General features: G+C 41.4%; 1 protein-coding gene across 5 annotated transcripts; it reads right to left on the bottom strand.

Annotated features, from left to right (window-relative positions):
• Positions 1 to 17,423: 17,423 nt before the first annotated feature.
• NDP (norrin cystine knot growth factor NDP) lies at positions 17,424 to 37,427 on the bottom strand. Of its 5 annotated transcripts, XR_009958172.1 has the most exons (7): positions 37,340 to 37,427; positions 36,263 to 36,546; positions 35,519 to 35,592; positions 34,169 to 34,229; positions 25,650 to 26,004; positions 18,168 to 18,466; positions 17,424 to 17,952 (listed from the first exon to the last, which is right to left on the bottom strand). XR_009958172.1 is itself a non-coding variant. In XM_062573905.1 (6 exons), the coding sequence occupies exons 5-6, from the start codon at positions 25,821 to 25,823 to the stop codon at positions 18,239 to 18,241; spliced, it is 402 nt and encodes a 133-aa protein (XP_062429889.1). In that variant the 5' UTR covers positions 25,824 to 26,004; positions 34,169 to 34,229; positions 35,519 to 35,592; positions 36,263 to 36,546; positions 37,340 to 37,427; the 3' UTR covers positions 17,424 to 18,238. The 5 variants fall into 5 exon arrangements, 4 of the variants coding, with proteins under 4 accessions (XP_062429889.1, XP_062429899.1, XP_062429909.1 ...); XM_062573905.1 differs by having other exon boundaries at positions 17,424 to 18,466; XM_062573915.1 differs by having other exon boundaries at positions 17,424 to 18,466; positions 36,263 to 36,457.
• Positions 37,428 to 61,363: the final 23,936 nt, after the last annotated feature.

The raw sequence follows: 61,363 nt of genomic DNA, 5'->3' as shown, positions 1-61,363 counted from the left end.
GTTGACCAAAAGATCAGAGATAAACTTGCGGGTTTAACATAAGCAATGTGTTGATGGTGGAATACATAGGCCTGCTGAAGCCAGGATGATGGTTGCATTTATACTTTTGCAGGCTGATTCCAAACACATTCTCAATCCATTTGAGGAAAGAGCAAGAGACTGTTCTGAGAAGGCTTAGAGGTACTAAGCAAAATATGCAGTGCTTTTATTTAGCATAATGTTTTTTTCTTGCTACTTTGAATGGGAAGGGAGATGGCAGCCATGTCTTAAACCATAGCAGAGTTCTTCCAGGGAACTCTTCTGAATCTAAAACTTTGTTTTATGACTCTCAAGATTATGCCTAAAATTTGCTATGTCATGTGTTCCTCTGCAACAAACTTTTATAAAGTAAAGAGTGTTCATGCCTTGTAAATTGTTGCACGATTTGGGGTCTAATTCTGATTCTGTTGTGATACGGCAGTAATGTAACAGTGGTTTGCTGAGCTTGAAAAAGTGGTTGCAGATGCACAAGACACTGGCAAGGAACAGTACACAGTGAAATGTACATGAAGATAAGATGAAGAACTTCATGGTGATAGGAAGTTAAGCTAGCACAAGTACTGCTATGGATACTACAAAGGAACAAATGTAGTGACATTTAACTGATCCGGACTTGGGATACAGTCATAACAGATGTTCGATGATGATTGATTTCTTCATTCAAAGTGGTTGTAATATGTTTTTTGTTTTCCCCCTCTAAAAGGTATTCATGGTCAACTGCCTATGCAAGATGTCCTGAGCTCCAGATTAATATTGACCAATAGCCGCAGAAAAAGGTTTGCCATGTGACCCTGCCTGTCCAAGGTCACTGATAAAGCTAAGTACAGGAGTTGTGCAGGCCTGGAGCACAATTGCTCTGTGGATAGTCTTGCAGGGGTACAGTAGGTTTTACATGATCAGGGCACACTAGCTGATGGATTTGGGGATATTTTCAAACTTTGGGACATTAAGCCTGGGCTCTAGGGGTTGTCTGAAGATGGCACTGAGCAATCAGGTACTTCTTCAGAATAGTATTTCCCCAGATTACAAAGGTTGGATAATATGATGCCGCAACCAGTAACTCTGTAATCTCTGTAAGTTTTCAGCATTCACAGCATACTGATCGTCATCATTCCACCAACTGTGAAATGCATCCTGAAGAAGGATCTATTATAAAGACAGTATGGTTGCTTATTAGTGAGTAAATAATGTCATTCTGAATTTTGAAAGCAATGGCTTCTTACCCGGTAGATAGATTCATCAAAGAGTTCTAAGGAATTGCTTGTCTTCAAAGCATCATGTTCTGCAGGACTGTAGCAAGTGATCTGCAGTTGATCGTGGAGCTAACATCACCTTCACAGTATTTGCAATTAAAACTGCGTTAAAGACACCTGGTCACCTAAAGAATTTCTGAGAGGTGATATGGGCCCGACAGATAATAGATCTGGAAATCACTGACCAAAGAATGCCATATTGCTGAACCTTTGGGGGTTATAGAGGAGCAAGGATAAAATATAAATGAGTATTAATACCTGGGGACAGCTTAATGATACAAGATAAATTTTAAATGATGTTATTAATTCTAAGTATGGAACAACATTCTTTCTGAGAGTGATTGTTTTGATTATAATTAGACATGTTTTAAAAAAGAAGTCGATAAATGTCTGTCTTTCTGTAGCTGATGCAAAGTGCGTACCTCAGTTTTATCCACTAGAACTAGTTTAAGACTTGAATATCTTACCACGAAGAAATATTGCCAGCTCTTCCACACAAGACCTATGACTTAAAATTGTTACATGTATCACATTACATCCAGTAGTTTACTTCAAAGGAGATTTTTAAGTGTGCGTATATGCACATCCTATTCTGCATTAGTTTTAGTCCTAGGTTGTAGTAATTTTAGATATATTTAAATATCATTAGTGCTCTACAGTGGGAATATTTTATGAATATTAGTGAATATTGTGAACATTTGCGAATCTTTTTCCCAGAAATAAATAATGAAGAGGAATATCATAAGATTAAAAATCTATCTGATAGTCTTCATTATTTGCTTATTATTTCATTTCATGGACAAAACTTTTTAATTTGTATTCAATATAAGACAATCTGTATTGTCTTTTTTTTAACAACTGTATTGTATTTGTCTTTGAATAGGCAAACAAAAAGTTGATGTATCTCAGGTATATTATGAAATATACTGTTTGTTTTCTTTAGTGTGAAAAGACATTCTCTGGACATTAGTTCTATTCTAGCAAGATTCTTGTTCCTTTTCCAGTATCTAATCGTGGTCCAATCAAACTATCAGTCCCTGAAAGAAAGAAAAGGAGGGGAGGAGCACATATTGTTTGCCAGGAGACAGAGAGGCTGTTTTTATTTATAATGAAAGTGATAGAAAAACCTGGTATAAATGTATGAAGCAGCAAAATGGAAAATCTCAAAAGTTTTATCAATAATCTAATTACTGAGTTTTTCCTATGCATGTCTAGTTTCAGTAGTATTTTCTGCTTCTCAGTGGTGATTCATAATCCAGTGAAATTAGAAAAACACTTCAGAAGGCAATTAAAAATTATGTTCTGATTATTATTGTAGTCCTATGAAGCCACAGAGCCTGAGCCTATGACCAGTACTTAGATCTCAGTACAAGAAATTTTTCAGTGTTAGCATTTGAAAAGGCCATGATAATTAAATGAGATGATAGAAGCAAAATACTCTGCTGCCTGGTATACTTCTCGAGAAGGTTTATATCCATAGTGATTTCAAGACAGAGATTAAAGATGAAGTCATCTTCAAATGGAGTACAGTAATGTCACCCTATCTCCTTGTTCATATTGGTCATGATCCCAGATCATAGTTATTGTTCAAAATAGTACACAGGTCAATCACTTCCATAAGTTTTAAGGAGGCTTTTGTGTTCCCCAGCAGACTGTGTAAAAACAATCTCTTTGTGACTAAAGGATTTATACTTGGTGCTAAAAAAGGGTAGAGCTCCCCACAATTACCCTATTTCCATGCTGCCTCTCTGAAACAGCCTGCAAAATACAGCTGGACGGTGCTAAACACCAGGCAATATGAAGCTGCTCATTGCATCAGCATGCTCATTGCATGTTGAAAGGTATCAGGGGAGTTGGTGTCAAGCAGGTTCTTGCTACTGTCCATCAGTGCGGACAGGAGAAGGTTATGTCACAAGCCCTAAATCAGAAAAAGCATGATATGGTATATCATTATATACTATAATAAAATATTCTGCTGAATCCAGAGGAATAGAAATTGTGCTTTCCTCCTTTCTGGTGCAAATGGAGGTCTGTTTTGTTTTGTTTTATTTTCCCCATCCAAACTTATATTTGAGCTCAGGAGAGGGATTTTTAATGTTACTTTGTTTGAAAGGGAGCTCTATGAGGAGCGTGGACCTCCTGATAAGTAGATAGTAAAGCAGGGAATACTTGCGGCCACAAGTGGAACTTCCTTTTCAGTTGAGATTTGGCTGAGATTTGGGGATAGAAAAGCACAGATCAACTCACTTTCAAAGATAATCAGATATAATCAGTTATAATCAGGTCTAGTGAAAAAAAACAGAGTTAGTAAATAATGATACTGCATTACAAGAGGTCAATGAAGCTGCTCAGGAGCCCCCTGAATCTGTTTGTCAGAGCCACAGTAGTTTAGTACAGTAAAGCTCACCCAGGGAAAGAAGCTGAGCTTCCTAATACATTGTCACTTAACCTTGGCTCTTTGCCTATACTTGAGACTCTCAGGAGAGGATTGCTGTGCTTTTCAGTGTAGTTCAGTGTGTCTATCCTCCATGGAACTAGTTTTTTTTTTTTTTTTTTTACACTGTAGTTACAAGTCATATTCCTATTCCTGGTCACTACTTTCTCCCTGAAAGTACTTTCTCTTAGGCTGTTTTGTCAAGTTTCAAAATACCTTTTCTCTCCCTTCCTCTCATCCCTTCCCCCATATATCTTCATGGCTATAAAGCTTCTCTGAACCTTTCTTCAGAAGCATCTTATTTTCTACAGGGTCTACACTGTACTTCAAAGCAGTAGCGTATCTGTTTATTGCTGGGGCATTATAGTAGGGAAGGATTATCACTGATGCTGTCTCAAGGACCCATTAGAATTCCTTGAGTTTAGGCCTCTAGAGATTTCAAAGCCTGAAGGTTATGTGACAGGAATGTTTTAAGGACTTTGGAAAGCGCACACACACACACACACACACACACACACACACAAAGGAATAGAATATGTAAATCAGGAGAAAGAGAATCAAGTCACTCTTGGAGAGAAAAAAGGAGGAAAGAAACAGATACAGAGAGGAATGTTTAAAGAACAGACTTTGTTAAGAGTTTGGATTAAATCAATCTTAAGCCCTACAGGATCTGCAATAGGCATTGGAAGCTTATATTCACAGCTGCAATCTAAAACTAATTCCCTGTGGCCAAAGTATGGTGAAAACAAATTAGCCTATACTTTTGCAAGCCGAATGGTGCCAGACTTTTGGAGGTTTCCTCTCAGTGTAAAACAAATTCATTTAAAAATGTTGTGGCTCTACTGTGTTGTTAGCTAAGTTTCAACTGTTGCTCAGAACTGACTCTCCATTTCTGCTTCCTGATCGGATAATCTCTTTGGCATAATTACTCCGTGGCAGTCCTTGCAGCAAAGAGGCCCACCATGACCTTCCTTGCTTAGTGGTACAATTGTTCAACCCTCTCTGCACAAGTCATGGTGAGCTATGCAGAGATAAAAAAAACATTGTGACAAAATGGTCATGATACGCTCTTACACTCACAGGCATAGATTCAGCAGCCTGAAAGAGACCTTAGGAAATCATTTTATTCACTGCATGGTTCTGAAGTAGAATCAGCTATACATAAACCATCTACAGAAAGATATTTATCTAAACTGTTCATAAAGGAACTCAAGTTGTCTCTTCACAACCACCTGATACGATTTGTTCCCATCCCTCACTGCCACCTCTGTAAATTTTTTCATTATAGATGCTAGGAATACAATCTTTGCAGCTCCTTTTTGCATATTTGAATATTTTCAGAAGGTTTTCCCTCAGCCTTCTCTTCTCTAGGCTAGCCAATCCACTTCATTCATTTTGTTCTTGTAGGCTCTGTTTTCACACCATTGGACTATTCTAATTTCTCTTCTCTGTATTTGTTGCAATTAGTGCACATCTTCTTGAAATGCAGAGCAAAAAACTGATCACATTGTTCCAGCTGAAGCTTTATTAATGCTGAGTAAAGTGGAAGGATTGCTTCAGGTATCTTATGATGCCTCACAGTATGTATGGCTTCTACCTTTCTTGTAACAACATGATGTTACTGAATTATGCTCTGCTGTGACCCACTATACTCCCCCATATCTCCTCCTGAAGAACTGCTGTCCAGGCTTGCATTTGTACAGGTGATTCCTCTTTCCTGTCTGCTGCATCTTGTTATTCTCCCTTTTGTTTACTTTAGGTAGTACTTTCAATTTGTCAGGATTGCTCTGAATAGTAATCCTGTCTTCTAGTGTATGTGCATTCCCTCCCGTTCTGTGTCAGGTGCAAATACAGTAAGCATGCTCTATTCCACCAACTAAGACATTAGTGAAAATATGAAAAGTGCCAACTGATGTATTTTGACACATTTTGACAGTGTTTACTAGTAGCTGCTTTCTGAGAGCAGTTACCTACTCACCTTACACAAGTTCCATCTACCACATTTCCTCATCTTAGTTATGAGAATATTGCTAGAGAAACTATATCAAAAGCCTCACTGTGACACTTATTGCTCTCCTTAGCTGTTATGCTGGTGAACAAGGATATTATACCTTGAATCTAGGTTTTCTAAATTAAAATTATGCTAGGGTAGGGGGAGGTTTTGTGTGTGTACAGCATATTGTTCTGTACCTGCTGCTTTTTCCACAGTAAGAGTGATAGCAAAATTAGTAAATTACAGTAACAGAACTGCTCATTGTTTGAGGAACTGCACATTTTTAGAGTTGAGAAAACCAGTGAGAAGGATAACAATTACAGTGCAAATAGGAGGAATGCTGCAACGCTGGCGTTTGTTATTACTAATTTCAGTAACCACTACTGTTAATGGGTAGTGACCTATCATGTGAGAGGGATATTGAGTCTTTTTAACACTGACCTGTAAAATCATTTAAAATTACTACTGCTGCTTATATTTCTAATTATAAGTCTTTATTCCTATGAAAAGTCAGGGGATCAGGGAGGAAAACAAAGTAATAAGAACAGAATGAAAAGCAAATGCTAGCAATACTTACAGTTACCATTCTTCCCCCTAAAATTGATTTCTATTTAAAATTTCTTACCATCTGTGATTAGGTAGGTTTGGCTACTGGTATGAGAGATCACAGAACAGGGAAGAATTTGTGATGCAGATTAATTCCAACTGAAGAAGTTTTGCCTGGAGAACAAATCACCATAAAAGTTGCTGTTATATAGATATTCACTGTCTTCTATTATTTTTTTCTTGCCCACAAGACCAGGAATGAGGATTCATGAGAATCCGTCTGAAATAATGAGGCACTTACTAAGAAAGAATAGCTCTGTGGGCTGAAAAATAATGAAGTCTATTTGGTTTAGTTTAGTTTTGGTTTTGGTTTTAAATGCTTCTCTCCCTTCTGGACTTTTCTGTGTCTGTAATGTAGTTGCAATCTATTCTTCAGTGAAGGCATCCTATACCTGTCACTTATTTTCACCTGTAAGTACTTAAATGACATTTTTTGTATGAAGCTGAAGCTGAGTCACACAATTTGCTCCTGAAGAGCCTTGGCCATTAACTGAATATCTGAACTTTGGCCTCCTTTTACTTGCCCCAGTTACACAAACATGGATGCCGTAATGTGGACTGTGTTGGCTGAAGATATCTCAGATTTGCAATACCAGCCTTCTTTGTCCCTGAATAAAGTCAACGTACATTAAATACAAGAAGGAACAAGAGCTTGAAGTCATGATATTTCATGTGAAATGACAACAGGCTTATAGCAATGCTGTTGTTAACACATCACGGCCCTAGCAGCTGAGTCTGGAGAGGCTGCTAGCATACTGACCCTGCAGCCTGATCTCACTCTAACCACCAAAATTTCTAGTTCAGCCCAGTGGCAACTGTTAGGGACAACTGTTATGAACAAAACCTTTCTATTCACTGCCTGGATTCACAAGGCATTTGGTACCTCTTTGATGCCCATGTAGTTTCCTCAGCATCCCACAGCTGGCAGCAGGATACCCTCAGTGTAAAGCTGCTTTTTTAAAAAAAAATTGCTGTCCCAACCATCTGCCCATCCCAGGAGGCTGGGGAGTGTGAGAACATGGTGGGCAAGATTTGGATGTCAGCCTCTTCTGTGAGCATGCTGGCAGCTTTCGAATGTCATAAGAAAAACGGAATACAATCATAGAATCACACAGAATCACAGAATGGCTGAGGTTGGAAGGGACCTCTGGAGATCATCCACTCCAAACCCCCTGCTCAGGCAGAGCCACCTAGAGCATGTTAGGATCATGTCCAGACAGGTTTTGAATATCTCCAGAGAAGGAGACTCCACAACCTCTCTGGGCAACCTGGTCCAGTGCTCTGTCACTCTCACAGTAAAGAAGTTCTTCTTCATACTCAGGCGGAACTTCCTGTGTTTCAGTTTGTGCCCATTGCCTCTTGTCCTGTCACATGGCACTACTGAAATGACTTCGGTCCCATCCCCTTGACAACCCTCGTTAAGATATTTGTAGACATTTATAAGATTCCTTCTCAGTTTTCTCTTCTGCAGACTAAACAGGCCCAGCTCTCACAACGTTTCTTCAGAGGGCAGATTATCCAGCCCTGTGATCATCTTTGTAGCCCTACACTGGACTCTCTCCAGTAGCTCCATATCTCTCTTGGACTGGGGAGCCCAGAACTGGACACAGTACTCGAGATGAGGCCTCACTAGGGCTGAGTAGAGGGGCAGAATGACCTCTCTTGACCTGCTGGCAACAGTCTTCCTAATGCACCCCAGAAGACCATTGGCCTTCTTGGCCACAGGGGCACATTGCTGGCTTATAGTCAATTTGTCGTCCACCAGCACTCCCGAGTCCTTCTCTGCAGAGCTGCTTTCCCAGCCTGTACTGGTGCATGGAGTTATTCCTTCCTAGGTGCAGGGGTTCCTCTCCGTCCAACTCTTCAGCTTGTCCAGGTCTCTCTCAATGGTAGCACAACCTTCTGGGGTATCAGCCACTCCTCCCAGCTTGGTATCATCACCAAACTTGCTGAGGAGGAACTCTGTCCCATCATCCACGTCACTGATGAGTAAGTTGAGCGGGACAGGCCCCAGTACTGAGCCCTGGAGAACTCCAGTAGCTACAGGCCTCCAATTATACTCTGTGCTGCTGATGACAACCCTCTGAGCTCTACCTTTCAGCCAGTTCTCAATCCACCTCACAGTCCACTCATCTAGCCTGCACTTCCTTGAGCTTATCTAGGAGGATGTTATGGGAGACACTGTTAAAAGCCTCGCTTCTCTCTCCTCATTTACCCAGCCAGTCATTCCATCATAGAAGCCTGTCAGATTGGTTAAGCATGATTTCCCTTTGCTGAATCTAGGCTGACTACAGCATATTTCATATTTTGCCATTTTAACGAGTATTTCTGGTCCCTACTGCTATCCAATGCTTTCCAGGACACTCACATGCTTTATTCTCCTGAGCTGATGCAGGTAGCGCTTGTGATGTCTGGTAGCACCTTTACAGGATGAAGTGAGCACAGCTCCTGTAAGCCTGTATTAGTTAGACAAAATTGTAAGCCCTTACATGATTTAATTGCAGTCCACCGATTGTTGGATTGCTGCTAGCATAAAGTTTTCTTTCACTCATTTTTACCTATTCTCCAGCCTGCTGGATCTCACAAAAGGGGATGAGGACAACTGGGAACCACAAGTTTGCATCTGCTGAAAAGCATCCTCCCTTGCTGAGCACAAAACTTGCACAGGAGACTGCTTTTTCATGCTTCCCTACTGCACCTCCTCACCTCCCAGTGCCTGTGTTTAAAGAGGCACAACTAAATACAGGGGCCCTTCTTCCCAGTCGCATAGCCTCTACACACCCTGCACCACACAACCTTCTGCAGCCATGCAGTAAATCATGCCAGAGGCATGCACTGTCTCACTCTGCTGGGCAGCATTGTGCCTGACATAGGAGCTGAAAACCTCAGGCATCCTTTGAGGCTGGGATGAAAGGTGGGCCTGAAAGGAGCTTCCCTGGCCAAATGGACCTACGGGAAAAGTCTCTGATATGCACGGCCCTCATCCTGCCAGGCGCGCGTGACACCTCTGCCCTCTAGTGCAGCCTAGGCAGGGCGGATCCAATCTTCTGTCCCACATTTGCTAGTCGAACAAAGAGCGAACAAACAAACAAACAAACAACAACAAAACCCACCATATTTCTGCTTGCGGGGAACCTGCCCGTTAAGCTGCGAAAATGAGGAGCAGGGCTCTCCGCGGCGCGGGGCGTGAGCTCCCCCTGACGGCGCAGCGCGGCCGCGGCCCTCCGCCCGCGGGGGGCGGCGGAGCCGCAGGCTCAGCCCCAGCGGAAAGCTCACGTCGCGCGGCAGCATGAAGGAGCAGGACCCGTAATGCCCCGTGTCTCCGCTGCAGCCAGGCGTGTAGCTGACCTGGCATCATTTTGTGCTTATGCCCTTTTATTTTATTGTATTCGTAATGTCTCAGCAGCTCAAGGTCACTCATGCAGCTATTGTGTGCAGCTGTGTGCCTGGCAGGATTGCCACTCTGGCGGTTTAAATGCTCTTGTATACATGAATCTGTAAATGTAGATTTGTTTGCGCCTCTGTGTGTTTTTCTCTTGTTGTAAGACTATAATATAAGCCATTTCCTACAAAGCTGTGATTTATCCAAGTCATGCCTGGAATCACTAGTTTTTTTCCACTCCTAGAATAATCAGTTGCACCCTACCATGCATGCATGTACGTGTGTGCACATACACATGTATCTATCTATCACACAGTTTAAAGAAACAAAATTCACAAAGTAGTAATTAGTGAGTTTCCAACATCAGGAAACAAAATATATTGCTCACATGCCACAAATTCTATGGTGCCTGCAGATAGAAAGCTGGAATTAGAACATCATTCAGCCTGTGAAACAAGATGCAAGAGAGGAAAGAAAGCCTTCAGTTATAGCGGAAGATGATGCTTCCCTCTGAAGCTGTTTTCAAACTGGGGAGGGTAGAGGGAGAGAGGTGGGCTACCAGCTCCTCACTGCAGAATAAGAGGCAGAAAAACAACACGGATGAAGTTAGGAGGCACAGAGATGGGTTCTCCCAGTATAAGGACTCCTGTAGTTAATTGTGAACTAAATATGGGAGACAATAGTAGAAGCCTTCCCTGGAGTTGTAATATTTGGATGTATGTAATTCATACAACACTAAAATCAATTTTAAGTCTGCATAGGGGGGAGGCATATAAGCAACTGCATCTCAGAAGCACAATTGCTGCCATGTGCTAGAGGTGTGGGGTCTGTGGAGAAGAGCAGAGCAGGAAAAAGGGATGATGAAAACTTAAGTGAACATAAGACTGAATTTTCCTCAGTTAATGACAGCTGATTTATGAACACTGAGGACTGCCAGCATCCTGAGCAGGTGCATCACAGAGCTGGATACTCCTTTCCCTCCTCCTTATTTTTCCCATCACCCTCCAGCACAAAGCTTTGCAGTGCTGGCCTGTGTCCATTCCCATGGAGTACTCCCGTTTGGTGTGAATGAAGGGAGAGTTAAGTCAACACTGAGCACCTTTGAAAAAGTCCATCTCAGAATTCATTTAGTGCTGTTTTAATTAAGAGTTAATTATGAGATCTCTTTAGCTAAAGAAAATATCTTGCTATCATTTCAGCGAAGTATTGAATATGGTGTCTTTTTTCCCCCAAACATCCCCTGCTGTATTTCATCATCTGCTGAATTTTTTTCTCACATTACCATCTGTAGGGTAAGAATTACATTTTTTAATATAATTCCAGAGATAAGGAGTGGCACGGTTTCTAAACACTCTACAACATTTTTATTGAAGTGCCAATAACTGTCAATACCCTAAAGGTATCAAAATAAGAATCAGGAAAATCTGCAGTTTCAAAAATACAAGGCCCATAGAAAGTCTACGTGAAAGGTAAATGTAGATTTGTAGATGTGTGGCTTCATATCAGATCACCCTTATACTTCTTATTCCAGGAATAACAAAATTTTATGCCTTGAATATTTATTTGGTTCCAATAGATGACCCTGATGCAGTCACTGGGAGCTGTATTTGAACAACCAGCTGAGGGACTTAGGTGGACTTACGGGCCTACTATGATAGGTCACTTAAGGAGAATGGTGAGTTATTCAGGCCACCTGCCTACCAGCACTGCCAAATTTTGGCTGGCTGTGCAACTGGTGACAAGACATACTACTTTCCAAGAGCAGTGGAGAAGGTCTAAGGGAGGTGTTTGCTCCTCTCCAGCTGTCCTCTCAAGGAGTGGCAGAAGGCTGTGAGGCTGAAGAGGAATGTCTCCAAAATAGGGCCCTATTTTGTGCGTGTATACATACACATGGATATAACAAACAGATCAAGAGTTCCTACTATTAATAGCAGCAAACTCGTTCTTAATAAAGCCATGGGACTGTTTATCCTTATGAATGTTTGACTTCTTCTAAAGTACATTTATTTCATTTTCAAGGAGCAAAGCAAGCAATCAGCAAAGCATTGCAGTACTTGGTATCATTCGTGGGAATTTTGCAGATCTAATTTCTAATATAACCAGACACTTGGGACATTCTCAGTCCTCAAGAGTTTCAGACGGAGGCCTCTCTGGCCAGCAGAGGCTATCCCTGCCTTTGCTAGGGAACTACCCTGGTAGCTTGTCTCTGCATAAGGTTATTTGGCACATAGAAAATTGATGTCAAAGAGGAACTTCATTTTTCTGCAAATGCTTCAGAGCGAGCTTAGCTTATTCATACTGCACTGCATTTGGTTACACGTGCCTCAGTGATTGTACTACCTGCCTTTTGTGCAATGGCCCATGGGGCAGCATACTCACCCAAAAGGGTGGAGACCTTCAGATCTTCCCTCAGTCAAATGAGTGGTTTATCCCTAGCTTTTACAGTGCTGGAGATTGTTGCTTTCAAAGGAGAGGACCTTCCACTTCTCCTCCTGAATCTCAGTCATTCTGGAGGCAGACTGGGTCAGCACGACAAAGTAAGTCTCTAGTGCTTAGGGCAGAGAGCTGGCAGAGATGAACCCTGGCACACTGCTCCCTGGATATATCCTGTGTTTTATGCAGTGATTGTCTAACCTAGCCAACATCAGTGCTAAACTCAGCTAGTTTTTATATCTGGAAATGGAGCACCGTCTGGAAAGCTTACACAAATGGAAAATTATGAAGTCTTGAGATCCATGTAGAGCTTGGAATAGCAATTGTGCACCTGAATGAAAACAGCTCTAAAGATTAACTCTTTAATTCTTCCTAGAAAAAGAACAGATATAGATTACTTATGAAAATATATATAGATTACTTGGGAATATGACTAACTTGTCTTAATTTTTTGTTTTCATGGAATGTTCCGTTGCCACTTGGGCTTGGTAAGCATCTAAAGGAAGGATTCATTCTGACTCAGAAAAATCATAGATGATCTTTGTCTTTTCATAGATATTTTTGAATCCTAGACTGTTCCAAAATTATCTGTTTATTAAAAAAAAGGCAAAACAGAACATTTTGAAATATACATTCTTGGTGAAGGCCAAACAAGATTACTTATTTTCATTTGTGAGATCCTTGAACTCTGCTGTTTTGTACCTTGATATGTGTAAAGCACCTTCTTCATAACATAGAGCCCAAAGGACCCTTTTCAGTGCATTAGCCTGCTTACTAACATAATTTGCAGACTAGCAATCACCTGTCCTCTCTCTTTTGAACCATTCAGATTTTGATCTCTTGATGGCAAAATAGAAGGCATAGACTCACTGTTTACATTTCCAGATAGATTTTTTGTACACACATAGCTTAACAAGCTTTACTGTCTATTTCTTTCCAATATAGCCTGCAGCACTTTTGTATGAGTATCTGTCTCCATACTTCTTACCTATAATGGAATCTGTCTTAGAAGACAGTCAGTCACCTATACTGTAGATATGATTTTTTTCACTCAGCCCTTGTATTTTAAATATCTACAGTCAAAGAAAGTAAGAAAAATATCCTCTATTTCTACACTGATTTTTAATGGTGCTTGTATTTATATGTTTTATATTTATTTTCACAAATATTTATATTTATAATTTGTATTTATAGATACAAATACCCATGGCCCAAGCTGGAGGAAAAATTTCTTGCCAAGCAGAACTCTGTTTCCGAGAGGGTTTAATCCTGTTTCAGACAAATTCAGTTAGATACTTTTAGTGTCTTTAAGCATGTAGGACTAGGCATTACAAACGTCTCACCACAGAAGGGAGCACAGTCTTTTCTCACATCAAATGCTGAGAAATAAGCCAAGACATAAAGGGGCAGACTTTTCCAATGAGACAGTAACTTCTCATCTTCTATTTCTCTCCTCTTTCACAAAAATATTCTGGCTGCAATCTACATATTCCTGTCTCATTTTCAAGGCTTAGAGATAGACCTGCATGGACTTGGTGTACAGTAGGTCTCAGCTAAGACTCAAGCTAAATCCAGCTAGAGGCTGCTGGGAACTGCAGATGTCACTAACTTCTCCTCCCTCCTTCATTGACATGAACACTGTGCAAGTAGCTTATAAAAGCCCTAAAGGCCAGCAAGAGATAGTCAGACACAGGGTCTGTTACCTAGTAGCAGTTCTCCATCTCAGAGGCCAAGGAAAAGTGTAATTAAAGTCACTGGAGATACTTCCAAGAAGGCTCAATTTTTAAGTTTTATGGTTTATATATGGCTTGAACAAGCAAAGCGTTTATGTAAGTATGCAGCTTCAAGTGCTTGAAAAGTCCTGCTGATGCTGGGACCAGAATATTTAAATTATGCTAAATGACAAGCTGTTTTACTCTGACACATGGCAAGTTATTTCCAGTAGACACAAAATGCTGCATTATAAGGGTTTCCTTGCAAGCAGAGGGTACCAGCAGAGCTCCGATATTTCTGTATGGTCTCCATCCATAGTCTCTCCATGCATAGACTGACTAGTCTACTGCAATGTAACAAGAACACCACTGCTGGGATGGGTAGCTTTCAAAAGTAAGCCAAGTTGGTCTCGGGAACATAATCAAGAGAAATGAGGACAGTGGGATGGTGAGAGTCAGAAGTCTCTATCACATCTTGCCTTGAGCAAACTAGAGAACAGTCACAGCTAAGCCAGTCTTTCTGTAAGTGAAGAAGGGGGTGAAGGATTAGTCACAGTGGGGGAAAAAAAGAAGAAATCTGTCCCACTGGGATCTTGGGGAGAGGCTGCTTTAGCAAAGAAAAAGCCCCACATGATTATCTGGACAACTAGCCTTTTCCCTTCCGGCACTCACAGAGCAATTAAAGTTGAAAAACAGATTAAGTACCCAAAGTGGAGTCAGGAAGCCTTTCTATTTCCACTTGTCATTCAGATTCTCTCTCACCATGAGCCCTGCAGTTTTTATCTAAAGCCTCATTTTCTTTTGCTTCAGTGTGCCTCCTGAATTTTGACACTTAAGCAACACTGTGTGCTTCATGCAGCACTTAGTTGCCTAAAATACTGAAATGTAAGTATCAAAGTATGGATTTAAGAACATTTGGACATTTGGATTTGGAGAACAACTCCTTTTTTCAGTTGTTGAAGATATTGCCTAGCAAAGACAAAACAAAAACTGAGAAGAATTCAAAAATGTGATTCATTGTTTAATGTCCAGTTTTACCTGTTTACAAGTGTGTTTTGCTATGTCAGTCTTAATTTCTATTATATTCCTTCTGTGTATTTGACTCAACAGTTAAGTTAGATAATGTTGAATTCACTTCAGTGTTTATGCCTGGCAACAGACTTTGAGTTCACAAGGTGATTATTTCATTAGAAGAATCAAGCAAAAGTTGAAGGAATGTGGGATGTGAGAGAAAAAAAAAAAACTTTTGTTAAAACACAAATATCTTACGTGAGACCTATTTTAGCAATTATAGCTCTTGCACTGTGATAGTGAAGGGACGTAATAAATACCAGCCAAGTTCTTCCCTCACTATAAATATTCTCTCTCTCTCTCTTTTTTTTTTCCCCCTCCTAAATTGGCTCAGGCCTAAAAGTCTCTCTTCAAATTCCTCCTCTCTTCTCACCAAAAAGAGAGAAGAGTTGCACTGGAGCACTCTCGTGGGCAATGCTCATCAGCCTGCCCCTGGCCAGCCAGCAGAGCTGCTTACTGCCTAGCAGGAATGCCAAGGGGCATATCATCAGGCGAGCCTCATGTCATGGCTCTGGAGCCTGGCAGCTTGGGCCAGCTAGGGAGCTGGCCCCACAGGCCCTGTGACAGCATGGCATGGGGGGAGTGCCACTGAATACAGCAGTTACCCTTAAAACATTCCCAGTTCCTTAGATAACTGCATAGCATAGCTTGTGTGCAGTAGTTTCTATACCAAAGCTTAGAGGTCATACATATTTTGAGGGGTAGTTATTTGGTTATCAAAGGTATTGTTGATGGTTCGGATAATGACCGGAATTTTCTATATATAATTAACAGTAGGACGTGGTGCTTTTTTGGATAATGGGATTTTTAGATGCTGAAGGTTGAAGGATAGCAGAAAAAGGACACACATATTTCATATTAAGTAGTCTGCCCAGCTCACACTCCCATCTCTCGCCCTTTGATGTTCAAACCATTCATCAGATATGAAAAGAATGATTGACAGTGATGAAACAATGAGTGATGTGCAATGAGCTCGTTAGGGCTCTTCAGTCAGAGTTTTGTCATTTTAGTCATAGCCCATCCCCCAGCTTCCAACAGTTTGTTTCACCCTTTTCTGTTTGTTCGCAGCTCTGTGTTCTTCTTGAAAACTGTCCATCATTGTAAGTCATTCTCCGGAAGGCAAAGATAGTTCAGCTCATGTATTACATATCTACTTCTAAACAGTGTCTGTGTGTGTATTTGTCCCTACTAGTTTTCCACCTCTGAATGCCATCCCGCTCCAGGATTCAGCTCACAGGGCCAGCTGTGTACATCATTCGTCTGTCTTCACTTCCCTTATTCCTCAGGAGAAAGCAGTGGCAAAGGAATTTGGCTTGGCCTGACTAGCCACAGTAACTCCTATGTAAACCACAGGGCGGCAGTTCTCCCTGGCGTACCTTGGGGACTCCTTGTGCACACTCAGGGGAATTCCTGTGATGTCCATGTTGGACACCAAGCTGCTATATATGGTAGTTGCTGCAGATGGGCTGGATGGCACAGAACAGATGGACCAACCATTGGGCTCGGATGGGACTTTTAGTCCTTACCAGTCCCCCCCGCCCAACACTGCACAGCAGTGGAGTGGAGCTATTCCAGCCCGTCCTGCAGAATAACTGTGGGATTATGCATGTTTGTGTTACTGAGGATTAAAAACTGTGCTGAATACGAATTCCTGCCCAGCAAAGATGCTCCCAACATCTGCATGACTTCTCTACAAAGAATAGCTTGTCCAAGTTTATGTGAATGACCTATTGCAGACTGACTGAATACACTGCCATGTAAGGAGACAAGAACTGTAGTATGTTGTGTTGTTTCCTTCTGGTCATAAAAGGCTGTGACTGAACCTTCGTAAAACATCATGTCTAGGAGGAGGGCCAGAGTTTCTACACAAATAGCATTCCACATCTTTGGATTCTTTGTTATTTTAAAATCTTTTCACAACTATCAATCACTGTAATTCGTTCAGCTCATCAGAGTATTTTTTCTGCAATGGTTCTGTAGGGGAAAACAGCTCATGATCTGCCCTGCTTCTGACAGAGAATTGCTGACTGCCCAATCCTGAAGGACCCAGAAGCATTGCCTCTCCTCTCTGACAGCCTGGCTCTGGGCCAGCTTCCTACAGAGGTAACATTTGGGCACGCACTAGTCCTGCCACAACTTCCTACACCCTTATGTTCACACAAAAGAAACTTGGGCATATGGCCCAGGCAAGAGTTACGGCAATCCCAGGCTGGATGACAAGTGGACTGGGACCCCAGGTAGCAGCAAATTGTTAGGTTAACCCAAATATGGCTTTTGTGGTCCAGCGGATAATACTGTGATTGAAACCCTACCTTGAATTTTCTGTGGGAGAGTAGGCATGTCCATTGACTTTCCTGGGTCTCAGATTCCCTGTCTTTAAAAGGTAAAAGTGATACTTAATAGGTTGAGTGCTATAGATGAAAGTCCTAGGTTTGATTATTATTTTGGCGACTCTGGTTCTGTACATCAGTAGATCCATCCAAGTTAAGAAAAGACTCTGTTTAGTACATGTCATTTTAATCTTTGATTAGTTTCTAGTGTTTAAATAATGGTTTTTGTGACAGATACAATGTGTCACATTTCCAGGCTTTTAGAGAGGAATAATGAGTCTCATGACATTTCACTTTTGAAAAGTCACTCAGCCAATGAACTGCAATGCCATCCACTGCAAATAAGCATTTCAGTGCTGGCTAGGGCAGAGTAATCCCAGTGTTACATTACATATCCAGTTCACTTACCAATGATTTGTTTGTAATTTCCGCCAAATCACCGTTAAAGTTATCCAGCACTTGGCTGATAGATCAGTAACAGATAACCCTTTCTGACAACACAGTTCATTTTGAAGGCCAATATAACTAAGAAATTGAGAATAAATTGATAGGTTAAGAGGTCATATGTGAGAACCAGTGTCCATCCTCTGTCCAAATGCCAGCTTCCAGAGTGCAGTGCTGTCATCCAGCTGATCTTCTCTTTTTCCTTGCTAGCCTTGGCCTTAAAGTAAAATCACCTCTCTGTAGTCAGAGCTGAGCCTGAAAAAAAAAGAAACTCACAAAAATATCCTTTCAGAAAAAAAGAAAGGTTTTCTTAAAAACAAGTCCTCCTGCTTTTGCCTTTGTCACAGACAGCACTTCGGTACTGGCACCATCCAGAGCCCCAGGATATTTTATGCTCCAGCACTTAAATGCAATCCAGCTTGATTAGTCCTGCCCTTACTGTTATCGTACGCTGGAACTGTTGCCCTCACCTAGGGTACTTCTTGGGAGCCTTCTCTGACAGCAGCATCCCTGTCCCTCCACTGCTGTGGCAGGTGCGTCCCTAGGAGTTGCACTCTTCACAGTGGCAGGAGAGGATGTAGCGATAAGTAGCAGTGAGCCTCATGCCACCTGAGCAACGCAACCGCATTGCTTTCAGCTTAGAGGTCTGGGGTCGGCAGCAGTGACAGGTGGAACGGAAAGGCTGTTTCAGGACCGTGCTGAAAGAAACCATTGGCTCCGAGCGCGATGTCTGGCTGCAGCGTCCCTCACAGCGAGCCAGCAGCACCATCTACAAATGAACAGAGACGGGTTAGGAAACACGCTGCCCTGGCTGTAGGTGTGCAGCTAGCTGCAGATGTGTGGCTCCTTTCAGCCTGGCTGATCTAACTTCACTTACGACGTCTTCCCCACCACGGTGACAGTACACAGCCCTGCATGGTAGATTGGCCTCAGACACAGGTCTGAGGGAGCTCAGAGGCAGTGTGGACTGGCAGGAGGTAGCAGGGAGGCTCCTCCTGGAGCTGCAGACATCTTTTTTGTTAAGGAGTATGAGGCCTGATTTTTTGAAAGCTGGCCTTGAGGCTCAAAGCAATTGCTTGCAGCCCTGTTTTCCAGACACAGCGACTGCAACTGTGATTTGCTGACCCCAGATATGTGGCAGTCAAGCCCTTAAATCATCAGCCAGACTGATACTTCTATTAGATTATCCACTGTTTTGAGCTTATATAGCACTGACCAGCTGAACTGGTCCTTGCGGTCAGTGTATCCCTCAAATACTTAGATATGTGAACTTAAAAAGTAGAAATAAAAAGAAAATGCTCAATTTATTGCTTCTAAGGAAGTAAGTTTCTAGCTCCCTCTTTTGCAAATATCACCTTGAACATTTATTTGTAATTATATATAATTGTGCCTGTATAAAATGTGCCATGAGTAGTATAAAGCAGCGAAAATGTAAATCAGTAAGAACTTCTTGCCAAATATGAAAGTTCACCAGTGAGTTTTTACAAATATAATACAGGCTGCCTCATTCTCCTCCTGAGTTCACCCAATGAGCTGTGACTGGAGTAAAATAACTTACACAGCAGGAGGAACTAAGGAACTGTGATGGGATATAATTTGGTTCCCTTCCCAACAGTCTCATGTTGAGCAGTGGAAATGGCTAGAGTTTCCTTAGCTCTATATAAAACATGGAAAGGAAACTCATCAGAACACGTGGTTAGAAACACCTCTTAAGGCCCTTTAGAGATGAATGTTGAGCAGGCTTAAACACTTAGGTGTTTAAGGTGATTTAGGGGTCTAAAGTCACAGGGAATGAAATATTGTTTAAGTCCAGATGAACCAATTTTGTTTAACCAACACAAATTCTAAAAACAACTTACTGTATCATCCAAACAAGGGAAAAATATCATAGAAGTGAGAAGGCAGGGAGTAAAAATGTAGTAACTCTGATCGTGTCATCAAAGAGTAAAATTACATTTTAACTGTCTTGCACGCACATCTGGTGGTCAACTACAAATATGACAGCAAATATTTTACAGTATAAAAACTTCTAAAATTCTTTCACTACACGTGCTTAACCAGCTGAAAATCACCAAATCTTGTGGGTAGTTATGCCAAATGTTTAATTTTCAGGAGCATTCTTCTTTAGGTAGAATCATGAGGAAAGATGAGAGAGACAGAGAAAAAGAATATTCTTGATATCAAGCAGAAAATAACAGCATTGCCTATGTCCTTGGGAAAGGTACTGATTGCCTGTAAAGAGCAGTTCATTGTACAGTGCCTAAAAATGACTCATGGAAATAATGCGTGCTTAAATGGATTGCCTGGAATTGTATTAGAACTTCCAGTTAACATAAAGCACAATGAAGATGTCTTCGTGAGTTAATCATCAGGGACTGGTATCATCTTCTTCTTCAGTTTAAGAGATGGGTTCTTGTGGCTCCTCAGTAAATTTGGTATCCTTCATGACTCATAGCATAAACTTACTGTCCCCATCCTGTGATGCTGCCTATTCATAAGCAAATTCACTTCAACTGTTAGTAGAAATCCTATGAGAAGGAAATTTCTGTGTGTAATTCAGCCACATCCCAGCCTTTCAAGCATAAGCTATGTCAAGATACTTAATACCAGCATATTTAGTTATGTACAATAATACTGAAAGGGGAAATTATTTCAGTTACTAAGACCCAGTTGCTAACAGATAAAGAGCCACTTGCATCCCCTCGATAAACAAAACTCTTTTCTTGTAGTCGTAGACAGGCAGTTGGTGAAGAGTTACATTGGTATCTAATTCTGTGTGTATGGCAAATGAAAGACAGGAGATTAGGGCATTTAAAACAGTTAGTTCCCTTCACAGCATCTTGACAGCTTTCTTTAGATCCCCAGTTTGATGAGTTCACCAAATTACTAGTACTCTTTTTCAAAGACTATTCTCAACTGCTTGCCTGGAGAGAAAGCTAAGGAGCAATCAAATAGCAATCTGCAATGGCTCAAAGAGGAGTCATAGAGGCAGTGGAGCCAAACTTGGCTCAGCAGTGGCAGACTCTAAAAGAAGGGCAACAACCACAAGTTGCCATTTAGGGAGTTCAAATGATCTCCAGAGGTCTCTTCCAACCAATATTTTTATGATTCAGTGATTTCAGCCCAATATGATATCATACTTCACTGTGTGATGAAGGTGACATGTAGCAGTTGATGCCTCTGGAGCTGGGACAGCTAGTCACTGCTAATACTCTTACACTTAGATGCCACACACATGCTCCTGTGTCTGCAGGTACTGTCAAAAACACCAATCCACTCCCCCAGAAATCAAGAAACAGGATTGAGGGCTGCAGAAGAGTTGCAACAGTGTAATTAGAAGGTAAAATTATATGATATTCCTGTATCTAAGTGTCACGATAGATTTCTTACTAACAGCAAGCTTTCTTCTGCAAAAATAGTCAATATTTTTTCAATATGTAACTGATTTTATAATTGCTTAGTAAGCCTTGTATTTAAAAATGAGTTTCATTCTGTGAGGACTCTAACTATCTCAAATTATGCTGGCTACTTAGGTTTTCTTCTTTACTCTTACATGAGTATTAATCTCATGTAAAATTACAGAGTTGGTTTTATGCCCTATTTTTAGGTTAGAGTGTAAGTTTTTATAAGGGACATTGCACCACGGGTATCATGTCAATTTTGCAGGATTAAAAATATTCTGGCTTCCTATTTTGATGGCTTTCTAAATTTCTGAACTAACCTGAAGTCCTCAGCATATCTTAATGTCCTCCTCATAAATCTACACCACCACCAGTAAATTTTGGCAGGTGTGCAAATGAGCTGGAAATAGCACGTACTTTAAAAGCTTTACTTTGCCATTTAATCAATCGCACCAGCTGTTTATTGCATCGTATACTATAGCAGAATAGAGATTATCGCCTAAATAATTAGTAATGATATGATGGCATAGCACAGTAATACAGTAAGTGTATATATAGTAAAAATGTGTGGGTATTTTATAACCTGATATCTATGCCTTTTAGCTCTTCTCCTCCCCCACACATATAAGCCTGTGCATGTCACCTTGTGATGCTATTCCCGGAAGTACAGTACAATGCAGCGGGGGATTCTTGATCCCCAGTGCAGTGGTGTTTGACCAGCTAAGAAAATACGTGTTCTTATTTAGACTGCAGTCTCACAGGTATCTGAATAGCCAAGAAAGAGAGCATTTCTTATAACAGGTGAGATTTAGACAATATTTGACTCTAATCACTCAAGCCATATTCTAGAAATTTAGAAGTTGTAAACTGGTTTATTATTATTGTAGTCCTCTTTCTTGCGCTCATCAGCAACTGGCTGAGGCCTGAAAGCAGATGTGCTGAAATATATGAGAACAGACTTCCACAGCATATTCATGGCCTAGTTGCAAGCAGGAATTACGGAAAATCTCATGAGATAGCCCTGACCTCTACTAGTATCTTCAAAACATTCACTAAATCTTTCTTCATATTGTTTGTGTCTCTCTGACCTGGATTCTTTATTGCTAGGCTGGCAATTGTAGCATTCTTCTGGCACATCTGGAAGAAATACTCGTGACAACCAATATCGTAATTCAGAAAGCTCTGATTGCAGAAGCAAGGCAGTCCAGCACGTTGAAGACCAGCCTGCCTCAGTGACAGAGGTCAGGCAGGATCCAGCAGTGATCAGGTCAGTACCTTATGAGCTGACACAAATACTTCCTTTGAGTCAGTAGAGAACATTTTTTCAGTAACAAATTATCTTCTTTCTTTCCTCCTTGGTGTCTCTTACACATTCTGTTACTACGATGGAATACATTTCCAACGGCTTTTCATATTTGGAAATCTGTTTTCAACATCTACTTGAGGTCACAAGCAAGAGGGATTTAAATTATTAAATTATATTTGGTAGGTGTTTCTGAATGTAACAAACCTAGTTCCCATGTGGGTACAATTGGCAGCCTCCACAGAGAAGTACAGTGGACATAATCCTTTTTTAAACAAGATGGATGGCAAATATAATATGGCTTGCAATTTCTGAAGCCACTTTTAATTTCTATAATTCTGTGCTGCGCTAAAAGGGAAAATGTACAGAGTGAAAAAGGATGGTTTTGTAGAACAAATACATCGTACCAAAAAAGAGCAAAGCCTCTGCTTGACATAAATTATCAGTCCAAGCTCCACGATGGAAACTCAGTGGAAACAAGAGGTACCACAGTTCCCATAGCTAATCAAACAGAACCTTCCCTTTTTTGATTTGTGTTTTTTCACAGTGTGTTTAGGAACAGACACTGTGGCTAATTTTCATTAGCAAGTCTAATACTGGTCTTTTATATTTTATTATAGTGCATACTGGAACAGACACTGTGGCTAATTTTCATTAGCAAGTCTAATACTGCTCTGTGTTTATATGCTAAGACATATGCAGAAGTCACACATCCAGCAGAATGATTCAGATCTCTGAGATCTTAAAAAAAGAGCTTGTTTTAACAAACAGAAGTTTTCTAGGAAATGTCAAAACTGTTTCACATTGTACAGAAACGGTTTTCATTTTCCACTTCATGAGAAAGTCCATTCAACTTACAGCATTATTTAAAAAACTGTTCTTGAAGCTGTTGTGGAATTTGGGAAGTCAAAAGATGTGATAATTTTTTCAAATATGATTTCCATTAAATACTTGATTTTTAAAATGTCATGGACATTTTTGCAGTTAAAGTTACAAATTTCCATGTCAACAGTTTCATTTTCTCAGAGTTGTGTTTTGAAATAATCTGGTTTTCATTAGAAAACCTTCCTTGTATTCATTTCCATTAGTTCCACTCCTAAAGGCCTAACTGCTTTTCTCCATCATTAGGGATGCTAAGAAATTAAGTAGTTGGTGGATTTCCATCCTTACTTCCTGGCAGGTGGGTGGGAGATGGCATGCAGGAGAGGAGAGGCCTGGAGCCAGGAGCAATTTGGCCCCAAGCTCCACCTCCATGCTCCTAGACTTGAATTGCCTTTGGGGCTGGGCTGGGACCAGTTGTATTGATAGGCTTCTGTCTGAGGCAATGTACCCAGAGCTGTCATATTTTGCATTTCTCACAGCCCTAGTAAAGTTGCTATTTGCTACTCATTTGCTGTTTTGCTTGTTGAGGGCAGAGAGGGAACTTACCCAAAGCTAGAGACTGAAGGTCCTGCAGGGCCCAAATTGGGCCACCTACCAACCTCAGATACCTACCATCCTCACGCACCACATTGAACTGCAGCTCTTCCTGCCCTCCAGCAGGGCAGCAGGCTGAGACTAAAGGCTACTTGGATGGAGCACCACCCTGCTCAACCAAACTATCATGATAGCAATGATGTTTCCATTTTAATAGCACTAGGAGTGGATGGCTGCTATCGCTGCCTGCAAAAAAGGAAAAACCACCTCCACCACCCAGATTTCTCACCAATATAAAATTACCTGCAATAAAATCAATATTGCACAAATGAATTAATCTCTGCAGTTATGTATTTTAATGTTGGATGTTAGCCAGATGGCAAAAGGGTCTAGTTTAGGCCAAAAGTGAGAACAAGTCTCCCCTGAATAGCTGGGTTTATGTGCTTTTATTGTTCAAATTCAGAAATAGTAAGGCAAAACCCTTCAGTCTCACATCCTTGTGAATTCAGAGTGATCATGCAAAGCCAGGCAGGCAGTACTGGTGTGAAGCTAGTGTAAGGGAGACCAGAGTCTACCTTTTCCTTTCATCCATCATGCACAGTCACTGCAGGAACCATTCCCCAGCAGCCATCCTGGCATCGTAAGGGGCTGTTGTTTTCTGCTTATTGTTGAGGGGCTATTATTTTCTGCTGATGCTTCTCTCTGCATTTTATTTTAGATTTAATGTGCTATTACTGTCAGTTGAAATACCTCATCCCTGCAGTGATCACATGAAGCAAAGAATTCACTCTGCCCACAAAGGCATTCAGGTAGAGAAAGAGGGGTCTTTGCTACCATTGCACAAGCATCCTCTCCTCTAAAATGCTCCCTGACTGACTGCTGCTGGTTTTTGCTACTGGGCAGCACTGCAGTCAGCCTTCTTGTCCTAAACTCCATCACACACCCATGGCCTGTAGCTTTCATACATAACGCAAAGCTGGAAGAAGCATTAGCATTTACTGGTGTTCTCTTTTGTTGATCTAGGGAACTGAGTGAATAAGGCAATTTGCTTTCCAAGAGGCAGAAGGATGGTCAAAGCAGGGACTATACATTTGAATACTCATTGGGTTAACTCAGTTAGAACAAATTAGGACAAGAAAAAGAGGGACCAGCAGAGATTATCCCCCATCGTTTGTCTGCATTGTTTTTCTCCACACAATGAAATCAGTGACTGTAGGCTATATATCCAGGCTACTAAACCTTTTTGCCACAATTTTTTTCAAGCTTGAAATCTCAAATGAAAGGCAATTTTGTATTTTCTTCTGCTTCTAAGCCCTAAAGTAAACATCCTAAATGACATTCTGCGTGAAAACAAAGACCTTGATACTAAACTGAAAAAAGATTAGCAGTGTTTCTTACATTCTCTTTTCATTATCGTTTTACAGCTTGATTCTTTACCTCAGTACATAGCCAATGAAAAGCTTTAAATTTATGTACTCCAGATTAAAGACTCACTTGAAGAAGTGGGCTAACTGGGGTGATCTAAACATCTGAACCAGCCCATCTCCTTGGCGCATAGCAGCCGAGACCCAAACTTGCTCCTTTTAATCTTGTAGTTTATTGCATGTTAGTTTTACATCATTGAGCTTGTTTATCCTTTTGAAAATGTGAAAAGAATCATGAGACTTTTTCTCTCCGTACATTTCTGACCTATGCGTCCAGATGTCTGCATATCTAAACATTTTTATTTTGGTAGAAAGGAATTTATGTAGAGATGATTAAACAACATGGCTTTTTTTCCAAACTCTGCTGATGGCAGCATCCTCCTTACAGGGGATGAGAGAAGTCCTTACCTTCGAGCTACACTTGTACAGCGGGTGGCTGATAGAGTCAACATAGTGATGCCTCATACAGCGATTGGGGTCCGAGTCGATCATGAAGCCACTGTCTGTTTTACTGTCCGTGTCTCCCATTATTGCCAGGAGAGAGAGCATGGAAATAGAAGCTGCAAGTACATGATTTCCCATTGTTGAAGAACTTCTCAGTGATAACAGCAGAGGGAGGTAGAGTATTAAAAAAACTCTAAATATTGAGATCCAGTTCCTTTCCAGGATGGTGAAAAGTCAGGTTTAAGTCTCTTAGCTGTCATTCTTATTCTTGAGTTAGAGTTTGTTGAGATTTTAATCCATCAAAGAATCTCCTGCATAGCTGGGATAAAAATAACATAAATTACAATTCTGACTAAAAAGAACTCTGGAGAAAAACAAACATAAATAATAATAAGGCTCATAGGATTTTTACTAGCCAAAATACACTTTCTGAGTGAACATCATTCCCACAGTAGGTATAGTATATGGGATTAGGAAGGAGAGGTCAAGGCCTTGTTGCTTTAACCGCTGCTCTATCATTTTACTAAGGAGAACATTTTAACTTTTAATACTACAAATATTGCAGTACCAGTATTTTTTATTTGATGATGTCCCTAATAGATTCCCATTAAACTGGTGATTTATAACACATCAGAGATTTCTGCAACTTGTAAGAATTGTATATTCACTCCCAAATGTTGACAGACATGTTTGCAGGGGCAAGGGTAGACCGCCTCCTGCGTTAAGCAGGGGAACTTCTGGCCCAAGTAGCAAATGGAGATGATGGAGGCAGTCTGATCCCAGGTTCTAGGGGCAGCATGTCCGTCTCCCGCCCCCATCATGCTGCAGGGACAAGGTGCCTGCCCAGAGCAATGGGACAACAGGAGGCTGAGCCAAGGCACCCAAGCACTGTAGCTTCTCAGGAAATTCACTGGGCACCCTCCTGTACTGTACAGGGGACTACCTAGGGCTCTTACTCCCTTGCTTTCCTGAATGCCACATTCACACACAGAAAGACTGACATTTCTTTACTTGCTTACTTACCATGTTGCACTTCCTGAGTTTCAGTCTCTTCCTCATTAATTAAAGAGCAGGATTTGAAAAATACATTATATTCCATAATAGCCAAGTACACCCCAGCTATCAGTTGAGAAAATAATGTATGTCAACAGAGTGACACAGACTGCCACTTAGTCATCTTGATTTCTGGTGCCCAGTGGAAGTCGGGAGAGATCCCCCAGCAAACAGACACAGAGCCACCACTGAAATGCTCTCTGGAGCTCTGGGCTGACATGGAAAGAAGGGCACTTCCCTGAGCCTCTTCATTTGATCATTCTTACAAGCCAACAGTCTTATATGGATTATTTAATTTTGCTTTTACTACAAACAGCTATAACTTGAAAGACCTGTGAGTTATCCATCTGAATATAACCTGACAAAGCAAAGAACAGTCATAAGTAAAGCTAAAAGCAGGAGTACTTTCAGAAGAAACTTATGATAAAACAAGTTTACTAGTCATACAGAAATACTCTTCCAGAACATCTTGCCTATTTAAAGAGAAGATGTGTGTCTTTATTGCCTTATACAAGCCTCTTTCAAAAATGTTTTCTGGTTTGCTGGCGATATTTTAGAAAGACTGATACTCATCTCCAAAACAGCTTGAAATTATGAGGCCTCTCCACCAGAGAGCTTAATGATTTGTGGATTGCTTTATAGCTTGCTCAAACACTTTTGTAAGACGAGTGCATAGCAGTGATAAACAGTTCCAGAGTTCATCCAAGTTGGAAGTCAAGCTTTGTCAGGCTGAAGTGACATACAAAGTTTCATGCTGAGAAGAAATGTAATTAGGGATGCTCTGTGTATCAGACATTTTAAAAACCCTTTTTGGGGTTTAAAGCTATTGTCCGTGTGCCTTAATAGAAAAAGAAAAATGGTGTGAATGTATATTTAATGGATAATAATTTTTGTCCCTGAGTCTGAGCTATGACCTGGATATATTTCACTAAACAGATGTTTTTCAGTGGCTATGGCTTTGAAAAAATACAATGTGTTTTCAGTAGAAAGAGCTTAAACAGCACTAAATATTTAGGATCACAGATCCATTTGTTTAGTCTCATTGATCTCAATAAATATTCCTCCAAACGAGATAAGACAGAAATCTCTCACTCATGGGAATTGGGACAGAGTCCTTCACAGAGCGGAAATGTTATCATTGTATTTCAGGAAGATAATGCCCAAGCATTAGTGAACCTTAGAAGTATTACCAGGAGTAATGCACTTTTTTTAAAAAGAAATCTTTTACCTACATTCCCATTCCTCTTTATAAAGAGGCTAATCAGAACTCTGTGCTTGGCAAGGACTCTCTCCAATAGTTAACCCAGTATTACACACCCAGTAATTACCTCTCCATCCAAACAAATGTGCTCAATATGAGCTGTCTGAAAAAAAAATCATAGGGTCATTTAAATACTTCAAAATTAGCATGAGTTTGGAGCAGAAATATTTTTTTTTTTTAAATCAGGGTCAGAAGTCTAAATATTTTCACTCAGGTTCATCACTATGATTAAGTATATTGACATGACATTTTCCATTTCCAGTTGATATACTACAATGGAATTTTATTTAAAATTAAAATTATTTTTTAAACTTGTATTTCTTTTGAAATACTGTCTGAAATTATAAAATCTTATGCAGTACATGATATCAGGAGCAATATCTGTACCATCCAGGCTGTCCTTCTGACCAAAAGATGCAAGTAAACCTGTAATCATTAATCATTGTAATTGTACTTAGGATGACTTTTTTTTTGTTTTGATTGATTTGGAAAATACACTTCTTTTTATCAAAATCAAAAATTTCACACAGAAAAAATCTATTTTAATTAAGTCATTTTTTCCCTACTATTTCTTTTCACGTGAAAAATTTTGGCTAATAGTCAATCTGCCAAGCTAACAAAGAGAGAGCAAAAATGCTTCCTCTTTACAGCATACCATAAAGAGGAAGATACTAAGGTGACTTCATACTCTCAGACTTAAAATTGGCTAAAAGATATGTGGCCTAACAATGGATGAATATTACTACTTCCCATTTTACAGAATTCACTGATATGGCTACTATCTATTAGTAGGTATTAATATACTTGCAATGCTCTTTCCATATAATTAATTTTTGTGAATTCGTATGAACATAGCATGTTTAAAGCTGTTATATCTGTTACGTAAAAGGCGGACAAAAGTAGAAGAGATCTTAGAGAAAGACCGTATGAACATGTAATCAACAACTGTATTGCACTTAAACATAGGGGTGAGTTAAGGTTATTTTTCAAACTTTATATAGTCATTAACTGCATTTTGAATGCTGAAATAAACATTTATCATCATACTCAGAATAATTTAGATAGCAGTGGAAGTTAAGATTTTGCTTTGCTTTTAGGACAGAAGAGAAATTCCGTCATCTGGAATTATTTAGCCACTCACATTGTGAGAACGTAAACAGAAAATCCTTTTTGCTATATATCTCGGAAAAAAATAAAGACTTGAGGAATTCTCCTAAAATCTATTGGATCTGCACAGCTTTTGTGCCAGAAGATAGGAAGGGAACAATGGAAAAGCTCATTTATGGTGTACTTCTACTTAGTTGTTCCCTGTCCGCAACCCCTGAAAAAAATTAGGCATGCATGTATGTTCAGCTTGGCCTTCATTTGCCATGTATTTTCTATGTTTGAGAGTCCTGCTTGATGATGATGGTGAATTCAATTCACTGAATGTCTTTTAAGCTTCAGAAGCTGCCAAAATCCAGTTGGAGCAGCAGCGTGTGTATATATATAACTAAGCCTGGCCTTGCATGTTGTGCATATTTAGTAAACACAATTACTTGGATCCTACCATGTGGTTCCTTCATTCTGAATTTGTTATGTAAATAGAAAAGTTAAAACACTGCTCAGAGTTTCTCCAAACTCCAGCTGTAAAAAAATTGTCACTAACCTTATATATATATCTATGTAATTGATCTTTGTGAAAATAAAATGATAAAGTTCTCAAGAACTTTATCATATCTCTAAAAGTTTAGGCCAGAAAGTTTAGAATTTGAAGAATTTTTACTCTCATAAAATCTGGACTTGAATGCAAAATGATGATTTTGGTCAAAATATACTATCAGGTTATATCACAGTTCATTCCAGCAGGGTTAAACTCTCTACTTCCATGCAAAGGGCCACAAAAGGGGGTTGGGAGGCCAGGGAGGTGCTGGAAGCCCCAACCCCACAGCTATGGGCACAAGGGAGCACCCCACTTCCAGCTGCTGACACCAGCTAGCTGTGGGGCCAGCATGGCCCACAGCAACCCCATCACCTCGATCTCTGGGAAACAAAGCAGAGCTTTCAGTGTCCTCAGAGAACCATCATTTCTGCTCCTGGAATGAGTTATCCACACCTCAGCTCTGCACTGGGCTACAGGGCCCTGTGTGCAAATCCCATGCTTGGCCACCGCTGCAAGAAGCCAGTGGCAGCAGGACTGCCCTTTCACTAGCACTATCTTGACGGCGTACATCAGTCTGCATGTGCAGAGCCCTAATTTTGCTCTATGACTACCTCTCCACAGGGAAATTAAACTCACATGGAGTGGCTATTGGCCCTGCAGCCAGGTGGCATGGGGTAGCCTGCTCCCAGGCTATTAGTTGCTCTCCGCAGCACCAATATGGCTTCCAGTGTATGCAAACTTCCATGCCATGCTAGGATGCTCCTTGGAAAGCACTGTTTGCTGTGGGACAAACTAATACAAGTGACCATCTGAGCAATTTAACAGAAGAGGTGACAGTATATCAGTGTGTAGGAATGTTTCTTGGCACAGATTATTAAAATGCTGTGCCTGATCCTGCTTTCACTATATTGACTGAGAAACTTTATCAGCTCCAGTGGATGTTTTAGTTCTGTAAATAACTGTGATTGTCTTCCCTTTAATTATTTTACTGCAAGCATTTCTGTTCCAGCATTGGATTGTGTGGCCTCCTATATTTGCATTCAAAATCCTTGCCCACAATGCAGTCTAATTTCAAAACACATGACGAAGTTACTGAACATCCATATGGCAACCAGAAAGTAACAGGTGAACGTGGAGAACTCAAGTGTGTTTGTAAAAATGTCTCCATGCACATTTCAAATAGGTTAATTCCTGTCCCAAGACAGGGCAAATACCAAACTAAATATTTGGAGTGTGATTCTTGCAGGTCTAAATAAGTGTAATGCTTCCCTGAGGCCTTGTTGTGCTAAATGAGCATTTGCCTTGTTGACATACAACTGCACTGAAGCTTGTCCCCTTTGACATCAACAGGAATTTATCATCTATTGTATGGGATGCATCTGGGTCCATCCACCCAGTTATATACCAGTTTTGGGGGCAGCACATGGGTGTTAGGGGATAGGACAGGGAGAGGCTGTTTTTCTTCTTACTGACACCCTCAGCACTTTGCTGTGGGTGTGTAAGTAACTCGCATCCCACTGTGGTCACCTCGTGCAATCAGCCCACCATGTAACATTGAGCTGGGTCTGGCTGTGCCCATTGCCATTGCCCCCAGCTGTCTCCTCCTCTCCCTTGCCCTGAAACCTGTGCTATCGCTCCCCACTGCCCCACACCTGGCAGCACCGCAGCCCATGCCATCGCTTGCCAACTAGTTTCAGCTTGAGGGTCACGCATCACCATCCTATGGGCAGGGCTCTGCCCACCCAGCTGGTTTCAGTCAGTGGCATTGCCCTGAGCAGCCACAGCAGTGGCAGAGGGCCCGGAGCATTGCGACAGAATGGTGTGACCATGCTCGCACGGGTGAGCAAGCCTGAAGTGACACCATGGACTGAGCTTCTTCACACTGACCCACCATGCAGATTTTCACACCCACAGCATAAAAGCAGTGCAAGGCTGTAAAGGGCAAGAGAAAAAGGCCAGGCAGCTCACTTCAGGTCAGATTTAGTGACAACTGCTGGGCAACAGGAAAGGGGAAGAAAATAGGCAGAAGAAAGGAAAACAGACCCAAAGGAAGGCTCATAAGCCGCTTCCTCTGGGTGTCCACAGAAAGGAAGCACATCTGGTCCTATTGAGACTGCACTGTCTTACAGCTTGCCAGCCAGCAACTAGAGAACGTTGCCCCTTAAAAACTAAGATGAGAGAATGGGCACCACCTCTGAATAACCAGAAATGTCAGACACTGTGATGGTCATTCAAAGAAACTCATACACATCATCTACTGCTCTGAGGTTTTTCTAATGTTTTAATGTTTCAGAAGAAAAGTACTTGAGCCTGTGAGCAGACTGAAAAGATAGGAAGACAATATACAAAGCAAAACATGAACAGTAATTGCACAAATGTAATACAAATCTCCTCTGCTGGCTTCACACTTGGGAGCAGGCATAGGACTGGCTCCCTGGACTTTAACATGGTTGCTCATGTAAGGCCATGAGTGTTCACAAGACTGAGACCCAGTGCATAAAGTGGAAAAAATTAAGCTGAACAGCACTTCAAAAGGAGAGTGAAGCTGAGCTAATTTAAGTTTCCAAGAATATTTCCTGTCCTTCAGGTAGCAAAGAGAAGGGGGGAAAGCTAATAGTATGTTTCTGCTATGCTGTTGAAATAATAAACTGCAGTGGGTACTGTAAGCTGGCACTCTGCCAGCAGACAGGCAGAGACAAAAATGGAGAAAAGTTTTTAATACACTCACAAAGAATAACTATTGGTAGACAAAAAAGTGTTTGTATTTTTATTCTTTCCTTTTCCTACTGCCAGGAAACTTTAAATAGAACCATTAGAGGCATGTACAAAATGTCACTCAGATGAGCTCAGGAGCTGGTTGAGCTTTGTCATGAACCCTCTAGCCATTTAATGGAGAGAGATGATGCGAACCTTGGAGCCTTTCTTTATTTTTGTGTTTTACTGAGTGTCAGAGTAGTCCTGATCTTGAGTATGGGACAGGAATTGAGAGGAATACAGTTTTGCACTTTTTCATCCAGAAGGTGCTGGATGGCATCACCTCATGCAGAACTGAGCAATTTAAGTAATAATATTCCCTCTCTCACAGGCATCAAATCAACAAGTGGTAGCTGTAAGGTAAAGTGCACATACTCCTAGACAAGCATTAGCTATAATATTTGCTTCAGTAATTACCTCTACTTTAGTCTTATGACCCAATGTAAGACAAAATTACTTTTGGCCAAATTACAAGTTGCTGAGAGGTCTAGAGCATTAGAGCATGTGTCCTGTACCTGCTGGAGTGCCTTACAAACAGGTGGGCATTTTTCATTCTCTACCTCTTGTTAGATTGTATGCCTGATAGTTGGAGGTCGCTTTAATGTGTTTCCTAGAGAATACAGTAATTGTAGTTATCATTAGCTGTAGGACTAAGAATGAATCTCTTGGTTTTTAATACCAGGCAAAGACATCCCTCCCACCAGTACCAGCAGAGAGTGCTACGCAGGTTGGTGAGAGCTCATGACTGAACAGGGATGTTGCCTCTTTCCTGACCCCAGGGGTGAAATCCTCTTTTACTTTATACACAGACAAAATTCAGACCAGTGTCCATACACTTCTCCCTCTGATAATTAGAGACCTGAGCATTTGGCTCGTGATAATAATTTTATATCTTTTAACAAGGGGAACAGTGTCCCCCTAGGTCTCGCTCTCTTTGAGCTGTGCTGCTATGACAGTAATGCGATTGTCACTGCCATGGTATGCTTAACCTTTGCCAAACCAGAGCTGAGGCATTAACTCAGATCCTAAACTCACATGTCTTAAAGGGCAACATAACCTGTGCTGCCTCCTCATTGCCATACTGACACAGTTTGCAGCTCAGTAGTAATAAGCATGAAAATGTGACAAGCGTAAACTATAACAATGATTGATGTAAATAGAAAATAACAAAGAGTAGCTGAAAAATAATGATGGAGTGGAATTCCTTAGAGCTGTGTCTCCATGGCATCAGCAGCCAAATACTGTGATACCGGAAGAAAGAATATGCTTGTCTGTGGCAGAAAGGATCTCTGTGCTACACAATGAAATTCCAGTAAATAGGACAAGCACTGATGGTGTCTGGAAGTGGTAGTGCCACTGCTACCCAGATAATAGTCTGAATTAGATTATGTGAAAAAAGAAGGAATATATAGACTGCCAGCTGCTCAAAGGCTTACTCCAACCTTGCTTTTATTGTTCTGCTAAGTTAGAGGTGGGGCATCAGAGGGATTCCAAACATACCACTACTGAGAAATTTTAATATGTTCCACACTGACACATATAAAAAGGAAATAACAGCTGATCATAGCACAGACTACAGCATCTCTTCCTATGCATGCATAAAACAGCAGCAAAGTGGGGTGATCTTGGCCAAAGAGACTCCAGCAAATGAGCTAATCTGATGGCAGCCACCCTTTTTTCTCTTGCTGTGGTGCTGAGTTTTAGTGAATGACTTGTTAAGTGGGTAGTAACGAAAGATAGCAGAGAAAAGATGAACTGGACATGGCTACTCACCCATCCCGAGATACCAGAACGTGGAGAAGGGCAGGGGAGCTGAGAGGCTGCACGTTTAACACTGATGAAAAGAAACACATGTTTACGCAACTGACAATGATCCAATGGAACAAGATATCACAGAGGGCAAAAGTTGAGCAGGCTCAGTGAAAGGACTGGCTGCATACGGGAGGGTTACAATAGTAAGGAGGTTATTTTTAAGAGTTTTTTGGAAAGGTTACAAACTCTAAAGACTCTGAGAGTGTAATTGATGGGGTTGGGAAAAATCCTTCATGACAGCAGGTTACCTCATGGCTTCCTAGCACAGGGTCTCTATATCTGTCTTTGATGTGGCTATTCAGCCACAGTCAGAGGTGGGTTACTCAAGTGACATGGAACTGTGGCATGTCCTCAGGTAGCAAATTTTTTCTAAAATTCACAGAGACAGATCTCTCCTGACAACTGGCAAGGCATTAGAGGCAGAGGAATTTGTAATATTTGTTATACAACAATCTATAATATTTACAATTGTAATAACAACTGTAGCAGTTGAAAAAGATTTTTTTTTCCTTTTTCTTTCAGTTAAATAAACAGTCTACCACACTTTTTGCAAAAACAAATGTCTTGGTGACTGTATCCTGGCTCTGCACTGTAGGCACTCAGCTCCCTGCTAGGTCCCAGAACAATCCAGAGCACTTCCTAGTTCATCTGACTGCGGACGAGTTAGGGAGGGAATATGGTGGGACCTGGGGAAACACGGAACGAAGCTGACTCCATAAGTATTCCCTGTCCAATGGTTCACTGAGGACACCGATGTGATGTGCTGTGGAGATGCCTCCCTTCCCTCCCCTTTGGGCGAAAGATACTGCAGTCCTGGCAACTAAAGCCGGCAAGAATATGCAGGTGGCTTCATAAGCAGGGGCTGTTCTGGTGGGGCAGATGGCTTATTGCAGAGGCACACTTAGAGAGCTCGCTGGAGCTCTCTAAGCAAACAGTACACAGGGCTGTCTCTACCACAGGCTGACATCCTGCTCTGAAAGCAGACATCGCCTGCATACGTTCATCTGTTTGAGAATGGGTGCTGCACAACAGCAGTGAATCTACAAGGGACACCTTCAAGAAGTGATCTGGGCTTATGTTTAGAATAATCAGCTACAGCCTCTAATATTATGTTTTAACTAAAGCAAATTACTTCTCTAAAGTTGAAGCAGCATCTTCTATTCCATCCTTGTTTTCTTTTAACAGGAAAATCTTAAAGCATTTTCTTATAATATTTGTATTGCAAATAAGATTTTATTATTCCAGCAAAAGTATGTCAATGTATAAGTCACACTGGGAACCCCTGATTGAAGCTAGTAAGTAATTACTCACCAAATAGTTCTATTTAAGTCAAGAGAATTATTCATGTGCATAACTGCTCACAGATATGGGTAAGGTCTCACTGCCTGTGCAAAGTAGGCATCATTAGCAATTCAAAAGAAAAAAAAAAAAAGAAAAGAAAAAAAATAACAGCACTGCAATTATTATATTGACATTTACTGACCCCACCATGCATCTGGGCTGCTTTCATTAGGAAATAGTTTTAAAGTGCAGAACTGGTTGAAATGAATTTGTACTCATTGCTATTTTAAAATAATCATTTGATTGTTTTGTTTCCAGTATGCAGTGTTCCCACCTCTGAGTCACTAGAACAGAGTTACAAAGCCTTAGAAACTGTAATAAAAGCATTTATAAAACATTTTTGCATCTCGAAAGAGCTGCAGAAAATGTAACGAGTTACTTGCCATGCCATCTCTCTGCGGTAAAAACAAATAAGATGTGCTATACAGAGACCATGGGAGAAGTTTAAATCAGCCTGTAGGGTAGGATAAGAAATCTGTCTGCCAGTGTCAGAAGAGTCAGTCCATAAAAGTGTTAGTCGTGCAAATTCAGATTTGCCACATGAAAATTATCCCCCAACATACATTCTGTGGGAGTCTGCTCTACTGATACCAGATCATTTAGTTAACATAACGCAAACATAACTAAGACTACTCTTCACACAGTTCACCTTTGCTACTCTGATTTTTGCTACTGAACTCACTAATTTAAATTGTATAGGATGAATTTACTCACCTGACTCCTGTTAGGGAGATGGGGCTTTCTTCCTCAGCTGGCTTCTCTCGGGGCTGTGTCCATTCCAGTGAACTGCATTTACACTATACTCTGATACATTATCACTTGGTTCATAACAGTGAAACTCTTCTTCCCAATGACACACAGAATAGTTATGCTCATGCCTCTCACACTGATACACAGAGAAATGTCCTCCTGGCAAAGAAGGGTTTCAGGACACTGAAAGACTCCCTCTCTCCTTCAGCAGACGATCTGGGGTCTTGCGCAGCATCCCTCTGCACGAGCTACCAAATGCACATCCACACTGCATTATATGTAGCACGGAAGGGGTAGGCTGCCTACTAAATATACCCCTCAGTGCTACAGCAAAGGCAAACACTGTGGCTTTCCTCATAGTTTTTAACCAATCAAGGACATACATTAAATCTATCCTAATCCACAATGCTGTCCAGTAAAGCTTCCCAGAAATTTGGATAAATAACAATGTGCAAATTAAAAGTGCTCCTGTGAAGCATGACATGCAAAGCTAGAAATAAATATTGCCTGTTGTTTCAAATTATTCTAAGCACTCCAGCAGATGACTGGCAAGAGATCAGCATACATAAGTAGTAATAAAAGTAAACAGTTCAGTTTTAAACTAGCAGGCTTGCCTGTGTTCATAGAGCCCTATTGTAGTGGGACAAAGACAGTCCTGGAGACACTCGTGTTCTTTCTATGAGCTCAGGACAGAATCCAGCACTTCCATTCACTGCAAAGCCACACAAATAGGATCAGCGCAAAGTTGCAAACACAAGCTCTGCACATGCACAAAAATCGGTGTTTGACCATGTTATTTAGAACCACACTGCGCTACCTATTTGTTTTCATACAGGCATCCTTCAGACGGAATATATAATTAAAGATATGAGCATAAGAGGGAGACACAGGTAGCAGAACTGGATCGATTCTACACTAACACATTTTAATTTAAAAAACGATACACAGAGAACATGTGCTTGTCAGATAAAGAGACTAAGTGCTCAGTTTAAGCCCATGTAATACACAAAATCTGGAGGAATCTCTTATGTATGTCCTTACCTTTGGAAAACGCACTGCTCCTTCCTTCCCTTAAACTCTTCAGAGAGCTAAAAAGAGGTCCTGTTACTTCCAAATGCTTTTGTTCTTCTGTCTTTCTGTCACATGGCTTGCCTTTTATATTTGCAACACACAAAAGTTAGGGCTGTTGTTTAAGAGAGAGAGAAAGAGGGAAAGCGAGAGGGAGAGAGAGGGAGAGAGAATGTCAAATGGAAAAGTGCCATTGCAGTCATATATCAATCAGGGCAGCGGCAGCAGCAGCTCGCTGGCAAATGGGAATTCCACAGAAATGTGAAGCTCTTGTTATCTGAGAAATCACAAAACACCACCAGCCAAGCTCCCCTCCTGCAGGGGCTTCTTATTATTGGCAAGCCAGGAAATAGAAGGAAATGTAGGCTTTTTTTGTTGTTGTTATTGTTTCAGATCTGGAGATATATATGCTATGGCATACATAAGCCAGTGGAATATGTGTCCTGAATAAAATTCCTTTCTAAATAAATGCACTGTGTGCGAGATATAAAGCAATCCACTGAGAAGCAAGGTAATTAGAGCTAAGTGAATAATCTGATAGTAATAACTTTAAAAATGTGATATATGTTTGGATTTGGAAAATTTCCGTGGAGAAACTGCCTTTCCCCTAAACTTACTATTTTTTCAGATAATTTTTTCTTAGCACTTTTTCAAGTGTGATTAATCTCAGACATCCTAAATTCAATCTGTACTGCTTTTTTACAATTGGTCACTTGAATCACCTGATGATCCCGGCTCCCCAGCTGGGCAAGCATTTTCCGTATAGACACTTCTATGTGTGTGGATCTAAAATTCAAATGCTTCAAATAATCTGTCTTGAAATTCTGAAATTTCTCTCAAATAAGTGCTCATAGAGTCACAGAAGCCAGGTTATTTAAGATTTCAAATAAATATTATCTTTTTGCTTTATCCACCTTCCTCTGAAGAATGCCAAATTGAAAATGATTATCATTCATTCTATTTACGTAGATAATCTGTGGTTTTTTACACAAAATGTAAATCACCAAGAGGCTGAAGACAGGGTCTATCCACTGGAAAAAAGCTATATATAACAAGTACATCGGAAATGTATTTGATTATGCACAGTTCTGGAGCCACAAAACCTTTTTCTTCCTTTCCAGAGCAGCTACACATTTCTCTTAATTTTAGACTGCCCCCTAGTAGTCCTGCTGCATTACATGAGCACAGCGCTCTGCCAGTAAGAGCAGACCTTATCTAGTTAATTAAAAAATAGGCTACATAGCTGGTCATTCACAAGCTGGATCTGTTCACAAGCACTGGCCAGCAGATGGACGGAGTCCTGTGTCAATTGTGTTTGAACTCTGAAGGAAAGTTGGTATTTGATGGATGATGTTATTAGCTAAATGTCTTATGTGGTATAAGATCAAAGAACAGATGGAAATTATGCCTTAAAAATAGAATAATCTAAAAGGGGAATGGTCTGTAGGTGACTAAGCATCATGGAAACAATAAAGGAGACATTCTTCGGTTTGCTTCACTGTGGAGCCAGGTTTGGCTGGCAGGATAAACAAATCGTCCACTTAGGACCGAGAGTCTCAGGATGTGAGTTTTGCTTCACATTTTTTCCTCATATTCAGTGTTTACATTATTTTGGCTTTTAAGTCAGCCCAGCGTTTCTCTCACCTAGCATGCATGCACCAGCGTCACAGCAGTCTCCCAGGGCAGGTCACCAGCACCTTTGCCTCATGCACCTTCATTGTAACTGTGGGCTCAAGTGTCACTGATGCTCTGGCACTTACCTTACTTAAATAGATAGGCCACATATATCTGTTGCTGTTTTGACTAGCAGTATTTTGTAATTTATCCAAGACTAATTTTAAAAACTAAAGGTACCAGCACTTTTGTCACTGTGCTGGCACATAAGAGCAGTGTTTTTCCATGGGAAAGAGAGTAACTCGCACGCTCTGGTTGCTTGCACTAAGGATCTGCAATGTGGAAGACAAAAGACTGGCTAAGCGGTTCTTGGATGAAAGCCACGAGGAAACTGGACATGTCATACTCACAGTCCTTACTGAAAATTATGTTTCTTAAATTTCTTATTGGTGCGCCTTAGGTCTGTAACCTTTTTGTCAGCTGCAGGAGAGCATATCTGTATTAGTTGTTTGATAGGTGCTAAGCACACTTTAAATACTGAATAATTAACAATACTGCCTCAGAGAGTGGTATTTTTTAGAAACAATGTTCAGCTGTTTTCTGCCACAGCTATGAAATCCTGGTACAAGAAAATCTGAGCTTGCAGATATCAGAATAAAAAATAATAATAAAAAAAGTTACTTTCAATTTTTCATCTTCAGCTTCAAGTCCATGTTTGGTAGTGAGTGGCAGTGTACCAGCAGATAACTGACCTACTTACTTATAAACTAATACTATCATTTGTGTCCTCCTGAATGAACTTACACATGACTGCGACCACAAAAGTAGAAATGTAAAATGTAGCCCCACCTCTTTTAAAACTACAGCGCATATCTTTTTCATGGGTATTTGTAAATCTTCATCATATATCAAATGCTGTGATTTAATCCCATGTGTAAAACCAAAAATTTTAAAGAAACAAGTAAAAACAAAAGCACAGGAGCTCAGAGCTGGGTTTTCAGAGATGATCTGCAATGACAACTAATGCTAGATAAAATTTCCAGATCTAGGGTATCCAGCTCCCATCAATTTTAATCTGAACTCCCATTAGATGGTGCTTATTTCACTGAACTGTAGGTCCTTAAAAACCTTTAGGCTCCTCCCATAGCAAATGGGGAGACATTCCATTCCGAATTAATTTCGGTTCAAGCCAGTTTGAGGTAAGCATCGATAATAATCTTTCTCCCTGTGAGCAACCAAAGATGTTTTGTGTTATTTGGACTAAATACCTATTTTGTAGCACCTTAAACTGGGCAAGATAATTTCCAGCTGCAAGCTGTAATTTTGAAGACAGAGAAATCCACCTCTGCATGGAGTTCTACCAACTTTCCTGGCTCCATCCCCATGACATACATTGCAAACCTGCAGCAGTTCACGTGCTTTCATATTCCATTGAGGTATGTCCTGCAAGACTGGTATTTGTTCTCAGAAAAGCATTATACTACCATTAGGTGAAATTCATAGGATTGAATTCTTTGCCCCATTGGCATCATTAAGAGTTGTGTTGCTACCTCGGTGGAATAAGATTTTACTTCTTTATCATACACTTGTTGTGGAACACATTCAGAATTCTGCAGTAAAAAAAGACATCTTGTTTTCATTTGAAATAGTTTCCAGTGTTGCCATTTCATAGTCTTACCCTGAAAATTTTTGCTTTCTGAGACAGTGGATAACAAACCTCCATATCATCAAATGTATTGTCAGAACAGGTACTACTTGCTATCTATACTGGTTGCCTCTGCAAAGACCATGAGCAGAATATATATTCAGAGACAATTTCTAAGTGTGGGTATGTATTCATGCACAAATATAAACTTGTGTGTTGTTGCTGCATACCTTTGGAGTAGATAGGATAGACAAGGATACCGCCCATGGTAGAACAAAGTCTTGTTCCATTATTAAATTGGTAAAAGATGGTTTTTATTAGGAGCTAGGCTGTCTGCTTTGCATAGTTGGGAATATAAGGGGAAATGAGAGTATCGCAGTGATGAGGAAGGATCTGTAGTAACAAGGGACCTTATCAGTATATGAAGTATATATACTTTGTATAAAAAAGCAATACCCAGAATTCTTAGAGGAACAATCTTCTGTCATTTTAATAATCCAGATAAATATTAGATAAATAATAATCTCAATAAATAAAATCACACACATACATCTGTCCCAGATCAGAGGGCACAAGTGTGTATTTAGGCAATAATGCCTTTCACATCTTCTGTCAGTCAGCTGTGCATTCTCTTTTTTGCAAGAATACTTAAATATCTAACTGCATACCTAAATGGGCCATTTTTGAGATTCCCTTGAAAATGAGGTTGTGTCATTACCAGGACCTGTTTCTCCCCTTGTCCTTCAGCAAGAGCTGGGAGCCAGTCCTGTATGACTCCCATGCCATATGCTGGCTACAGGGTGCCAATGACAATCGGGCTATCAGTACTTAAAACAGATAAACTGTAGCCTCACTAGGAAAAAAATAGCCCAAGGAAAGATCCTGGATGAACAGTGGCTTGATGTGGCTCTGGAAAAACAGAGAATGGTAATTAGGATGGGGAAAATTAGAATGAGCAATCTGGGTACATCTGAGTTTACCCTCCTAATGAAAATCACTGCTTGCCATTAATCAAACTCAGGCTCCCCACAACTCATCACAGAGCCTTGATAAACAGGTTGCAAAACAGTTAAGAAACCCAGGCTCTGAATTATTTATAATCCTATGTCTCTCGTTCTTACCCACCCATATTTTGCCACTACAATACCTACAACTCTTCTGTGCACCTCCTGTAATATTTCACCTTGCCTTTGTAGCACCTTGTGTTCCTTCCAGAAATTTTTCAGCTTCTTTTTAAAGCTCCTAGAAGCCTTCTGGCTGAGCAATCTGGCTGTGCACTCTTTGGCTAGCAAATACACTCTCATCAGCCAGCGTACTGAGGCTCCTCACTTGCTGAGACTGCTGGACTGAGTATGCTGGAGCTTCCTTCTGTGCAACAGCAATAGGATGTGTCACTCTTTCCTAATGACCACTTAAGGATCCTTACATGACCAAATGCTTGTCTAGAACTCTTTTTTTCCTGACACCTCTACCTCTCTGTTAAAATTTGGTTGAAATTGTCCAGCTGGTTGAAAAGCCAACGGGAGAGACTAACATGAGAGGAGACGGATGGAAAGACAACCTAATCCTAGGATAAAATCACAAATAAGAGAGAAAGGTGCCTTTTTCTTAACTTCAGATTGCTAAAAGATGGTTTTGCTTTCTCCCAGAAGAAACTGTAGATACCAAAATCTCTGTCTCCAACACCTCTGAATTGCTGCACCACTCTGGATCCCCTGGGCTCAAGGTAAAGCAAGCATGAACAGCACCATGGGACTGCTGCAAACATCCTCCTGCCCCTTCAAGTGCCTCTTAGATCATTTCAATGGTCAGTCTGAGGTTTTGGTGCTAAAGCTTTGCTCCTTAATCGTTACTCATGACCCAGATTTTAAGGCACCACAATGACAAAATGCTGTCCAACATTTCCATTGCTCTCTGATCATCAGTGCCACCTCTTTTATCTGATGGAAAAAGAAGAAAACTACTTTCTTTCTGTGAATCTCAGCAGGATGGATTGACAGTTCTACAGATGCCTAGGGGACGTATCTGCTCTACCTGAAGCTAGATACCTCAGTCTCAGCTGGTCAGCTTAGACTCCCTTTATGGTCAATGGAGACTACAGATCAGTACTGCCCGAAGGGCTCTTCACTTGCTGACAATGATGAGGTGGGATTGCCTTTTGGCAGTATCTATTTCTCTCTACTGGTAACAAAGGGAGCCATATTAACTCCTATGTCTTGCAAGAAGGAGATGTAATCATCCATGCCCGGTACACTTCCCCTGTGGAGTTTGGGACCATTGGATATATGCTATATATGGTGTTTCCAGCAATTTCTCCTGTGCTTCTCCAGCATGCACATAAACAATGCACATAAACACCTCTTCACATGGGCAAAAGTGCACGTCAGACACCGGTTACTCTCTCTGCCTGCCCCTTTCAAAACATAAACAATAATATTACCATTGTGTTCCCTGTCTTCCATGTTCCTCAAGAACATTTGACAGAAAGTCCTGAACAGCTTCCAGTGGTATAAATGGAAGTTTGGTCTGAGTACAAACTGCAGGGTAACATTTCTCAATATCATTTAAAATAGCTTCCCTCACACAGGTCAGATCCTGAGGGCTTCTTCGTAGCTTGCATATTACTGAAGGTCAAACAGAAGTCTTACATCCATGATGGTTTGCATAAGAGAGGAAACCAACCAAGACGGCAGGAGTATCTCCACTTACTTGAAAAGAGCATGCTTGCCTGCCTTAGGATGATTCAAACAATGTTTCTATAATGACAAAAATATGACTATAAATTCACTTACAACAGCAAAAAAGATCTAGCAAAATACAGCCAGGTTCTTATAATGGCAACCCTATTTTGTTACAGTTTCCTTCCAACACACACATAATGTGATTTTAATGCAGTAAAAAATCAATAAGCAAAGTGGAGGAGACATTTTTCCATGTTATTTGCTATGAACAATTAAATCAATTAATTTGCTCACCACTTGGTTTTGTGTGGACACTCCTTGTACAAAACCTCACATTCAAAATGGAAATATTGAATGAAAATCAGCCTCAGCAGAACGATTTGAGTTAAAATTGTAGGGCAGCTTGCTCTATGTGAAGTCACTGAAATGAAATGCTATTTAGAGCAGGAAATTGGTGATTCATAATTGACATTAACTCCAGTTACCCTCCAATGTGCACGCTGTACTTCATGTGAAATTATTATATGCAAAGAAAGGCCCTTCCCCTGAGCAAGTTCAAGTTAATGTTTAGGAAACCATTTAAGTTATTATTGGGACAAAAGTCATTAAAGTGGAATGGTCAGATGCTCAAACTGTGCCCTCTGTTGCAAAACGTCTGCAGCTTAACACCTCTTTTCAAATAACTCTTCAGACATATGGTCATTTTGGCCTATTCACTGAAATCCTGGCTGCACAAATGTCCCCATGAAACTCCCACTGATTTAAACAGGGCCAGGAGTCAGTCCTTTTTTTGGCTCTCCCTGTGGGCAGCTTCCTAATTGCACCAAAGCTTGTGCTAGTCGTTAGTCTTACACACACAGAAGTCCCTTTGAACTCAAATGAACTCCTTGAGCCACAACAGTTGTTGGGAACAGAGCCCCAAGGACATCTCATGTACACAGCTGCATGCAGACTCCAGGTTCAACACAGTGCTTGCCTGCACTGGCAGATGCCAAAATTTCAGAAGGCAGATTGCTGGAATTCAGACCATAGAAGGAGACAGCCTGATGGCCAGATCCTCCCTAACTTTAGACAGCAATGCTCCACCAAGTTCGGTGCTATCTGTGACCCTGCACTAGGTGCAAATGTGGTCCACTGCCTCCTGGTACTTGATAGCTGGATACTCTAACTTCTGGCTTCTGCAGTAAAGGTGAAGCTCACCGCACTTCTTTAGCGTATTGAAGTTTACTCAGTCAGAATGAACATGTGAACCTAATTACTCTGCCATACTATAAGGCTAGAATGAGGAATTAAAAAGATCTTGTTATGGATTTTGATATGAGTGAAGTTTTGGCATCTTACAAAGTTTTTATGATTTTTTTTTTAAATAAAAGCAAGAACATCTTTCTTTCTGATATAGAATATGCCTCAAACTGCAGATGTAAATCAGAGACAGACTTCAGGCACAGAAAGAATAAAGGCTCCTGTAGTAATAAATTTAAACACCTTTGAACTTCAGAAAAGCAATTTAAAACAATGGCACATTATTACCTTTAAAAAGGTACAAGTTGAATTCTCCTCTAAAAAGAAAGGTGCTGTGCAGGCCCTATGCTGTAAGGGACTCTGCATACTATAAGAATTGCCAGCTGTCCTCAGAGGCTGGTCAAGACCCCTTGGGCCCTGCTTCCAGGGTGTGAGCTAACTGGATGTGGATGCTTAGGGTGCTGAAGGGTGACAGATCACAGAAACCAAGGGGTCCACTGTACAGCTTGGACTGCGAATGAATGAGCATGGAAGGACTTGCTGGGTAGGAGAGACAGCAACATGCAGCCTTGGGAGCAAAATGAACTAAGAAAATGTTCTATGTGTGAGAGTGGATGAGTCAAAGGGCCTGACAGAGTTTAAACACTGGAGCTGTAGAGGGCATTTGTAAAGGGTACAAATTGCTCTCTGCTGAAGGCGAGAGCAATACAGATGAGAGATGCTGCCAGCAAAAGGAAGGACAGGCAGGAGAAAGAAGTATTCCTGACAATAGCTGGTCCTGGAGCTCTTTGTGTTTCCTAATCATTTTCAATTCTGCCAGGCAAAGAAGCTATTACAGAAAATGAGAGTACTGTATTCACCTAAAAGCTAAAAAGATAAATGACAGATTTTCAGACAAAGGGAACAAAAAAGCAAGTTTGCAGCTGCCCTCATGTGGCAGAGCTAAAGTTATGACTTCATGAGCCAGTCACCTCACTAAGAAGAACCTCATGTGCTACCTGGGGCAAAACCTGAGAGGCTACTGCAGGAAGAAGAATTAACTCTAGAAAAAGCAACTAGAATTTGCTAAGTGAAGAATGTCAACCAGAACAGACTGAAGCTGACAGGAGGATGGGCAGAGACCCCAACACACCTCAGAAAAGAGCCATAAAGTGGAAGGACAAGCCAAGCTCGGTGCTGGAATGCACTGAAAGAGAACATCTGTTGTACATGCTGTGGCAGGGCATAGCTATGATCAGAATTTAGGAAAAGATGCAAGAATCACAATATGACATTGTGAAAGAATAAACATCAACCTATGGTGCACAGCATGGGTGAGGAGGATGGTGACAGCACATCAGAGGAAAGGGAAATATTCACAGGCACAGTGAGAAATGTTGTGGCATAAGATAAATGGACATTCATACCATGGACAAATGGCAATAATCATTTTTCAGCTGGACTGAACTACACAAGCTGATATGGTGTCTGACAGGGTTACAAGCCCTGAAAGAAAAGCTACAGGCAGTATAAGACAAAAAAAAAAAAAAAAAAAAAAAAAAAAAAAAAAAGGTGGCTCCAAAGGGCTATTTCCCATTGAAGGAGATGAAGGCATGTGCAAATTGAAGAGAGAGTTCATAATAGTGTCAGAGATTTTTAAAATGTCATATCTTTGATTTCATCCAAAGGGTGAATGCATTGGAACAAAAAAAAAATACAGGAAATGTCTGAGGAATTGCAGGATGTTCTCCACAAAGTACAGAGTAGAGCAGAAAGTATATCACTGTCCCAATCCTTCCTGGAGGGGAACTCCCTCTCACCCCAAGCTAGGTGTAAAAGCTGGAGGCTCATTGCTCTGAGAATCAGAAATCCAGTGAAAAACTAAGCAAGTAGAGGAACTCCACACTGATTCACAGGAAGAAATGCCACTTACTTGCAAATAAGGAAAACTGAATCAGTATGTGGACAGAACACATTTTCCTCTCCTCCCAGAGGAGGAGATGGCTGATACCAGACACTACACCTGATATGCCAGGCAGAGCTCTTTGGCAGGAGCTCTTCCTGGAACAGAGCACTCATTCAGCATCCTCATTTCAGAGATGGCATTGCCTCACTTTGCCATCCAGGCAGTGATCAAAACTGGAGGTATTTCTCAGGAAAATAAACCTCTCAAGAAAGCTATCATTTGACTTACTGAGCTTCCCGGTCTTCATATACAGTTTCGTTGTCTAAAGGGAAGAAATCCTCCAGATCAGAGCTCAAGAAATGGCTCAAGCTCCCAGGGCTCCTGCCAAGCTAACATCAACTGCAAATTCCATACGGTGAGGTGTGCAGGCAGATCCCCATAAGACTGAAATCATTATTGATACATGTAACCTAACAGATAAGAAGTGGATGAAAAGTTTCCTTGAACTGGGGAGCTATATACAGAATCTACCTGCATAATCAGCAAGCTGACAAGGCTTTTGGACAGCTGTATCCAGCACTCATGATGTGCAAATTTTAATAAAGAATTTGTGAAAGAAAAGCAACTTTTCAAGGAATCCTCAAAGAATCCTTGACCCTGCCCTGCTAAGTTGCTGAAACTAAATTTCAGTATCACTGAATAGGAAAAAAGCCTTGTAGTTTTAAAAGCCTCTTATCTTTACTTGCAGGTGCGCAGAACAAGAGAATACCAACAGCCTTGGGTCTACAGAAAAGGGTCTACAGAAGCATGTCCTGTCACTCTCAAGGCAGATGAGTGAGAGGAAGGCTCCAGCAGTAATGACTCTGTTCGGTACCTGCAGTCATACCAGGCACAATCATGGCAGTTCCTACTCACTCTCTGGAGCATTTAGTAAACATGTAACAAGGCAAAGGCTCAAGTTAGGCAGTGTGCATGTCACAGAGAGCAAAGAATAAAACAAATCTGGATGTTCTCGCCTAGAGCCATGAACTCTGACTGCCGAAGCTGTCACTCCACACAAAGCAGTTCAAGCTGGTGGCCCAGGATCACAGACCTGTTTTTCCCACTCCCTGACAATCATTAAAGGGAAGACTTGCAGTCCTAAAGGGAGGTCTTAGAAGGTTAGAGATCTCAGGAAGGTCAGTAAGAGTATGGATATGTTGCTAACTAGGAGGCATTCAGGCAGCAAGCTAAAGCATGGTTCCCTGATGGTCTGTGCTGTGTAACTGACAGTCCACTCCTTGACTCTGTTTTAGGACATCTCAGCCAGCTCTCTCTAGACAAACCTGACAGAGATGGGGCTAGGACTTACCAGTGTTGCTGTGAGCTTGTGGTCTTGGAGGTAGGATGCAGCAGCATCAATGCAAGTATGGACAGAGGAACTGAAAAACCCTGGAGATGGGGCAGAAAGATTTGATATTTGCTGGGCATTGCATCTGACTTAAGAACATCTGACAACAGGCACAGCCTCATGAGCATGAGGTAGATGTTTAGACATGTAACTGTCCATCCTTGGAAATCCCTACCCAGGCTGCTGCAGTGAGCCCAGCCTATTGAGCTCCAGAGCGTCGGACATCCACAGCATTCACTGCTTCCTAACAGAACTGATGCAGACCTCTCAGTCAACAATTATCTTCATGTGACAGTGAAAGGCTCTTCAGAGACGCAGTAAGCACCGCTAATTACTAGATTGCTTGTATGCCTTCAACTTCTGTGTTGCTTATGATTACTGTGTTTAACCAAATAAGAAAGACACAGGAAAATTGACTATTAGAATGTTTTTTAAAGACCTAGCTGAAATTAATGCCAGAGTTGCAGAGCTTCTTGGTGATGTTGGTCAGTTATAACTCATCCCTGTCATGAATGAATGCGTGAGGGAGTGAATGAATGACAGATCATTCTTTGTCATGTTGCTTGGACACAAGCAATTTTGGAGCTGCATGTCACAAACACACAACTGTGACTGCTGACAGCTCTGCACTATGGACTAGAGTCATCAGAACTGGTCCAAAGCTAACAAAATGTCCTGTTATTCACCCCCTCCTCCACTGTGCCTTCAAAGTTCCCTTGGCTGAATAAGAAGCTGCCTTTGTGCAGCTAAAACCAATGTAAAATCATGTTTGTGTTAGAGGCTTCTTCCAGACTGTAACATGTTCGCAATGGCTGTAAGAGATGCTTTCGAATTTGACTGTCTCATCCTGCTCTGCTCACCCCTAAAATTTCACGGGACCACTCAAGAAAATAAGGTGGCAAGGCTGTAGTCCTAGGTTGCCAAAAAATGAGGGTCAGATTCACAGTTAACCCTGCTTGTGCTAATTCCATCAGTGAGATTTACTTAAATTTATACCAGCTGTACATTTGCCCTTTTGGTTACATGGTTACCACCCTTAGGTGGTATTTTCAATAAATATTGATGTAATAAATCTAATGAATGTGATAGAGCCGTTGTAGTATTTCAATGCTCAAAATGTAGCACTGTAGGATACTGATTTCTTATGGTAAATCTGGGAAAGAATCATAACAGTGTTCTAGGTTTTCTAAAAACCTTTGGAGTTTACAGACTTGATGCTTGCAATTAATTTTGCTGTTGCTTAGCACAGAGAAAACATGGCCAGTTTCTAAGAATTATTACCATTTTGGTTCTTTTGTTGTTTTTCTGATTTAAAACAGAAAGCCTTCAAAAACAAACTCAAAAGGGAAATACAGTTAAAACCACTAAAACTAATTGTTACAGAATAATGAGAATAATAGAGTTGCAGTAACCACAGAGCAGACTGACATGTACCATGAAAACACTTTGAAACTGTGCATGTGATTACTGCACTTCCATCTCTGTTGTCATCCTTATACTCACTGTGGGTGACTGAGCTGCTCTTCCCCGGATTTGCCATCTGCAAATAGTTATGCAGACCCATCTTTGTGGTATATCCAAGGCACAAGTAAATGCTGCAGGGCCCATATTGGAAGTAGGCAAAGTGCTTTCAACCATTAGGAAGAATAGGAACTGTAGCACAGATAAGGGTCTGGCACCATGTCTTCAGAAGCTACTTACAGAGAGATAAAATGGTAGGAGAAACACCTGTCCTCCTTTCCATTTCCAAATCATTCCCTTGCTGATACCACCCTCTAGATCTTCCACAGGTGTGAAAAAGCAATTCAGAGAGCAATTCAGAAAAAGAATTCACTCGGAAAGTGCCATGGTGTCACTGCCCAAGGGCACGAGGGCTTTGCCATCATGGCACAGCAACTGGGACGCTAGGCCTGCCGGGGGGAGCTCTGACCGCTGAACAGGGCTGGGCTGGGAGGCTGCTCCAGAAAGGGTCCCCACAAGCTTGTCTGCCACCAACCACTATTGCAAACAGGTTTTGGCTGATGTGGTATGGCTATTTTTAAGGTTTTATGATTCAATATAATATGGCATAATACAGTGTGACAGTGTGTGGCACAATAATTGACTGAATTAAGTGAAGCAAATTACAAGGTCCAAAAAAATGGTTGTGCTTCTTCAAAATAAAACTTCAAAATTATTAAAATGAAGCCTTCTGACAAAGAAAGGCAATAGCATAATTTGTTTTGTTTGGGGGTGTTTGAGGATTTGGGGTTCTTTCTTTTTCCTGAGATTGCTACATTTTCACAGAACATTTTATTTGCACTTACTGTACTTTTCTGGAGAAGGTGGTGCTGCTGGAAAATAAAAATGATGTCTTCTGGAATTTTATAATAGCAGAATTAAAAGTGAGATTCTCAGCTGTAGGTGCAAATCAGATCCATTTATTTCAGCACGCTACAGGGCTTAAGAGCCCAGCTCTAACTTTCCAGTTTATGAGGGACTGAAGCATGTCTTTGTTCAGCACAGCAGTCTCAAACTCCTCATCACACTCAAGTAGTGACATCTTTATATAAACAGTTTCCTTAATTACCATTGCAAGTTCTGCTTCTCTTGGTGAAGGCAGCCACCTTCCCCAACTGCTGAAATCATTTACCATTATGACATTCTGGTGCACAAGACTAAAAGAAAATTTGTTAGGCATCTTCCTGTGCAGGGAGGCCTGCTTTGATCCCAAAGTATTCCAGCTACAGAATAGTAGGAAAAAATACCATTTGCTTTTAAGTTCATAAGACTATATAAAGTTTAATCTATGTAGATTACCCTATTATGAAACATAGGAGCATCACAGGAGAGACTAAGAAACAAAAACCTATTTGGAAGAGTTTTTCAGCAGGCATAATGTATCTTATTTATGATAGGGAGTTAATAAGGTAGTGTTTTTTCTTCCAGATCAAAAACTCCTCTGAGGACTCACCAGTGTAGTGACTTAATTTCGATGGCCTTAAATGGAAGAATTGCCTATAGTTAGAATCATAGAATCATAGAATCAGTAAGGTTGGAAGGGACCTCTGGAGATCATCTAGTCCAACTCCTCTGCTCAGCAGGGTCACCTAGAGCATGTTAGACAGGGCTGCATCCAGGCAGGCCTTGAACCTCTCCAGAGAAGGTGACTCCACAACCTCTCTGGGCAACCTGGTCCAGTGCTCTGTCATTCTCACAGTGAAGAAATTCCCCCTCACATTCAGGCAGAACATCCTGTGGTTCAATTTTTGACCATTGCCTCTTGTCCTGTCACATGGGACAACTGAAAAGAATTTGTATCTGTCCCCTTGACACGCCCCTTTCAGGTACTTATACACATTGATAAGATCCCCCCTCAGTCTTCTCTTCTCCAGGCTGAAGAAGCCCTGCTCTTACAGCCGTTCCTCATAGGACAGGTGCTCCAGCCCTCTGATCATCTTTGTAGCCCTACGCTGGACTCTCTCCAGTAGCTCCATTTCTCTCTTGTCCTGGGGAGCCCAGAACTGTACTTGAGACGAAGCCTCACCAGGGCTGAGTGCCTGAGGGGCAGGATGACCTCTCTTGACCTGCTGGCAACAGTCTTCCTAATGCACCCCAGGAGACCATTGGCCTTCTTGGCCACAAGGGCACATTGCTGGCTCATGGTCAGTTTGTCATCCACCAGCACTCCCAGGTCCTTTTCTGCAGAGCTGCTCTCCAGCAGGTTAGCCCCCAGCTTGTACTGGTGCACAGGGTTATTTTTCCCTAGGTGCAGGACCCTGCACTTGCCCTTGTTGAACCTCAGGAGGTTCCTCTCCGCCCAGCTCTCCAGCCTGGCCAGGTCTCTCTGAATGGCAGCACAGCCCTCGGGTGTATCAGCCACTCCTCCCAGCTTGGTATCATCAGCAAACTTGCTGAGGATGCACTTCGTCCCCTCATTCAGGTCATTGATGAATAAGTTGAACAGGATGGGACCCAGTACTGAGCCCTGGGGGGACTCCACTAGCCACAGGCCTCCAACTGGACTCCACACCACTGATGACAACCCTCTGAGCTCTGCCATTCAGCCAGTTCTCAGTCCACCTCACTGTCCACTCACCTAACCCACACTTCCAGAGCTTCTCTAGGAGAATGTTATGGGAGACAGTGTCAAAAGCCTTGCTGAAGTCAAGGTACACAATGTCCACTGCTCTCCCCTCATCTACCCAGCCAGTCATGCCATCACAGAAGCCTATCAGATTGGTTAAGCACGATTTCCCCTTGGTGAATCCATGCTAGCTACTCAAATAAAAAATACAAAGATAGAAAAGCTGCAAATTCTGATAAACCTACCAGATAATGCTGATGTGTGCATAGAAACAGAAATCTAACAATAAGAATTAAACTCACCAGTCAACAACTAATCCTTTTGCTTATGTTCCACTAGTAAAGCACTATGGGCATCAACACCTCCCCAGACACATAGAAACAGCAGGAGCTTCATCTGAATGGACAAGCTGTAGCGCTCACTAACACACACAAACTTGTCAAAGTTTCTCCAGCACTGCAGAGCTGCTGTCTAACTGGTGGTTGGTCTTAATAGAAAACAAAAATTCTGCTTTTCCTCAGCAGTGTCTAGATGGACAGGGGCCATCATAGAAATGATGAGGAGGAAAAAGTGGTTGATGCTAGTATAAGTGAAATGGACTCAGTTTTTCAGGGCTGCAATGGTGGGGACAGGGCAGTCCCAGGGCCCCTGCCACCCTCTCTCCAAGTGCCTGGAGACCACTGATCCAGCAGTCATCTGATCCTGATGTAATCCCTCATGCTACTCACAGTATCGGGATCCTACATTTGCACTCTTCTGTACAGATAGTACTTCCACAAGGCAGTGTTTTGCAGGCACATATTCATTGCAATGGTTTGGGGTATTCCCTTGCCATCCTTGCTGCATTCCTCAAGTAGTTTCGTTTTATAGACAGGCTCAGAGGATGAAAGTCCCTGGTAAATAACAAGTCCTTACTTGGCATCCCACCTGCTGTACCACTGTAAGGGTAAGACATAGCAAGAGCTAGGTGTCTGTGGGATGCCCTCAATGTCCAGACACCTTGCTGGGCACCAGACACCAGGAGACAACTGCCTTGAGAGCGGACTACAGGTTCTCACACTTTTGAGACACTAGGCCATTTACGCAGGTCTCCAAAGGGGAACGTAGGTTTCTAAATTTGGGGGCTGCACATTTTTTTCTTTTTTTTTTTTTTCTTAATCTTGGTCCTTGCATACTATCACATCCTTCCTTTTCTCCAAACAAGTTATAGCTTTTAGATCAATCACAGAGATGGGGTAAATTTTATTTTCCTACTTTGAGGTGTAGCAGGCTGTACACAGACCAATAGAAATGTACAGCTCTCTTTTAGATTAGAGCACAGTGCCAGTAACTATTAACAAGGGTCGCTTAACTCTGCAAAGTTTTTCAGACTAAGGATATGTTTTGGCCCTTCTTTTGATGGGCAAAAACAACCTATCCATTGCTTTTTTTCTTATTTTTTAAATATGTTTAACTGTCATCTTCTCTTTGCCCTCCTAAATTAAATTATCCAAATACTGCTCTGCAAATTTGCTCTCAAGATACAAATTCTAAGCCAGTATATTTCTTCTGCCTTTATTTCTTAACTTTCTATTCAGGTTTGAAATTTGTTGTTAAAACTTCCTGGAACAAGAACAAAAATGGTTCAACTTGTTGCTGGTTTGGAGAACTGTTTGGTGGGAAAATGGGGAAGAGAATAAGAGCAAATGTGGAAAAAACAAAACTTGTGTTTGCTGAATCTCTAACTCTCAGGTGTCCAACCTACAGCTGCTTTGCCGGCTTAACTTGACATTTCCACATTCTCTTTTGACATCTGAAGATTAAGTAAGTCATGTTTACGTGCGATAGTACCAGCAGACGCTAGACTCTGGTCTCTCCCCACCTCTTCAGAACTTGTCGCCAAAATGATGCCATGGCAACAGCCTCATAGAGATGGCAGGGAATATATACCCATACAGGAGACCACAGTTACTAGCTGATCTTCTAATTTAAGGGAATATCAAAATAATCTCAAATTCTGCTTCCATTTTATATTGAATCATTGCTATAGGTTTGCATGTATTTGCAAACCTACCTGGTAGATACCTCTAGATCTGTATTTTAACTCCTTTTTAAAATTCAGTAAGGATATAATCAAGAATAGCATTTAATGGCTGATGTTTGTTTTATAAAGTAAACATGAAGCACTTGACTGTATCAAGACCTTAGTACTTTATTGAGGTTTGATTTGGGGGAAAAAAAAAAGTCTACTTAAAGGTACTTCACATTCTAAAGGTTTCCTGAAATGTATGACTTGCAAAAGTAGCAGATTGATATTTACTCTATTTATCATTTATCTTTTGATCCTGCTTCCTGTGGCTGCAAATCCTTTTCAGCAAATTGACTTTACAGTACATCTGAGAAAAACATAAATGTTTTCTTTTCACTAAGAATTCCTAGCCTACACGGCAAATGAAAACAGACATAGGCCACACTTAGAAGAATGGAAGAAGAAGAAAGGGAGAGAAGGAAGAAGGAATGGAAGTAGGGGAAGAAGAGGGGAGGGGAGAGGAAGAGGAAGGAAGAAAGGAAGGAAGGAAGGAAGGAAGGAGGAGGAGGGCAGGAGGAATGGAAAGAAAGAAAAGAAAGAAAGAAAATGAAGAAAGCATGCTAGCTTTTTTATAACCTTGATTTAACATCCATTCTGAGCCAAACCTGTTTTTCAGAATATGTTTCCTTGGGGTCTTATAATGAGACTACTGCAGAGAAAACAGCATGATCTGACACAGCATAAACTATTCAGCAGCCTACTGAAAATACAAATAGCTCACAATGATGGGAGTATCAAACTGTAACTGCCTGGAACGTGAGATTATAAAATGTGAGATTATAAAATCTCATGATCCAGGTTGAAATTCAATATATTTGTTGAAGTTGTCAGCAAAGGTACACAGGCTACTAGAAAATTCCCAGAGCATTCCACACAGTTGCTAACAGTGGCTTTTGGACAAGGCAAGAAGCTGCGAGCTTAAAATTAAAGTAAACAACAACAAAAAAGGCTTGTGATATCAGTCCAAAGTATTCCAAAAAAATTGGAAAATATAATGGGAAGAAGTAATGAAGAGCCAGCCCTAAAGGGATGAACAAAGGCAGCAGTAGCCCTTTTACAATGATGTCTCAAAGGCAAAAGGTCTCATAAATTACTTCATTTTACAGCAATGCCCTTGCAAAACCTGTAGTACCTAGGGATTACAGCATTTAAAGTGATTTGCTATCATAAACATTCAGATTAGGTAAACTTACACACATCAAGCTAAACATCAAAAGAGAACTAGCCAGCCTAGCAGGCTAGCCACTAGCGTTAGCAAAAATAAATAATAGGGGGCCCTTGCTCACTAAAGCATCCCTATTCAGGAAAGCAGTTAAACAAATGTTTAGACTGAGCATGTGACTTAAGTATTTACTTAGGCGATTTAGTACATTGAGGCCAGATTACTAAAACTCAGCTGCTATTCATCCCACCACACAAAAGCTTCCTCCATACCACAGATATGAAAGCAAATAAGATAAAAGGAAAGATGAAATAAGAAAAGAGGTGCTACTTACCTGGACTATGTATTTTGTCTTTTTTATGGAGCCATTTGTAACCATTCCTAAGCATGGTTTGTATTAAAGTGTGATCACAAATGGCACCTACCATGCAGCTGTTTACATCTGGCTCCCAGGTGTTTGGTTGGTGTTTGCCAGGAGCAGATGAATGCCTCAGAGGGATGTTTCAGAGCTGAGATGCAGAGCCAGAGAGGAGGGAAAGGAGCAAAGTTGTTACAGTTCCCTACCTCTGTTACCTCCACATTAAGCCTCCTGCTCTCACATGCAAATCATATTGGACAGAAATATTGGATGGGAAGCTCTCCTGATTTTCTTCTGTGGTGGTGAGAAGTGCAGTAGTGAATACACCCAGTAGGAATACAGGCCAAGTCAGCTAGAAAAGAAAAGAGCATTATCATTATTTCAGCTCCATCTAAAGCCTTTATCAACAGGAATTCAAGGGATACCCTTTGGCTGCACTGGCATTGCAGGATTAGTTGTCTGGTGAGGTATTCAGCCCCAGCAGCCAGTAGTGGCAACATGAGAAAAGAAATTTGTCAGCTGTGCCCTGGAGTCTGGCGGTGTGTTTTTTGCACACACCTAAGAGTCCTCCACACAGCAGCTCTAGATAGCACCAGTGCTTCCTTTGCCAGGCATGTAACTGCTCTTCTTCTGCTCCATATTCTTTAGGGTCTATTTCTTAAGTGTATGGCACTCCAGGTTCCTCCTACAGTTGCAATGAGGAAGCAGAAGGAGCCTCCCACTGAATCCAGCATGCATTAAAAGCTGTTCACCATGATGAAGAGTTCAGTGCTTTAATTCCCCACAGACTGAGCAGCTAGTCCTGTTTGTGAAACCTTACTCACCATCATCTACTCCCAGGTGAAAAATCTAGATCTGACGTGACACAAACCTACCCAAACCTCTGGAGAGATGGTCTTTTGCCTCCCTCATCATGCATCACATTAGTAGTTGGGGCCAGTGAAAAATATGAGCTGCAAGGAACATTCCCCACCATATCTTGCCTGACACAACAGGAGAGGTGGAAAAGCTATGAGCTAGGAGGATCCAGGATGAAAGACATCAGGAGAAAACAGGAATTCACCTCCGACACTGCATGTCTGCAAGTTTGGTACTACCAGACTGGTACATTGAGTGCCAAGTATGCTGGGGCTTTGGCCATGGAGTTTTATTAGAGATGAATACAATAGACACAGATCTAACAGAGATCTTTGTTAATGTGACTGGATGGTACTATAGGATAAGGTCTTCTTTCTAAACTAGTTGTCTGGAGTACTGAAGGAGGACAACCAGCTTTCCTAGTCAGGATAATATGACTGAAAACTTCATGTATTCCCCTAGCTCCCTATGCAATTCCTTAGCTTTGCAGCAACTTCTTCCTCTGTAAGGGAATTAGAGTGAAAGGAGGAGCAAATGTAGGCGTCACAGAAAAATGGCTGAACACTTAGCTCTTTGGGTGCATATGCACATACTGCATACAGCATGGAGCTTGGCTCCTGGAAGAGGCCAGCTAGCTGCCTGGCTACACAGTCTAGGAAGTCCTGTGGCTCACAAAGGCTGCTTTGACACAGTAAGTCTGAATTCAGCGCTCTTGCTCTGCAGTGCCAACAGCCCTGGCACATCTACCCCTTCCATCTTGCCTAAAGAATTATCATAAGGCAGAAAAACTATCCTCAGCCCTTCCTTACACAAAAAGCTGAGGAATTTCTCCAAAGGTTGTATAACATAAAGCACCTCAAATTAGCACCACTCATGCTATCACAGACATGCACCAATTGCACAACAATATCCCCAGTGACAGCATCACAGCCTGGCTTAAGAATTTACAAAATAAAATGTAGCCATAAACTCCCATTCATACCACCAAACTCAACTACTCTATTTCTGACCACAACCACTTTTCTTCAATAATTGATACTTCTTCAGGCCAAAAGCACCTAGATGTCCCCAAAATACACCAACTTCTTCAAAACTACATCACAGATATTTTTTTAAAAAACTTGATAACTATGTTACCAAGTCTATGCTTTAGCTAACATTCAGAAATCACATTCTCAACATCTGGATTGGAAATCTGTACTTTGTTAATAAATCCTGTCACAAATTCAGCAATCGCCAATGTCAACAAGCTGGCTTCGAAATATTCTTACACCTGCATCAGCTTCAGACACTATCCTCACAAGTAACGTACTAAAATCTACCATGCACAAAAATGCCTGCATCTCAACACATCTAGACCTGGTAACCATTCAAAGCATATTAAAATGCTGTGCTTTACAGCACACTCACAGATACCATTAGTCATTTGGAGGAGAGAATTCATGACACTCACTTCACTACTAAAAAGCTACCTTTTGCCCATATGAGAAACTATTCTTACCTTTCATTGAATGAGCAATCAAAGGCTTAGTTCAATGCAAAGGAAAAATAATAATCAACTGACACTACCCCTCCGTTTTCACATACTGCACCGTAATGGAATCCACATGGAAAATCATCAAGCAACTACAACCAACTTTAGAAGCCCATATGTTTTGAAAGAAATTTTGCACAACATCTAGCTTTCTAATTTTTAAATAATCCCCAACCTTAAAAAAAATGCATAATCAGAACCAAATCAAACTGAATCCACTCTTGACAAATAAATAGTAACAAGAGGAAAAAAGTCTGGAAGCCCATCTCCACACCCACTGCAATGATTGCCCTCTGAACAGCACCCACTGCAATCTAGGGAGCCTTCACATGCATGCCATACACTATATCATACACTAAAGGACTTGCGGAAACTATGTAGTTGAGCAACTCTTATGCAGTGGAGTGAACTGCTGGACAATTGATAAAGGACAGTTATCCATCCAGTTGCCACGTGGAGAATATTTTTCACTAAACGTTCCCTCTGACCTCTCAGAAGGTCATCCTGAAGGGAAACTTCTGATGTAATTTCAAAAGCCAAGTCTAAAAAGGGAAATGCTTGACTCTGCCAGAGTAAAAAAAAAAATCATGGACTCAACAAAGACATTGTTTTTAAGGCATATGTCAATGTTCCCTTTGTCTGGATGAATTGTATTAGTTCCACAAAGGCTTCCTACCGACCTACCTCTCCCTCACTTTGCTCTGAAGGAATAAACAGGTTATTGCCTCCCTTCATGCTGAAACTCCCTCTTGACTCCACAGGCTCTAACTATGCTTTCTCTTTCAAGCTGCCCAGTCAGTTAACATAACCAGGTTAAACAAAGAGCTATTGTTTCCAGCTTGCACTAAGTCTGGAGGATGCTGCTTCTTTCTGAGTCCTGAAGAAAGATCCATGTACCCACCAGTTTATCTGTTTGGATTGTTTTCCCAGCTATATCAGCTGGCCTAAAGAAAGATATCATTTCTGTCTCTGAACTTGGCAAAATGCATTTTACTACACTAACCGTCACATACTTTGAGCCATGAATATCATGATAGGGTATTCAGGACTGCTGTGGGAAGAATCTTCCATGCATGTGCCACACAGATGCTCTGCTGGGCCATGGGGTGTAGAGTTAAGGCACTTCGTGTGTTCTGGACCCCCAGGCCTGTATTCAGTGCAAAAAGACAGATGTGGTTAAATATATCAGAATGGAAAGCAAATTGTGATTCAGAGAGCTGCAGTGAAGTCCCTGCTCCCAGCCCTTCTTTCAAAGGGAAGTAGCCAGTGTCAGCTCTCGCCTCCTCCCACGGTTTGGCTATGCTGGCAGGGCCTCGAGTGAACAGCATTGTGGTTCAGCTCACTCCTGGGATCGGAGACCACCCAGTCGCATGGGCAGAGGCGCAGCATGTGAACAGTGGTTGCTCTCCCCACCATGCCCAGTCCCAGTTGGATGATTCCCATGCAAAGCTTTGCTCTCTGCACTCAAAGTACCAGCCACAGCCCTGAGCCTATGTTATGAATATGGTAATCCTGCATATTTGAGGGCATATGCCCCTTAGGGATGGTCTTAGCTGTGGTAATAGCTTTCCTGCAAATGTATGAGAGATGCGGTGCTCTAGTTGCTTTCAGGAATGTGCCTCTGCCAGAGATTAAGAAAAATAAATGTTATCTGTTTTTATATCTGTTTTCATGTTTGCATATGCCTGCCTGCCTCTAGCCCTGTCCAATGCTTAGACCTGCCAACTGCTCCTAGCTATTAGAGAGCGTCTCAGTTTTACAGGGTCACTCTTCACTTTCCAAGAGCCCTTCCTTCAGAGGATGCCTACATCTGTGTGTTCACATTCCCTCCCTAAACTCACAAACACCATATATAGAGTTATAATTCCCTACAGAGGCACTTCAGAGATTATCCTTGTATTGTAAAGATGGAATGCAAAAAAAAATCATATTTAAGGAAAAATATAATGTATTATAAACTCCTACAAGATTTCCTTGGATGTGCTAGTTAGCTCAGGGTGCCCAATACCTTTCTGAGGCACTTAAGTGACCAGTCCTCTTAAACCTTTCATTCACATTATCTTTGAGTTGGCCTTAGCAAACATTGCTTTTCCAAGTCATTTCTGCTTCATTTCTAAGCTACTGCCTCACCTTCTGGGCCAAATGATGTTCCACTGACTCTCACAGATGCTGCCACTGGTGTCACCAGAACGGTGCTGCTTGTAGAATTTGGCCTGTGATTTTTAGTGAGCTCAGTGGTGTTCATTTTGGAGCTCCCTCACCCCAAACCTGCAGCTGCACCATTCCCTGGGCTTTGGCACCTGAGAAACCTCCTGTAAGTCCTGAGGGCAGACAGCGGCTCTGGCCCTCAGGGCAGGGGGACAGGGAGCCACCAGATCACACCTCTGCACAGTGACAACAGAGCGTGGCTTTCTTGCAGGGCATTTTGCACTTTGCCAGGGAAGTTGTAAGGGGTCTTCCTCTTCAGTTTTGTCAGCAGCAAATACTGAACAGGTGGTGTCACCTGCAACAGATTCCTCCTTATAGCCAAGGGTAAAGGCAGGCTTGAAGGAGACATTAGCGTCCAGTAGAATAAATTCTGTCTGACTTTCATGAGAGGAGAGCAAGCTCGTAACTATCCTATGTTTTAAGTCCTGCCACGTGCACAACTGTTTTTGGTTAACTGGGTCCCCGACACTCTCTCGGTTTATGCCAACAGAGAATTTGGCCTAGAAGGTGCACACTGCTGGAAAAATCATAGGCAGCTCTTAAATACAGCCAGCGATGGGTTACACACCTGAGCATTTCCTAGATGGATTAAGAGGCAGCTCCCACACAGCCACTGAAAGCTTCAGGATGGCTGCATCATGTAGGCAAGTAGACAATTTTGCACAGCACAGCGTGTAGCTCTGAGAAAGTTCTCCAAATGCTTTTCTCACGAGAGGGGTTAGATGGCACCTTGGGCAAGACATTGTTGGTGATGCTGAATGAAGCTGTCTGCCATTCTTTTGCATGGAAAAGGGAGGCAAGGGAATACAAACTACTTCAGTTTCCAGGATGGAGTAGCAGCTATGGTTGACTACTGCCCAGATAACTTACTCATGCAAAAAAATAGATTGTTATCTTTTGAATATTTATAAACTTATATGCCAGTATCCAGATGAAAGCTAAGTTTGGAGACCTGCAAATATGAAATTTAATAAGTGTGCAAAAGCACTTGTCTACCCCGTTACTGAACTGGTGGTTATGACAGCAGTCCAATTAGTGGTGCTGCAGGGTAAATTATTTTCAAAACTGCCCCCGAACCTCTCCTTTTCCGCAGAAAGTGCCTGCAGTTTCGCACTTTGGAAAATGAGTTGCAGATGCAAATAAGAATGCTTGAATTCTCTTTAGCTGCCTCGCACATGAAATCCAGGTACAAGGGCAGCCCTCAGAGGTGCTCACTGCGGTTGCACAGCCTGAGCAGCCCTTAGCATGAAGACAGTGTTTGCTCCCATTTTGTTCCACTGCCCCAG

This window comes from Rhea pennata, chromosome 1 (assembly GCF_028389875.1).
Source record: "Rhea pennata isolate bPtePen1 chromosome 1, bPtePen1.pri, whole genome shotgun sequence".
Classification (NCBI taxonomy): Eukaryota; Metazoa; Chordata; class Aves; order Rheiformes; family Rheidae; genus Rhea; species Rhea pennata.
Note: the sequence above shows the minus strand (reverse complement) of the source record. Positions and strands in the feature narration are given on the sequence as shown.

Coding starts and splice junctions, on each gene's coding strand:
- NDP (XM_062573905.1), bottom strand. CDS start 25,823: ATGGGAAATCATGTACTTGCAGCTTCTATTTCCATGCTCTCTCTCCTG. Junction 18,467..25,649: donor TGTACAAGTGTAGCTCGAAG/GTAAGGACTTCT, acceptor GTTCATTTGTAG/ATGGTGCTGCTGGCTCGCTG.